The sequence below is a fragment of the Cryptomeria japonica genome, chromosome 7 (assembly GCF_030272615.1).
Source record: "Cryptomeria japonica chromosome 7, Sugi_1.0, whole genome shotgun sequence".
Taxonomy (NCBI): Eukaryota; Viridiplantae; Streptophyta; class Pinopsida; order Cupressales; family Cupressaceae; genus Cryptomeria; species Cryptomeria japonica.
Genome location: NC_081411.1, coordinates 814,268,911 through 814,340,999, shown reverse-complemented (window position 1 = coordinate 814,340,999; position 72,089 = coordinate 814,268,911). Strand labels below are relative to the sequence as shown.

Below are 72,089 nucleotides of genomic sequence, written 5' to 3'. Positions count from 1 at the left end.
CTTTCTGATCACCTAAGAAAGGTGAGAGCATACTCGCCTATCATCAAAGACACAAAATGCATGATTGTTCGTTCCTTTAGCAAAATCAAGTGTGCCTAAAAAAACTTTAAGGAATACACAAAGTTTTGTTGAATTCTTTTAGGCAACCTGCAAAATAGATCCATTAGTAGTCATTGATGCGTTTTGAATTTGGTCTTTGACAAGCATATCTTTGTCAATCGTCCTGCAGAAAAGAGTTAATCTACCAAAAATTTCACAAACAAGTCAGGGTTAGCATTAGTAAAGCTCGGATTAAAAATAAAAAACCCTAAAATGTAGTTTATTTTAAAATCACAGAGGCGGAGACTCATACGACATGATTTATGAGCTGAAACGACACAGATTTAGATCTCAGACACAAGTCAAAATAGGCTCGTGCGACATAGAAACAAGCTAATACAAGTCAGAATATATTCAGTCAGAAATTCGTACGACACAGCTGTAGATCTCATACGACAAGGTAAATGAGCTTGTATGACACAAAATTCACCTGATACGAGTTAGGATTAGGTTTCGTCCCAACCTAAAAGGAAGTTCGTACGAGTTGGAAAATCAACTCCTACAACATTCTGAATCAAGATCCGGTAGAGATGAAGTTTTGTTGCAGCTTGAGAGGCCAAAAAGGATAATTTCGAGCCCCAAGGTGGGCGCCAAAATGTTGTGCCTATGAAGTGTACCTATACCTGCAAACACAAAACACTCAATAGATCATTACAAGCATGGTTAATGAATCTAAAGCAAAGAAAGATAAACCATAGCTAATCGATCTATCGCCTCCTAGTAAATGCGAGTATGAATTTTGCTCTCAGATCTGGTCATGCAAATTCTAGTGACTTGACTACACTTAAATGGATGATTTAAATGATAAATGATGCATTTAAGCTAGCAATGATGAGATTAAGCTACATGATTCTATGATTATGCTAGAAAATAAGTTAGATTTAAGCTAAAATTGAACATGATAACAATGCTAAAATGATATTGCTAAGAGTTATATGACTATAGTAACAATGCTTGAATGCAAATGAGATGGGATTATTATTGCTCCAAAATGGGGTCTATTTATAGGATTTCCAAGGCCAGGGGTGAGGTGGCAGGAATCAACGGTCAAGATTAAGTTTGAAGATATCAATGGTTAAATTGGAGGAGGTTGAAGAAGAGGTTGGATGAAAGGGGACAATGTCATCTCCATGGTGACAAGTGTCAAGAGGCTTCTAGAAGAGGTTGGATGAAAGGGAACACTTAGTGACAAGTGTCACAAAGCTTTGCTCATTCGAGAGCAAAGTGTTCAAGGAAAGGGGATATGGTGGTTAGGATGTGCAAGCTAGGATGGTTAATTAAACTCGGGGTTAGATGGAATGAGTTAGGTTTAGAAGGGGTTAGGTTAGGTGGTTAGAAGTTAGGGGAATTTTAATTTAAAAATTCAAATAATAGGAAAAGACTAATTAATCTCAGCAACTCATAAATTGATTTGCTTTAATTAATTAGGAGATTTACAAGAAATGAATTTGATGGGGGGAATTAATTAATTTGAATTAATTAATTTAAGGGGATTATTGAAATGAACCAATTAAATAAATCCTTAGATTTATTAATAAGTAGATGAAAGGGGGAATTTAATCAAAGTGCTTAGTGAATTTAATTAAATGAGGAAGGGGGATTAATTAAATAATTGCTTATTTAATTAATTATCTTCAGACCATTTTTAGGTGTATACAATTGTATTCGAACACATTACCATTTTTGAGTTATATATATGATATGCAGTTTTTTGTGGTGATCTATTATGCTTTGTTTTCCATGTATGTTATATGATACTATGAGTTATGCGATGCATGTCTATATGATTTATAGATGATCATTTATGAATGCAGTGGTTTTTACATGATTTATGATGTAATGATGAACGAATGGTTTAATGCTTTCTATATGATTTATAAATTATGTTTAATGAATGGTTTAATGATTTCTACATGATTTATGATTGACTGCCATTAAATGCAATACAAATGCAATTTAAACTATATGAATGCGACTTAAAACTATATGGATGTACTTAAAACTATATGGATACACTTAAAGCTATATGGATGCACTTTTGTTTTTGTATGATAATACCATAATATTCCTTTAACTCATATGTACCTTGAAGAAATGTTAGTAAGATGAAAGAAAGAAGAGATTGATGAAAGAATAAAGTTAGATGACAGAAAATGATTTAGAAAGAGATGAGAAATCAACAAACTATCAATAAACAGATGAGATGAGAATGAGAATGATTGATTCATGAACATGTGCCATTATTTATTGCGCAATATATATTCCTCACTGAGCCTTATTATTGAACAATGGATCTTAGCACATCAGGTATAAGGAACCAAGATGTAAAGATATCTCATTGAAGAAACAAACCGTAGCAGACAAGGAGTGAAACCCTCCAAAGTGGGAGATACACTAAGGGTCGAGGTATGTGTGGTATTCACAAGATGAATGCTCCTATCATAGACACCCACTAGAGAAATTTCCCTAGAACTTCATTTGTTCACACCACAAATAGAAAACAAAGAAAAAGATAATGCCCATTATGGTTCCTCTAGTCACTTGTGGACATCCTTGAGTAGCATAGGAACATGATCTATCACCAAATGATAAAAGATAAAGACTGACTCGGACAAAATTCAGCAGTTGTAATGACCTTGTGCCTTCGTTCTCAGTTGCTTGTTGTGATAGTTGATAATGTCTGATCTCAGAAAGTTGTGGACCCCGTTTAAGACTGACCTGTCTGATTTCGAGTGTATCCTCTTATGTTTAAGACAAGATAATGATCACTTGATATGGATATGATATGATTGATAAGACAATTTGATCAGTTGATTGCATATTTTTGACTGGATAGTTGTATCCTTTGTTAACTCTGTATGATGTGTTTGTTGGATATCTATTAGGGTGTTTGATTCTTGCGAGACATTTTTATTGCAAGTTTTTTTATTTATTTTTTTTATTGTTTTTGGATTGATTTTGTGGATCGATATTTGAATGTTTTTGGTTGATTTTTCATGTTTTCTCAATGTTTTTGGATTTTTATGTTTTTCATTGTTTTTGAATTTTATGTGTTTTTCATTGTTTTTTAATTTTATGGTTTTTCACTGTTTTTGGATTTTTTAAATATTTTCCAATGTTTTTGGATTTTGTGGATTATATCTGAATGTTTTTTATTGATTTTTTTAGGATCTATTTGATTTTTAGGGTTTTTTCAGGATATTATATGATATTTAGTATTTTTTCAGGTATGGCCCCAGTGTGCAGACCTGTATGACATGATGATCTGCAAAATTCATGTGGAGACAATGAATTTTTTACATGACCTATGTTAATGCAATATGCATTTCCTATTCGAACAAGGATGACTGTGTTTGTTTAGCATTTCATAATACACCAATTGAATTGGAGGTACAAAATATTTAGTAGATAAGCGGTCAATCGATCCTTAAGGTCCCTTGGAACATCCAAATTAACACACTTAGAGACTAGGATTTACAAATGGAGATGCGGAAAACTTCCCCATTGGTTCTTGAAACTTTGATCTTCTTTTGCCCACGTGTATGCAAATGAGTTAATTCTCACTCTTGTGTTCAGTAAAGATCCTTAGCATCCTATATGACTAGCTACATGGGTTATTCTAACTTCAAAAGCATCCTGAATAGAGCCTCGCTACCAGCAAGCTTTTAGAGCTCTGACGAGGTTGTAGACTGTAATTTCTCAAATATTGCTCCATTGCCAACAGGTGTTCATAGCCCTGATGGAGCTACTGGCATGTTCCCATAGTCAACCTTTTTTTCACACTTTGTATGCATGATATTTTAGTTATATATCATTACTCTTTTGCCTTGAGGTGGATATCTGGCATAGCACTTTTTTTTTCTTTTTTTTTTCTTACCTTGACTTGTAAGTAATAAAACCTACTTGGGTGTGACAATTACAATGGTCCTGAAGTAGAATTTTAGATTTTTCACTAGTCATATGATCAACTAGGTGTCTCGAATGAATTATAGATTTTATTAATGCATTCGAGATATAGCAATTGATATATTTTGGGTTAACAAGTCTCAAATAGTGAAATCACTACCCAAGCATAAGTAAAGTGTCGTCACAGGGTAATGTTGAAAATGAATGACCTTAGGACCTCAAAGACTTCATGTCTGTATATCTAAGAAAGGAGAGGACCCTTGTTTCTCTTGAATGAAAACAAATGATAAACCTGGACAATTGCCTTGTTTTATTGATGCTTCTAAATGCTAATATGAATGCGATTCATTTGAAAAAGAAACTATATGCGATGCAGTGCTTTGAAGAAAATGATATGCAATCTGGAAAGTAAAACCTAAACTAACCCAGCCCTTAGATATAATATCGTTTAAGGTGCATGTTGTTCATAGGGTCAGGGAGTGGATCTCCCTCCATGGTAGCCAAATTGTATGATGCATTTCCGATAACCCTTATTATGATAAAAGGACCTAGCCAGTTAGGTTCAAACTTCCCTGGTTTTTCTCATTCCGCTAGGTTCCTTTGGTTCTCCTTGAGAACTAGATCTCCAACTTCAAAATTCCTTGGGCGTACTCATTTATTGTAACTCCTTCTCAATCTATTCTGGTAACCTTTCAAATGATTTAAAGCAGTTTGTCTCTTTTCATCAAGCATTTCAAGCTCTTGTTATCTTGCAACCCGATAGTCTTCCTCTAATATGATGTGTTTTAAGGAGACTCTTAAATATGGTAGTTCTATTTCAATAGGTAGTATTGCTTATGTACCATAGACCAATGAATATGGTGTTGCTCCTGTAGGGGTGCTTACTCATGTTCTATAAGCCCAAAGAGTGGGATTTAACTCGAGATGCTAGTCTCATCCTACGTCAGTAACAACTTTCTTGAGGATCTTTAATATTGTCTTGTTTGTTGCCTCTTCTTCTCCATTTCTTTGCGGATAATATGGTGTTGCAAATCTCTGTTGTATTTGAAATTTTTCACATAATTCTCTCATTTCTTTATTTTTGAGTGGACGTCCATTGTTTGTCACTATGCACATTGGAATTGCGTACCAACAAATAATGTAATTAAGCATGAACTTTGCCATTTGCTTAACAGTGGTGTATGTATGGGGGATTGCCTCTACCCAATTAGTAAAATACTCAGTAGTCATTAAGATGAATTTGTACCCATTGGAAGAAGTAGGATTAACTTTACCAACTAGATCTAACCCCCATTGTGAAAATAGCCATGGTGATGTAATAGGTTGAAGATCATGTGTCGGTGCATGAATGAGGTATCCATGCATTTGACATCGTTTACATTTTTGTACATATTTATTGGCATCCTTTTCCATAGTTAGCCAATAATATCCAGTTCTTAATAATTTTTTTGATAGTGGCGGGCCACTTTAATGTGCCCCACAAATTCCAGCATATACCTCCTTTAGGGCAAGTTGTGCTTCTTCTTCATCAAGACATCAGAGAAGGGTTCCATCAAAGCCCTTTCTATACAATGTATCAACAATAATAGTGTGTTTGGATGCCTAACAAATAAGAGTTTTCTTTTGATTTCTAGACAAAACAAGAGACATATACTGAGTATGTAAGTATGCGTATATCTCATTATACCATGGGGATTCAGGACCCACAATTACACATACATATTCTGATGAGGGAATCTCATATGTCGGTATCATCAATTGTTTTACAATAAACTCAAACTGAGTTTCATTATTAGGCATATTTAGTAGAGACCCTACTGTAGCCATGGCATCATCTTCCTTGTTATGTATCTTTAGAATATGTTCATAAGTGATGTTACTAAAATGTTCTTTGTAATCTTCTACCATTTGTTTATAAGGCGGCAATTTATCATCTTTCGTGTTATAATCATCATTGACTTGATTTACAATCAGTTGTGATTCACCGTAGACTTGTAATTATTTTATCCTCCATTGTACAGTGGTATGAAGTCCTATGATGAGAGCTTCATATTCAACAATATTGTTCGTACACGAAAAATTATTCTAAATGACTTAGGGATAGAATCACCTTGAGGGGTGATGAAAATAATCCCAGCTCCAGATCCATGATTTGTATAGGATCCATCAAAGTACAAATTTCATATGGTAGATCTTGTCAATGTAAACACAGATTCATCAGGAAAGTCTATTAGTAGTGGGTGACTATCTTGCAAGGGAGCCTCTGCTAACTGATCTGCTATAATTTGCCCTTTGATTGCCTTTTTGTTCACATACTCTATATCAAACTCACTTAAAACATGAGCCACTTAGCCAATCTTCTAGTCAATGTTGCTCTGCTTAACAAATATTTGAGTGGATCAAAACGTGCGATGAGTTGGACTTTGTGACTCAGCATATAATGTCTAAGTTTCTAAGATGTGAAAAATCATTGCTAGACATACTCGTTCTATTGGAGTGTAATTAAGCTCATCCAATTAGGGTTCTACTTATATAGTAGATTGCTCTTTCCTTTCCTTGATTATCATGTTGTGCCAACAAGGCTCCTAAAGATGAGTTTGTCATTGATATATATAGTAATAGGGCTTTCCTTGAGTAGGTGGAACTAATACTGGAGTATTCAGAAGATAATCTTTTAAAGCTTGAAAAGCTTCTTGGCACTGTTATGTCCATTTGAAGGTAACTCCTTTTCTACGTAAATATTGGAATGGATGACATTTATCTGCTAGTTGTGCTATGAACCTTCTTATGTACTGTAGTCTTCCTTATAACCCTCTTAACTGCTTAAGTATTGATGGAGGTTGCATATCCATGATTGCTTTGACCTTTGCAGGATCTACTTCAATTCCTATGTTAGAAACAATAAATCCTAAAATTTTGCCTATTGTTACACCAAACACACACTTTTTTGGGTTTAACCTAACATTGTACTGCTCTAATCGATCAAATATCTTTGCGAGGACTTCAAGGTGACCTTCTCTTGTCTGTGATTTAGCTAGTAGATCATCCACATGATCTTCCATGATATCATGGATCATGTCATGAAATAGTGTCATCATAGCCCTTTGATATGTTGCTCTTGCATTCTTAAGACCAAACGGCATGATGTTCCAGTAGTATGTTCCCCATGGATAGGTAAATGTCATCTTGTGTTGATCTTCTGGTGCAATCCTAATCTGGTTATATCCTGAGAAACCATCCATTAATGAAAGCATTTCATTCCCAGCAGTCAAGTCAACTATCATGTTTATGTTGGGTAATGGGAAATCATCCTTAGGACATTCTTTGTTTAGATCTTAGAAGTTGGTATAGATTCTTATGCCCCCAGTGGGCTTAGTAATAGGTACCAAATTGGATATCCATTCTGCATAGTCAATAGGTCGAATGAAGCCCACGTCCAGAACCTTTTGTAGTTCTATTTTGACCAGTAATGCAATCTGTGGATGCATCTTTCTTATCTTTTGTTTGTATGGTTTAATTCCTGGTAGTAATGGTAAATGATGTAACACCAATTCTGGATCTAGGCCTGGCATATCCGCATAGGACCAAGCAAAATTGATAGGACATTGTTTGAAAAACTGTATGAATTTGTCCTTTTCTTCCTGGTATAATGATTTTGCTAAGTGGATATTATGTACAACTTCTCCTTCTGCTACATTGACTTCTTTAGTTTCTTCCATGAGTAATGTTGAATTCTCTTTTTCAATAGGGAGATTGTCTAACTCACTCTTGTCGTTGCGATCACTTTGATACATATCTTCTATCATAGAGGTACTTGCCTCTCCAAAGTATTTTGCCTTGTGGAAACCCTTCTATGACACCAAAGAATTTTGTAATAGCTTCATTATTCTCAAACCAATCTAGAGTTGGTTTTCCTTCTCATCCCCAATCAATCAAATGTGAGTGTACAAGGGGTAATTCATTTCTCCCTTCCATTGTAACAAATTCTGATAGCATGCATACCTAGTTATTTGAGTGACCTGATATATTTTCATCATCTATAGGCGATTTGTGATCCTTTATCATGTCTATTATTTGTGGGCTGGAATCATGATGAGATAGGAATTCATAGTCATGAGAATCTGTCTCACTTTCTATGTAAGTTTCATCTTCTGAGGTTGTATCACTTATCTCCTCTTGCTCTTGCATCTGATTTTGTTGTAGATTTGCAGGCATCCTTTGTATGGGGGTCACCCTTCTTAAACCTGGTATAAGTCATAGTATTTCTTTGTCTAATTCATTGGGTGTAGATTGAGTTGTTTCTCTTGGAAAAAGTGTTGACAACAACTAAGGGTTAGCCTCATTTACTGGTTCTAAGCTTGTATCTGTTACCATATTTGCTTGTGTGGATGTTTCAGATACTATATTGTTGGGTGACTTAGTGCTAGGTTCTTGTAGAAGCTGTCTCATATCTTCACCATTTGATTCCGCACTAGGAGATGTTGGTACTTTCTTGCTTGTCTGAGATGAAGAGAGAAATACTCATGTTGACAACTAACTTTGAGATATGTACTTTGACAGTAGCCTATGTCTGTTCAGTATATCTAGTGTACGTTGTCTTGCTTCTATTATATTTGGTAGATGTTTATATCCTAACCCTCGATTCTTTGGATTTTCATTTGGTACAACGGGCTCTAATCTTCCTTTCTTTTTTAATCTCAATCCTGTGGTACCATCATACCCATGTTTTTGTACCATCTTGAATTCATTGCCATATTAATCTAAAGGTAACCTGGGTATTGTCATTTCATCTTCTTCTCTGTATATTTAGTGATTTACATCTTCATTCAGAGATTCTTCTTGTAAATCTCCCCACCTAATGAAAGAGCATGCATTTGAGTATCTGACTATTTCTTTTCCTTTGTCTTGTTTCATTACTATGTTTTGAGGCTTCCCAAAAGATCTAGGAGAAAGAGATAACTATTTTCCATTTGAGGTACTTGAATAGAGTATTCCCCACAACCAACATCCTTAATCTGCAAAGAAGATGTTGTAGGCATAATCTTTTGTATTTTTGTGATCGTTAATGACTCCATTTGTGTAGTGAGAGGTGTTGCTTGATTAATGGGTACCTGATTATCTACACTTGCATTTAAGTGATTACAGTGTTGGAATGGGTTTGGATCACCCTGTTGGTCTCCATTTTGAAAACTTTTGTTTCTTCTCTTTAAAAGTGAAAGCTACTACCTCTGTGCTACAATGGAAGAGAACAACAAAAAAGTTTAAAATAAAGACAACAATATGAGGTTCCAAATGAGGAAACCTCCTACACTTTAAGCCTTTAAAATCTTGGGCAGGTGAACCCTTTTAAGACTATTTTCTTACAAAAATAGCAAAAGGTTTACAAAAAACCAGTGTAAATTCCTATAAACTTTCCTTTCTGACTGGTACAACTAAAACATAAATGGAAAGTTGATTTGATCTTTTGAAAAGGACCACAAAATGCACCCAAAAAACCAACAGGTAAACCAGTGCCTTATCTGGGCAATAGAGTCATCTACAACATACTGTAACCTGACAAAAGAAACTTGTACACAAATCACAAGTTCCTGATCTATCAACTTTGAATATGCCTGACATATACAAAGTCTTAATTTGAACCAGACTTCATCATCAAATCCACACCAAAAACTACTGATATCAATGACTTTGTTCAAAGTATATTTATATTTTTCTCCTTGAGAAGAAGACTAAAAACAACTTCATTAGATGCCTAGCAAATCATTCAAATAAACAATCCTTGATTATTTAAATAGAATGAACACCAGTACAATGACATAGAGACAATACAAGTCTATGTTTAAATTCTCTGGACTGTATATTTCATTCCTCTATCAAAAGGTTACAAGTACATCATATCTGACTCAAAAATTGCTAAGAAAATGGCCTGTATTGATTTTGCCAGAGTTTAGCTACAAAATTTGTGTCCCTTTTCTAGGTAGCCTTGCTATCCTTTTATAGAAATCAAGATGCAACAAGCTTCAGACTACCTAGAAGAAAACTCTTACCCTAACCGTCATTTACTCCAAAAGTTACATTGTTGTACCATTGAAGTTGACGAAGAAGCATAACTTTCTTTCTGGGACGCGTGCTTCATTAATTCACTGGTCATTTAGTTGGAAAGTGGCCAAAAGGGCAGGCTCCTATTACCCAAAATTAGTTACAACAACTGATAGCTTCATAATACCAGTGTATTGTCTCATGCCAGAGCATTTATGGGTTCTTCCTAAGAAAACACACAGCCGCGCACCATTATGTTCTCTACAAATCTCCTTGAACACCTCTCACCAACTTTTCACCTCAAAACAATATCGGATGGAACTTGCACACCTCTGCCATCAATTCTTTTGAATATTTAAATTTTGAATCCAACGGACTAGGAAGGCCTTCTTTCTGAGCAGCTTTCCTTTAGTCGCTATGTCGTGGCATTTAAAGTTCGAACGTACTTCCATTGTGGTATAGCGACAACCATCTAATCATTGAAAACTAGCACGCCCTTTAACTTTCCTAAGTAACTCACTTAAAACAGGCCCCACCACTTGGTCGTTGATCCCCGAAGACTAAAGGTTAGGTAACTTTGCATAGCAGCACAATGACAATTGTTGGATCACCTATCAACCACTCGATCTTTAAAACCTTTGAAAACTTAACCGCTACCACTAGTTGTCTGTTGTAACCGCTCACCTCAACTACTGGCTTTAACCACTGTCTAGGCCGACCGGCAGTGGTTTGTCACCATATCGCAAGGAATAACCATCGCGCACCTCTGTGTTGCGGTATGGCGACAACCATCGACCTACATCAAACCTACTCGTTCTTTATTTCTCCTCTGAATTGCTCTCTTGTCGGGTCCCACCAATTGGTTGCCAAGTCGTGTCGATTAGCCATCAAGCTACTTTTCATCACGACATAGCAACCACCATCGGATCATCTGTCCGACCGTCAAATCTTCCTTGACTTGCCCACCAGTTAATTTTCCTAGGCTACTCTCTCTTCTAGCGAGCCCGCCATGTGTCACCCTATGATTCACCTTTGGGTCCACCTACTCGCCACTTGGACCTGCTACTGGAATTGGGCCTGCCCTGGTTCTTCTTCTACGCTCACCCCAATGAGGTTATACATTGTAATCTCTCAAATATTTCTCCATTGCTAGTAGGCATCCATAGCTCTGATGGAGTCATTCGCATATTCCCATAGTCAAGCTTTTATTATCGCACTTGTATGCATGATATTTTAGTTCTATCTTTGCTCTTTTTGCCATGATATTTTGATATTGATTTTGGCATAGCACTTTTTCTTTTATTTTTTTTTGCGTTGACTTGTAAGTAATGAAACCTTCTTGGGTATGATGATTACAATGACGTTGAAGTAGAATATTGGATTTTTCACTAGCCACATGACCAACTAGGTATCTATAATAACTTAGAGTATTTGATTAATGTGTGAGATGTAGAAATTGATAGATTTTGGGTAACAAGACTTGATAGTGAAACTTCTACCCAACCAAGGATAAAGCTTAATCACAAGGTGACATTGAAGATGAATGACTAAAGGCCTCCTAAAGACTTCATGAACAAGTATCTAGGAAATGAGACAACCTTCGTTCCTTTCAATTTAGAAAGGTGAATGACTCAAACAATCATCATGTTTTTATTGATGCAACTATATGAGAAAGCAATAATGATATGAAACTATATGTTGTGCAATGGTGATATGCAAGCAACTATAATGTACTTTGAAATGAAGATATGCAATGTAGTAAAGAAATATGCAAATGCAGTACTGAAAAATTGAAATGAACCCACCCTTAGATGTAATATCTCTTTAGGTGCATGTTGTTATTGAGTTGGTATGAACTTTGTGTAGATAATTCATTGGTCTTTGTTTGAAGAATTGGATGAACCTATCTTTTTCAATAGGATATTCAGATGGGAGTTTTTCATGTACAATTTATGCTATAGCCTTTTATTTTCAAACCAATCTAGCTATGGTAGATCTTCTTTCTCCCATTATTTCAAGTGTGGGTGTATGAGGCAAATAGATTTTTGTTTCGAAGTTGTGACATGAGCAGGTGCTATGTTTGTTTCTATTGATGCACTTGAAGAGGATGATGAAGCCAACCAGGTGTTGATCTCATTAGTTGGTGTTATGCTTGTGCTCGAAGAAGATGATGTAACAATTTGGGTGTTGATTTCATTAGCTTGTACCATGCTTATTTCTATTGATGCACATACAATTGTTGACAAGTTGTCTTGTGTAGTATGATCTGGATTGGTGATTCCATTGGTAAGGGGTTCATGAACAATTTGTATAGAGTCATTGAGATCATTAGGGAGACTAGGAGATATGGTAGATTCATTTGGTGAGATGGAATCTTGTGAGAGACATGGAGGATTATGACATGGAAATGATGGGATGGAGGGATCTTGACAAAAATCTAGAGAAATAATGACATCTTGTTTGGGACATGAAGGTGAAGGGATGCTTTGATCTTGAATTGGAAAGAGATTATTAGGAAGGATGGAAGGTATGTCTTGATCTTTTTTGAGAGGTGGATGCTGGATGGGACTTGAAAGAACATCTTGCTCTTGAGAAACAAGGGTGTTATTATGAGTGGAATAGAAAGGAATGAGGGGATCATCATAAGATTCTTGGTTGGTGGGATCTTGATCAAAAATTGGGTAGGATGGAAGGGTTTGTTCTTGATCCTGATTTGTTTCATGACTAATTTCTTTTGATTTTGGATTGTCCTCCTGACACGAGGAAGGAGTTTGCATGGGATATTTTTGGATGGTTCCAACACTTTGGCATGATGAGGAAGGATTTTGAATGAGATCCTCTGAATTATGAATTGAATTAGATTGGATTTGTATGATGGATAGCCATTAGGAGATTGTGTTATTGGATATAAAGATGAAATGGATTGGTCCTGTGTGACTTCAGGGGATGATGAAATGGTGGATAGATATGGTTGATTTGGACTTTGGTTGAATGGGGTTTGATTTTGGTTGAAAGAGGTTTGAATATTGGGTTGGTGTGATTGGTATGATTGATATGTTGGTTGAACTGAGGTAGGAATGATTTTGTTGAAGAATGAAGGTTGATATGTTTGAATGGTCTCACAAGAAGAAGAAGATTGGCCTGATAATGATTCCCTCGTGGTTATCGCCTTCCTCATCATATTTTCTAACTAGCCCCTATGGTTGCTAGGACTAATCATGTCTCTCATTTGTTGTTGCAAAGTATTGATTTTTTGAGCTAAGATTTCTATGGATGGTGATGGAATAGGAATGGAAGGGATGAATTCTTCACCTTCCCTTCGAAATGCATAATGCCAGTCCATGATGTTTGCTTTATTGGTTTGGACCTAAGATCACAACATGTAGATATTTTCTCCATTTCTAGAATGTTGAAAAAGTTTTGATTTGATGTTGATGTTGAAACTTGACTTGTTGACGGGTTTTGATCTTGTTGAAGTTTAGTATTGCAAAGACACAGTAACAAGCAAACTGATGCAGCGCATCATGAAAATCCATAAAATCTTCATTCAAGGGTAAACTTTAAACTTGAATCAAGAGACATATAAAAAGATAAATCACTCTTCTCAACTTCAAAACAATTTCAAAGGTTATATTACATCCTTAAAACCCTTCATTCAATATTTCAGATCATAACATTCACCATAACATGAGAGAACAAATTCTTTATTGCCATGGAATACCCTAGTTTAGGGTTTCATCCCTTAACAACTATTTTCACCAAAATAATCACAAAATATTCAATTCTTAACCAAATAAAGTAAGACCAAAAGCACTGGAAAGAAGATTCAGAGACCTTTCCAACACATATATCCTTTCTTCAATAGTATCCCTCATGTGACCACACCAAATGCTACAACCGAGTTGTTGCTGCCTTCACCAATCTGCTTTTCACCGTGAATTGTAACAAACAGTCATCCATAAAATTTTACATATTTCTCATTAAAAAAATCACTTCAGTCAAAATTTATATTACTAAGTTAAACAAGTTATCGCAAAATTTCAGCCAGATCCAATGGTTTAATCAAAATTTATGATCATTTTTCCAAAACTGGGTAACCCTTGGCAGGGTTTTGACAATCATTGAAAAAACAAACATATCTTGCCAAATACTCCACAAAAATGCACAAGAAAGGATTCATCTGAAAGATATTTCATCAATATATCATTAAATAACATCTACATATAAAAATTACATCAAATGTGATCCTCCATGGATCTATGACAGCCATAGATTCCTTAAAACCTCATGACAGTTTGAGGGTTTGATGGATAATCTTTGTCAAATCCCCTCCAAACTGATCTCCCTTCTTGATTTCGACCAAAAATGGTTTTATAAACCATTTCCAACTCCTTTCTAACTAATCCAACCACCTCATAACCAATGGATTTCATTTTTTACACTTTTGTTGCACTTTTTGGCAATATTGCAACTTTGCAATTTTTACAATTTTTGACATAAATGACTCGAACTCTTACATGGACACTTTTAAAACTTCAATATGGACCAAATATGATATCTTTGGACAAAATGGCTCATTTAGCCTTACATATTATGATTCAATTGACTCAAATAACCTTAATATATTATGAATGACTCAAATACAATAAATTGTTCATATTATGACTTTTGACCTCCTGCTATGCTTGTGTGTTTAGGTGCCTCTGCACCACAAACAAAACAATCTTAAACAAAGATAGCACTTGTTTAAAAGGACTTTTTCAAATCCTTAAGAATGTTTAGATCTTTTTGAAGACCCCATTTTGTTTTTTATAGTATTTTGACAATTTGATAGCACATCAAGCAGACTCTCCTAAGGTCAAAAGGTCACAAGTATTATCACAACCCACAGCTTGATACTCCGTCAGCTCAAATAGTCCTATCACACCCTAGGGTGCGCCCATTGTTTTCTGCCTTTTTCCAGAAATTAGACCAAAGAAGATCGCTCCTCAATTGGCTCGTTATCCTGGGAGATATATGGTGAATGTCTTGGGGGCGGATTCTTCCCCACCGTTGCATTGTGATAATCCAAGTGTCTGGCTAGTGAATCGGTTTGGCCTCTATTGCTATGGTTTTTAGTAAAGGCTTATGTTCAAAGATACCCTTTAAAGTCACGCAAGCACGATTGAAGCCCATAGCCCAACAAAGTACCAAGCAAGATGTAGTCACACAAGCGTGATTGAGACCTCAAGGCCCTACAAAGTGCTCAATATGAGATAAACTCAAATATGCTTCGTCCCCCGAGATTTTCATCTTAAAAGGCGATTTGATTACAGTGAGTTAGAATACTTGTATTTAGCCATACTCACTTGGGTCGTTCCTTTCACATTGGCCCCCTCAAGGAAAATCGGGAAGGTAGGCCTTCTAAAGGATGTAAGTACATAAATTAAATGAAAGCATAAAAGAAGAGAGTCTGGTTTTCTGATCACTTGTTGAAGGGGAGAGAATAATACCTATCACTTCAAAGACACGTGAAACAAAATTCTTTTTATCCCCTCATTGCAATGATTCTCTACTCTAAGTGGAGATGTTGCTCCACATAGGCATTGCATTCATTTTTAATCCTCATGGCAATTTGTGAAGTAAATAAAAGATTTTTGTTTTGTTCTTTTTAAAAGCACCAAAAGAAAGTTCTACTCTAACCCTGCAGATGAAAATGGCGTTAGTGGACACATGGTGGGCTATCCAGCCTATATTTCCCTTGGTTACAGAGCTTTGTCTTTTTACAATCAAAGAGCAATTTTGACAAAAATCAACAAACATCAAAGATAGAGTGAAGAAAATTTCAACTTGCAATTGCAAATTAACTAGTAATCAAGTGTGAATTATTGTGCTGTCAATTGCGAATTACTGTGCTATCAATTGCAAACTGATCTCTGGGCAATTGTGTATCATTGTCATGTCAATTGTGAATTAGTTAACAGGCAGAGTTTAATTTAGATAAAAGTATAAGACAAAAGAGAGAAGTTTATTCTGCGATGATGTCACTCTAGATCACGCGAGCCATCACTTTAATGTCATCATAAAAGTTAAATTTGGCAAGGAATCGATGAATGTTTATGTGGTATTGAGCGATTGCCTCTCCCTCTTCAATTTCACAAAGTTATCTTTTTGCCTTTAGAAGCCCTTAGTATGTTCTTTGTTCTCTTCTATGTTATCTTGCCCTCCTGGCACCTGAAATTTTGAAAGTTACCTTTCCTGCCATCAGATTAGATACATTTCATGCAAAAAAGATGTATTTTCTAGAATTTAAAGATATTTATGGGTTAGGTGTGCAAGACCAATTAATTAAGAAATGATAAACACAAATTGATTTTTGACCCCTTTTGGCAATTGCGGATCATTTTTAGCAATTGCGAGACATTTTAATAGCAATTGCGAGACATTTTAACATCAATTGCGAACTGATATTAGCAAGTGCGAATTTCTGCACTGTAAATTATGGACCTGCATTTTCTAGGCTCGTACGGATTTGCAAAAACAGAAAGTGAAGGTTAAATATGATCTTTCAAGTCAGGTTCACAATTGTTTCCATGCGTGAATGTCATATGTATTAAGCTAATTAGCAAATCAGAATGAATCACCAATTCTCAACTAATTAACAAACATCAAACATAATCAATGAAAATCAATACAAAATGAGAAATGAATTCAAATAAAGACTACCTCATCCTGCATCTTTGCTTCCATTGTGCTTCTCCGAATTGTGCTTGTAGGTGGCTCTTAGATGTTGCACTGGGATTCCTACATAGATTAGACAATTTTTTGAAGACCGTGATTCTGTGATTCTATATTGAAATGAGGATTTGAACTCAATTCCTGATTGATAGTCAGCTAAAATTGATTGATCAGTGAACTCATCTTGATTGACTTGTTAACTGGTTTGATTGATTTGTTAACGTGATTGATTGTGGAGTCAACTGAATAGATTAGCTAGTTGATTGAGTTGATGAATTAGATGATTGAATTGATTGGAGAGATAAGTGGATTGATTGATCAATAGACTAAATAGATTAGTTAGTCAGAAAAAGTTGATTTTGAGTGAAAAATGGGAGATTGGAAAGTTAATTGAGTTAACTGATTCGATCAATTAGTTATGATTTTCACCATGTGTTGTAGGATTTTGAAATTGAATTTGATTTTCATTTTCAATTTGGATTTAAATTTGGACTTTCGAATGCTGAAATGCACATGAAATTAACTAAAATTCACATTTGGTGAAATATTAATTTGGAAGAAATAAAATTAATTGAAATGATATGACATTCGAATTTGGGGAAAATGTGAAATGAAATTAATTAGAATTAGAATTTGGGGAATCAGAAGAATAAATTAATTTAAATAATTGTAGCGTCCTAAAATTGCGACACTTGCAATTTCGACTGCATTTGGGTCTTCACGATGGCGATGCAACACAGAACCTGAATGGAGACCCCGAAACTTGTTCATGACATCAAAAACTGCATTTCTCAGCACCCTGGCCTGATCCTCCTTGCACCCCGCTGTCCCTGGAGGTGGGACCATGGCGCCCAGCGCCCTGGTCCCCCAGGACCATGGCGCCCAGTGCCCTGGTCCCTGGCCCTATTTTTGGGCCCGGTCTTTTTTGGGTCTCGGGTCTTTATGATTGCAAATTGGAAAATAACATTTCTTGGTCGGCCTAAGGTCGGGAAAATCAGTCTATCAGCCCTAATTGACAAGTATATAAACTACATTTCCTCTCCCATTTTGGTAGATGGAAAAAAGGCGGAAGCGATATTCAAACATTCAAGCATTCAAGCATTCAAACATTCCTTCAAGCAATTGATCATTCTAAGTCTCCATTCAAGGCTAGGTGTTGCATTCAAGACAAGGATTCAACCATTGAAGAGGAGATCACTTACAACACATTACATACTACATACATTACACCTTCACATGTTGCAGGTACACGACTGTAATTGAAGATCTGGAATCCTTGTGCAGAGACGAACAGATCCCCCTTCGTTTCGCGGATTTTTCGGAGGACCGTGTGCACGCCGGGCACCATCGTCTCGTCAACTTTCGCTCAAATTTGCAGAACAGCACCGTCTCGGCATTTTATTGCTAATTCCAGGTCCGCAGCTTCATCCTATATTCCTATCTCAGTTTATAAGTGAATCTTTCTCACTTTTCATGCATTCCTAGTTCAATCTTTCTATCTACATTCTTTACAAAAGAGGGTATCCTTGATGTCACAACCCTTGAAACTCATTTAGAATCCAATCTTGCATTGTGTGGGATTGGATCTTGTGGGTTTCAACCCCTCTTTTGAATGTAAAGTCTCTCCTAAGTGAAAACCATCAACCCTAGTGACTCTCCCTTCTCTCTCCTTGGAGTTGGGGAGGGGAGAACAACTAGGGTTCGATTTTTCCGCTTTACAATAATTTAAATGAAATTATTTAAACATTCGAAATGGAATTTAATTAAATAATAAAGATTATTTAACTGAGGAAAATGTCACAATTAATTAAATAATTAATATTTAATTAATATGTAGAAGAAAATTAACTGATTAAATTGATTTGAGAATAGAAATTGAATAATTAGAAATGTTGAATGTGATGATCAGAAGAAATAATTAGTTTAATCAAATAATTAAAGAATTACTTAATTAATTAGACGAATAATTAATGTGCGATTGATGAGACATTTTTAGGTGTCTACACCATCATCAAGCATTCATAAAGCATCAAGGCAACACTTTAAGATCACCATATTTTTCAAGAATTTTTCAAGATTTAGACATCATGGAGCAATAAATTGCATCAATCTTCATGCAATCATTTGTTTATGATTGGGTCATTTATGTCATGTCATGTTATTGCATCAACACTTGTGATCACATTCAAATAGTATTGCATCATCAACTGTCATCAACTTTCGTAGATTTGAGGGATAACATTCAACATTTTACTTTAGTATTTCAATTCAATTCAAGGGTTAATTCCTAACTTGACATTTGACTTAGGAAAACCCCCATCCCCAAAATGATTTCTCTTCGTATGTGTGCAAGAAATAGGTTTAGAGGCCACAATTGCATAATCAAGTAGAGTAGATAGAGACAAATAGATCCAACTTTTGCAGTCCAGTGAAAAGAAGAGTACAAGGTTTCCCTACACACCTATGTTTGACAAATTTATGACAAATCTTTGGGAGGATATTTAGGACTACATTTTGATCCTAGAAAGATCTTTCATTTCTAATAAATATTTAAGAGGATATTCAAGACTGCATTTTGATCCTAGAAATATATCTTTAATCTGTATTTGGCATTCTAAAGACAAGGGTCGCCTAGAGCATCCTTGTCCCACACTTTTAGGCTTATATTCTAGACACTAGTTCCACTATGCTCCTTAGTTCTAGATCTATATTCATGTTTGCATATCAAATTTAAAACTACTTGTTCATGTTGATTTATGTCATTTTCACACCTTTAACCCCAGATCTAGCGTTCAATTTAAATCTTTCCATAGCTCATTTTCAACTCTCAGAAAGGGAGAAACAAGAATAAATCAACATTCATCCTTTGGGAGTTAAACTATTAATCTCATCTCCCTTTAATGCAATTGATTAGTGGAAATAAATTTATTCTTTGTATACATATTTAGATTAGTGAATACCCTATTTTCACCAACATTACAATTGTTTATTGGGAATGGTAAAAGTATGATTTTTAACTTGAAATATTGTTATCAACACAGTTTGAAATGAAAGATTTAGGTGTAGCTAGGTACATTTTGGTAATGGATATTAGAAGAGATAGAGCTAGCATAAATCTTTGGTTGACCCAGAGTAAGTATGTGAACTCTATGTTGAGTAGATTCAACATGTCATCTCGCATATCCTTGGTAGTTCCTATTTCACAAGGAATAAAATTATCATTCAAGGATTGTCCAAAATCTCTTATTGAGATGGAGGACACGAATGAAGTTCCTTATGTGAGTGTAGTTGACAATATGATGCTTTCTATGTGTAATGAAGAAAAATGTGGTGCTCACAAGCTTATGCATACAAACTAGGAACAAACCCTATTTTACAGCATTATATTAAGGAGAGATGGATGAATCCAATTGGCACAATCACAAATTTGATTAGAGAGATTGAGCACAAATGGGTGCAAGGTTCACCTTATTTGAATTAAAATGAATACTGCAAAGATGAAATCTTGAGAATGCTAGATTTAGGACTAAAGATGGAAAATTGACATTAATTATCATGAACCAATAATTTTAGATATAATATGCAGTTCTAAACACAAGTCTGGTCTAAGGAAGATGAGTAGAATCTATGACTAAAATTTGAGCCTAAAAATGCAGGACATGGAGGCTTCAAATGACCCTATCCTCAGAATGTTGATGTAGACATAAATTATCTTTTCAAGATCAGAATGTAGTCCTAAATATCCTCCTAAAGATTCATTATAAATTGGCAGACATAGATGTGTAGAGCGACCTTGTCCTCTATTTTTAGCACTTGCAAAAGTTAGATTTGATCATCTTTGTCTATTTTATCTGATTCCACAATTACAACTTTTGAACCTTCCACTTACACATAGAAGGAGAGAAATTGGGTTGTGGATAAGGGGTTTCCTAAATCAAACCCCTAGTTTAAAATTATCCCTATAACTGAAATTGAAATTGAAATGAAATAGAATTGTAAAGCATGCCTTTTGAGGGTAGAGGCTAGATGTGAATTAAAATGCTTGAAATTGAAATGTGATACCTTGACGAGTCTTGCTTTGAAGTCTTCATGTAAGGATTGATGTTGTCATTTAGAATGTAGGATATCTTCATGAAATCTTGATCATGGATTCCATCTTGAAACCTTGAATTTGAATCCTTGACATCTCCTTCAAAATCTTGAAAATGATTGATTGCTTTCTCACTTGAATTGAATATTGCTTTTGAGAAATGGAATTGTGAACTTGTGGAGAAATGTTCAAATGAGGGAGTAAGCTTTCTTTTATATCTCACTATATTAAATGTGTGTACAATTTTGAGATAGGATAACATGGGAAGAGAATTCTTGCCCATATTTTATGACCGTTGTCGGGACCGAAATTGGGCCCCTCTTAGTGGGACAAGGGTGCTTGGATAGTTAGTGTGCAAGGAAAAGGGTGCTTGGGGTGCCTTTGTCCATCCAATCAAGGCTGAATAAAGGTCCACAAACTAGATGCTAGGTGAAAGATGCAATTTGAAGTTGGTGTGAGAAGAATCAAACATGGTCAAAACATGGAAGGCCAGAACACCAAAGTGAGGCCTAAGTGAGGATGGAATTGTATAGGGATACAATTTATGACACTACATTATGATCTACATGAGGTTGAACATTTCCCAAGAAATGAGATTCCTTAGTTGGTTTATGGCTACTCTTGGGCAGGTGTGGTGAGATGCAGTGAAGAGAGTGTACATATATTACAAGGTACATTCGAGTATTCATTATGTTTTCATGGTTATCATACTAGACCTTGGCATATAGTTTGTATTTGTGGATGTGTGGATTTAGATGGGTAGGTGATATTGACAATACAATATTCGTTAGTAGGTACATGTTTACAATATTTGGTGGTGCTATTAGTTGAATGAGTAAGTGGAAAGTTGTAGTCACTTTGTCCACAATAGAAGCATTGTACATGGTAGCTACTCATGCTTATAAGGAAGCCATGTGGCTTAAGAGTGCTTTGATGTAGGACAAATTACAATCTATTGTGACAATCAACGTACCATTAGCTTATCTAAGAATCCTACTTTCCATGCTAGATGAAAGCATATTGATGTAGAGTTTCATTATGTTTTTAATATGGTAGAAGGTGGAAATATGAATTTAGAAAAGATCGATACTTTGATGACTGTTGTAGATGCATTGACAAAGCTAATGAGCATTGAGAAATTCATATGGTGTGCCAGTTTCATGGGCCTTGGGGCCTTCAAAAGTTAATGTTGTAGACTCTTGATAAGTCTTCGACAAGTAGGAGAATGTTGAGATAAAGGTGTCTCAACTTTCGAGTCTTAAGATATGTTATTTTATTTAATTAAATTAATTTTGGTGTGTAATTGTTTATATCCTAAGTTATCAATTTTCCTAAGTTGTCATTCATCTTTTGAGTCCTCTTGGTGAGGTGACATCCTACATGGTAGGTAATAACTATGACAAGGTTCCTATTTTTTAGAAACTTGGTGCCCACTTGGAAGATGCTATATTTTGGGAAGATGTTGTCATATAATTTTCATTTTGAACTAAAAATTGGTTTGGCAACTTCCTATGTTGGTTAAAGAGTCTTTCTTTGTAGTTTCTATTATGGATTGGAGTTGTATTTTAGCAATTGGCATTTCTCACACATGTTAGGTGTGTGACATGCATAGTTGACATAATAGGTTCAGTTAACAAATGATGATTTGGTAAATTGACATTTTCATTGAGTCTGACTATGACAACATATCATATTAGGTTGAGAGTTATTTTTGCACAATTTTGGCATCCATTCTTCATGTTGGAGTGGTTATAAATATTGATAGGTTGAATATTTTCAAAGATGTTTGTCATGTTGTTAGGGTTATTTCATAATCTTGTAATAATGTGAAGACTCTTGAAGAGCATAGCTTTGAGATTGCATTGTAACTATTGTTGTTGTTGATTAATACGATTGAGCCAAGTTTTGGAGTGTGGGTTTTTTACTAAAATAGTTTCCCCATGTATATGTTGTTTTATGTGTGAATTATGTGTTGAATATCTATTTATGATTTATCGAATGTGCATCTGAATCTTTCAAATGTTAAAGGGTTCTATATTTTTTTGCAACTCTCTACTATGTAGATTAGTGTAGGAAGCTATATTTTGTGACCTAGTTTCCTTTCAAAAATCTCCATTAAAATATCTTGATAATTTGCCAAAAATTCAAACCCCAAATTTTGAAAATTAAAAGATAACATTTGGTTCTAAAAGTGCCCAACACCCATCTAAGCTATAAAACTCAATTCTAAAAAAAAATGTGCATCATACTAATATTTAGGGATAATGTCTCAGTTTTTTTACATAATTAAATAAACACAATGAAAATTTATGAAAGAAAAGGCAATGGGAGGTTACAACCTTCCCTTAATCATAATCAAAACTTTTAAAATAAAGAAAAATGATCGAAAGAGGAGAAAACAAAAACTTACCTTATTTCTAGCCAAAAATTAAATTGAAGAGAGCTTCAAACACACCTCACAAATGCTGAAATCTATGCACAAGCATGCTTGCCTACCAATTCATAATCCATTGCTTCAAACCTCATCAAATTCAGCCTCCATTTGCTCCCACAAACAACAAAACAAGAATTATTCACAAAGAGGGTTTTCACACCCAATTTTCTTCTCCAAAAAACAAATTATATGAAACTGAAAAGACCTTTTTGCCTATTTCCCCCTTTTCCAATTTCTAAATAAAATAATATAACTTTAATTTCTATCTCAAATAATTTATTTAACCCTAATTTGACCCAAACCCAAATAATACAGTAAAATATATATTCAATTGATAAGAAACATTTAAGTCCACAATTTAAATCCATATGAGCACACTATGAAGTCATATAATACATATAGTTGAATTAATTGTAACAAGCATTCCTAACCCAAGGTCTTTTCAGAAATAAAATAGCTTAACTTCATTTTACCTCATTTCACCAAGACCTAATAATTAACTTAAATCTATAGATAAAAAGCATATTTTCATATTTAATTTATAGAAAGACAAGCTTTAAACAACATTTTAAATTATGCATTCACTGAGCCTTCACATAGGTTGCAATTTTTGGAATCACACCAATGACAACATTCAAGTCTACATGGGTAAAATGCTAGGTACTCACAATTGAATTGAGTATGATGGATAAGGCAAAATAGTTAATGACCAATGTGACATCTCCATATAACCACCATTATGGTATAACTAAAACCTATGGAGCTTGGTGGAGAAATACCTTGTACCTATAATCGATCAACACACACGTTAGCCATGCCTGGTTAATATATATCAATAACCAAAGCATCACATAATCACCCAATAGGGTACAACAGCATATCCATAAACTCATTACATTCAAATAATATATATCTTGATAACATTTAATTGCAACATAAATGTCAATGCATATGTTCATGATTTGAATCATAATAATAGTTTGAGAAAGATTGCATCATACATGTATTTTAAGAAACATATCCATAATCCAATATATATGGTAATAACATCAAAATATGATCATCTAGTATCACAACATACACATAATACATTATTCAAAATAACATCTCATGCTAGGACTAGGTAGGCATTACATAAAACACAATTAGAAATTTAATATAAAGATGAAAACCCTAAAACAAAAAACCCTAGGGTGATCTGGGATCAGGAGGGTTCACCAATAATACAAAGGAAGTAAACTTTCCCTAATATGAATGTAGGGTAATCCAATAAGTTAAATAAACACAAAGATAAATTAACCTAGATTGATAAATGAGACTTATTGGAGTTATTAGTTTAGAACTAAATTTTAAGCTAGTAAATTAAAAGTAAAGTGGATTAAGGTACTTAATGTTGTGCATGATGGAAGAACATAATTTTGATGTACATACTAAACTAGATATTATTTTGGCAGAAACATATAAAAAATGGATTTATTCTTTGGCTTAGATTTGTGTAGGACTACACACTTTTTCTTAATTGAGTCTCTTGATCTGAGTCATTTTTATAAGTGTGGTTTTGTTCTTCAAGGTATAGACATGATTTTGTTGAATGTGCAATCTTATTTTTTGATTTGCCTTTTTTTTTTAAGTGTTAATGACTAGAAGTTTTTATAGAGATTTTGTTAGGATAAGGTGACATTAACTCCGCAAATCCTAGTTCATTCATGTGTCTCCATGTTCTTTGGAAAGCCCTAAGACATGAGAGAAAAAAATTTAATATTTGTACTTTTATGGAAAATTGTAATTAGATTTTCAAAAGGTGAACATGTAGTGATGATAAGGATAAGACAGATAAGACAACATGGATAAGATTCCCTCTTTTAGGCATCCACTTTAGGAATTTGAAGAGGCATGATTTGGGTGCCCAAGATTGGAAGGTGAAAGGTTGTTTATCTGAAAAATCATTGGGGGGTTACAAAGCATCCAAAAAGCTAAAGGTTTGAATGGCTATGGGTTAGACACTCATGTTGGAGCCATTTGAAGGAAATTAATATTTTATTATGTTTCATGGTTGTCCACTTTCCTAGGCATGAGTGTTTGTAAGTGGTTTTCTACCTCTTGTTGCAGGTTACCACTATGGCTTTCCCTCCCTTAGTTTACTATAAAATGGAGCCATGACATAGTAGTTTTGTATGATTACTTTGTAGGTATCTAGGCGCTATCGAGTTTAGTTGGAGAAGTAAAGTGAAGTGTATATTGTTTTAGAGATCTCTCTTTTGAAGATTAATAATATACTTGCCCTAAAGGTATTATGTTCTCTTAAAGGGATTGCTGAATTGAAAGGGATTGTGTTCTCGTAAGTTATCGCCTTGATGTGACTAGCTTTATAATAATGAAAATGATCGAGGACAATAATCTTTACACGTGAAAATATGGTAGAATAGTTATGCATATTTTAATTCTTTTTAGAATTTCTAATTAAAGTGCTTCTAATTTACTTGCTTTTTTAATACTAATGGTTCTTTGATGTGAAATCATGATAACCAAATGCAATTAAATGCCTTTAAATACAAGGATATTACAGTAAATAGTTCAAACACGTGCTTAATCAAGACACAATGACTAGTGTAATGGAAAGAGTAAGCCAAATTTGAATTTTAAGTTTTTTTGTAGACGAAGGATTAGTTTTGCACGCACATGATTGATTTGGAATAAGTGAATGGTAATGCCTAATAGAAAATGAATGCTTGATAATGATGACACAATAAATATTAATTGGACGGGAAACTATATAGTAATATATAAAGTGAGGTTGATTATGTAGAAATGTGTATAAAGAAAGATAAATAAGTGAATAAAAGAATGAACCCAACTAAACACACGATTACACTATAGATTGATATGTACTTACATTAAGACATTCTCAACATAAACAAAATTTTTATTCAACTAAATTAACCTAGATTTATAAATTTTACCATTATAAAATTAAAAGGTTATTTTTTTCCGAGGTCTTCAAAAGATACAGCCATATGATCATCAAATTTAGCACATGCTTCATAAGGCCTCGCTCGGGCTTTGACTAACCAAAAGGAATTTAGCAGACCTTCCAAGGATAGACATTGACTTCAGCCTTCATGGAAGGAGGGAAGGCAATTTCTGAGGGCAGATTAAGGTTATATTTATTTGTAAAGCGTTAATATATTCCATGGATGAAAGCAATGTTTCGTCTTGCAAGTGTGAACGGAATAAGGTTGTGAGATTTTTCCTACCAAAACTTTGAATAAAATATTCCAGGTACAGCTGGCCTAGTTACATGACGAGGACGCGTATATCATGACTTGATTTAAGCAAACAGATGTCTTTGAGAAACCCACAAACCACTAACAGGCTTGAATTGCTGCCTGTCAATCGCAATCGTGAACATATGCGATAGGTAGGGAAAAACTGGTGAAGGGACTTTTACCAGTCAGGGGTAGGTTGGTTTGATCGGTACACATTTATCAGAAAACTGGTCAGCTCTTCTTGTGGGGCCTTAAAGATAGTTAAATTACTTTCAGTCGCTCTAAATCCATGTATGGAAAACTCATTTTTTATAACGTAAACAAATGGGTCTTCAGGTTTTCCCGGCCTGCTGATTGTGTATCATTTAAAAAAGTGGGGCTTTCAAGATTTTCGCGGCCTACGATCGATATTAGGGGAATATAGAATGCAAACGAGCCCGAGATGATTAGGGATGCAAAACAGGTAAAGCCCGAGAATAGCGCTTTGCGTGTAGGACCCGGCAATGAAAGCGGGTTCATTATAGTGTAAACAAGGAATCAATCAAAATTATCCTATGCATGGATGACTACAATGCGTAAGCGAGTGGCCAACCTGATCAATTCTGAGAAGCCCTACAATGAACATTTGATGAATTAGTCTACAACCATATGACTTTGTCCTCAGTCATTTGATTTATCTAACATGTTTGAGCCGCTACTGGTGTATACAAGCATGGTTCAGTAGATCACAGATATGGCATGCTCGGTTGATGTGCCTTCCAATTTTATTGTAGACGAGAAGGAGAATTCTGAGACAACTGAATCTCACAATCCAACTGTCCCAGTTGTGGATTCATCTGCTCCAGTAGTGGAATCAGCTGAACCAGCTGTTGCAGTTGATTTGGGTGTGAGTGATAATGCGGTCGATTCCCCTGAGCTTGTGGATGACAGGTTGAATACTCCTGAGAAGCCCAAGGTGAAAAAGGTCACCTTTTTCACAGTCAAGCAAGTGGACAGTGCTGTGGATTTGGAGAAAGGACTAAATATTAAGGACGATGGAGAACCGACGAGAGATGGGAAGTGTGGAGAGGATGATTGTGAGAGAGTGTGCAGAGTGTGCCATTTGAGCTCGGATTGTAGATCAGAGTTAGGAGACCTGATTCAGATTGGATGTAGGTGTAAGGATGATTTGGGTATTGCTCATCGGCATTGTGCAGAGGCCTGGTTCAGAATAAGAGGCAACAGGTACACCTTCCTAGAGGAATGACAATGTTTGATGAATACTTGTATCTATTTTATTTGTAAATGTGTAGCGAATTCGTCTGATTTGTTCTTGTAAATGAAAGTCCACACCATAAGGCCAAACTGGCCTTGCCTGAGGTATTTATGTTTTTTGACTATGTTGCTTTTCTCAAGCAAAGATTCAACCTGTATTGGCCTAAAACATGCCACTCGTAAAGAATTGAGCAATGCCTATTGCTTTAAGGTCTGTTTGGTTTAGTTAACGCACATAACTTAGAAAATTTCAGTTCTTTGAATTATATCGATCTACTTGACAACGTCGTTGCTTTTTACCAGATCCCTTGTTATGCTTTCAATGCATGGGATTTATGTATACCCCATGTAAGTTTCATTGAAGCAGGATTTATATGTAAACTCGAATTCCTATGCGTGACAGGGGCCTCAGTGCAGAGGTATATAAGTTGTAGTTGGATTCCTTTTCCCTTAAGATATACAATTCTTAGGCGGTAGTGCTAAAGGGATATCTGTGCTTTCTTGGTCAGTGATGATCAGAGATTTCAGGAAGGAATTCGCATGAACACGACTCATCCATGGACTTTTCTCGCAGTTGCTGCTCAGAAAAATCAGGAGGCTTTTGCAGAAATTAAACATCAAAATATTTCTTTTAGTTGGAAAAATTATGTTTGGTATATATTGGAAATGTCCAGGTACCCCTCTCTCCTTCACTCTCCCCATTCTCCCCACTCTAGATCCTTCCTCTTCTGCGCCTTTTGAAATTCGGCAAGTAAAACAAATAGCCGCTTGTTATGTTAGCTTAAGGCAATGGTCCCATAGGTGCCATGGTAGAGTGGCTACTGGAATTTCTAAGCGATTCTGCTGAATAAATTGTTGAACTACTTGCTGTGATATGGTTCCATAAAATACAAGATTTATCTCGCAAGACCAAAATTTTCAGGATTGTATTTTAAAAGTTAATATTTGAGGAAGAGTTCACCAATTTGGCAACAAGGCTCTCAGACATTCTCAGTGCGCGCTGTAAAATAACTCCTAGTCTGAATTTGACATTGCACCTCGGATAGAGCAAAGAAGTTAAACAAACAATGAAATATTGAAAATGAAACCATCATTTTACCTCCTTGATGTATGGATTTACTCCTTGGATGTGGATGAAGGATTGACAGGTATGCAATGTAGGTTGCTCATGAGAGATCCCCAATTTGGCTGCATGTACCTATGATCTTTGAAGTACCTTCACATGTGGAAAATGGCTTTCAAATGAGGGTTCATATAGATTTTTAGTTCAAGATATGGATGATTGGGATTATATTTTAGATTGAATGGTTAGGATGAATTTGCATGTGAGGAGGGTTGAAAAAGATGCACGTGGGTGACAGGATTAGATCAAGTGGATGGAGGGCTAAGATTGCTTTAGTTTGGATGAGGAAAGGAGATGCAAGCAAGTGGAGGCTTGAGGAGAATACAAATAGATAGTCAAGATTGAACTTGAATGGAAGGATAAGATGTACACATGGATGTTTTAAGGGAGTGTGAGTCGATGGTCAAGATTGAACTTTAATGGAGGATGGGAATTTAAAGGTTTGATTTTTGGATTTAGTAGTGAGGTGGAAATGGTTTATTTTATTTTTAAATGAGGAGAGGAATGTGCATTAGCCTAATTATTTAAGGTTGGAGTAATTAATTAAATTAAATAGGATTTATTTAATCAACTATTGGAGGAAAGGTGGCCTAATTAATTAAATAATTTTTTTTAATTAACTAGTGAAGTTGTGATGTAGGATTAATGAAGTGGATTGATGGAAGTGTGATGATGTTAAGTTAAAATGTGGAAGTGGATTTTGAGTGTTTGCAATACCTATGTGGGAGCTTACATGACATCTTCAAATTTTGATATTTTGATGTTAAGTTAAAATGTGGAAGTGGATTTTGAGTGTTTACAATGCCTATGTGGGAGCTTACATGACATCTTCAAATTTTGATAAAAAAATATGGACTATTTGTTTTTGCATATAGTTTCTCATCGCAATTTTCTCACCCTAAAAGAATTAAAAATATTTGGGCCCATTTGTTTGGAATGGATCCCAATTTTTCTTATCATCTCCTGAAATTTTTTATTTAGCTCCCCTCCATGGGACCATAGCTTTCTATCACCCTTTATGTAATCCACTTCTTAAAAAGGATTAAAAAAAGAAAAAAAAAGAAAAAAAAAGACATCTTTTAGGACAAGGAATTTTTTCCTTTTCTTATCTAGACATCTCTTAGGACTAGGAAATTTTTGAATTGTACTTTGCATGTTCTTCTGAGAGAAATATAGAAAGTATAGCAGGTAAAATGGTCCTATTCTATTTTAAGTATGATGCTCTATTACAGAGATTTCGGAATCTACCTGGAAAACTGCCCATGAAGAACTTGAGAGATAATTAATTTAAATTTTAGAATTACATGCCGTTTCCTTTGTCAATAAAAATCCTAAAACCTGTCAAGCTAGTGCTGCAAACTCTTAGCACTCCCTCTTCAATGCCTATGCAGTCTCTCGTAAAAAAAATAGTTCCTCTAGAATTCTAGGTAAAGATTCCATTTTTCTCTTCAGTCCCCACTATTCAGCTTCCATGGTTCGTCTGCACAGTGACAATTGGAGAAGTAGCCCTCTCCATGGGATCTTGGCCTCCAACATAGATATTTGATATAGAGCTATAAACCACACTTTCTCAAATTGCAAGTAAAGAAATGTAAGTTTTCTACTGGGATATTGTTGGTTGTAGATAGAGCAATAGAGCCTGTGAGAGGCAGAAGTGGGGTATATATAGCGTAATCTTGATATTTTAAATCAAGGCAATGAATTATGTCTCTTCAAATATCCATGCCTATAAATTTGGGTCTTTGTTCTCAATATTTTGGTGCATTCTTTTAAGTGATCATAGTGAAATGTCCCGGCCAAAATGTTCATGCAAATCCAATTTTCAACCTTATACAAATAATTATTGTTTGGGACGATAATATCAGAATCTAATATTTAAGTCAGATCTTAAATAACTCAGATCTGATTCACTGTTTAGTGTTCACACATTATCACTATTGTCACATTCTAATCAGCAAACAGAAAACAACTGATACAAATCCCAATCTTTCTCTTATTACAAATAAAGACTGAGTTACATTCAAATGGTTTGCAACATTGGCAATTACAATAGTAATGCACTTTCATGTTCATACCCATGGCAATAGCAAACTGAACCAATACGATGTAATTGAAATCCACAATCAATGAAGCTCCAATGCAACCTCTGAGTGAATAACTCTCCAACCAAAGGAGTTTTGTCGTCTTGACTTTCAAAATCAAAGGGTTTTCATCCTCTGATCTTCACACTTAATTGGTTTCTAGATAGGGGTTCTGTGTAGAGTAATGAATGATGATCCCTGAATTGATGCTTTCACCTTTTTAATATCCACTACAACAATAACAGGGTGGCCACAATGTGAATCCACATCTCCAAATTAAACAAAATGATCTTGGCAGGGAAGTCGTACTTGGGAGAGTTATGGCACCAAAAAATGACCAATAATGATATTATGACACATGTTGGGGAGTTGGAAAGAGAACAGAACCAAATGTGGAATTATTGGAGCTAGGGGGTTAGAAATATCACAAGACTCATGCCATAGTTTGGGGCATCAAGGGTTGAGCAACATGCATGTTGGTAAGGACAGGTCTGAAAGTCCAACAAAAACAAAGGAAAGAGCAGGGGACAGATGGAATGTACGATAGAATGGAGAAGTCCCAAATTCCATTTGAAAGAAAGGAAAACAGGAAATTGGAAAGAAAGACATGCTCAGAAGGGGAACTCCTACAACTAATACAAACTCAGAAGAATGGACCTTAGGATCACTCATTGGAAAAGAAGGGGAAGAACACGCAACTAAACAAAATTGTGAGGGACACAAAAAACAAAGAGTAGACCTTATATCTACAGCCAAATTAATTAAAAATGGGACATGACACGTAGCTTCCTGATATGCTAGATAGGATTGTAATATTTGCAAAGTAATTTGTTATTAGGTGCAGCTTGACAATAGAAGAGGTTCAGTAGGAGTTGAATTGCCATCCAATACTGTAAACTCTATATATCACCTATTAGCTACTCAAGGAACTTGTTTTTTAAGGTAGAAACCACATGATAATGGTGTGTTGATGTCTTTGTTGTGTTGAAATCTGACACAAACTTGTTAGATTTCGCTAGAATCCACCTTTGGCCACAATCATTCCACACTTATAGATTGTCATAGAAAATCACATGGACAAATTTTTGACATAGACAAAGAAAAAACAAAATTTATTGCAAGTACAATGCCATCCTTTGTATATATGAGGAGATAAAGGTGGAAAAATATTCCCTCCCTGTTAAACATAGAAAAACAACAACTAGGAGAACATCATCCAAAAAGGAGAGAACATGCATACAAATGGATGCATGTAAAAAGACAACTAAAACTAACTTTAGTCTAACTTAAGCTGTGGATTTTCAAATAATTGTCCACTATTACATTATTAATTGAATGCTATGAAATAAACTAGTTAAATGAAATATATGTTGTCTAATGTGCACGTGTCTAGAAGTCATGTACACCAACCTCTCTCCTTCAGACTTGACTTGGGGATTTGGTAGCCTGAGAATTGTTGACATCGTCACCTTTTCCCCTCCCTCCCAAGTGGCAACTTCCTTCACCATTAGCATTCTCCACAACAGAAAACATTTGGTTGTTGCTAGCAGTTTAGTAAAGATGTCTGCAACCTAATCTTTTGTGTGTGAGTCTTGCAGACTGAACACGTGTTCCTAGATAAGATACCAAATGAAATGCATGTTGGTGCTTGATTCGGTTGCAAGCTATATGGATGGCATTTTGATTGCCACACTAAACAGTAGTGGACTGCTCTTGATGAAGGCCAAACTCAGTCAATGACTAACATATGTGTAGAGCCTCCTGGCTGCTAAGAACAACTCCTTTATACTCCATTTGTGTCGCAAATAATGCAATAATCTACTGCTTCAAGCATGACCGAGTGAGAGCATTGGAGACACATGGACCAACGTGGACTTGAGATTATCAACATTGCCTTCCCAATGTGATTTTGTGTAGCCCTCAATCTGATCTAGCTAAATTGAATAGCACCCAGATGTTGAAGTATGCACTTTGTTGCTTTCTAGTGGCTCTCATGGAGGTTATGAATGAAAAAAGAGACAAGGCCAACAATGAAAGAAAGATCAGAGCAGAGATGATTCAAATATAGAAGACTTCACCAATTGAAGTACAAAGTGGCATTAACTGTTAGCATACAACACTCGGCAAAAAATGTGACTCCATATTGAAAAGGAGTCAAGGCCAGAGTCAAACATATGAAATTGATGAAGTGGGTCCAAGGCTGATTTTGGTTATGAAATATACCTAGTCTCAAGTTGAGTCACATGAAGACTAGAGAAAAGAGTGAGGTAGACACAAAACAAACATCGCAAATTGCCCCATGAGGCTTGACTTAGCTTCCTAAATTAAAGAGGTTGACTCTTTGTGATGATAAGTCATTGACATAAAGCACAAGAGTTCATAATCCAACCTCTTTGTGTGCATTGTTAAATTTTAGTGGCACTTGGAAAGCCTAAGGCAAGCAAGAAGTTATCCATCTAATAGCAAACCTAAGTGGCCTAATTGAGTTCATAGAGGGATTGTTGAAGCTTGTAGACAAGTGAAGGGTCTTTTACATATCCTTATGGCTGTGTTGTGAATTTCTTCCTAAAGATCTTCATGTGCCTAGTGTTGAATGCTACACCCTTAATCCTATAGTGTGCATGGGGATGTGTGTAATGTCCCTTTCCTAGTTAGGGACAGTGGTTTGAGGAGTAGCCTATTTTTGAACCCTTGTAGGCTAACAGGGTATGGATAAGGGGGTCAATGATGCAATATCTTGAGGGGTAGTGTTGATGTGTTTTTTATGCACATAACAATACATAATAAATTACCAACATAATTTACCCTCTCTTGAACAAAATCACCTCAGATGCTAAGAATGAGATCAACTAAAATGATTCCAAGGTTTCTACATGCCAGGTCTTGACGAGTGGGTAACTCAATGGTTGATGTGAATTGCTGTGTTTCACTTGGGGACTTACGCAAATGTTTGGATTATCATGAATGATGCGGAATAGGTGTGCTGACAATTCAAGATTTATCAATATGGCTCTGGATTTACTTCTTACTAAAAAAAAGACAAAAGGAATAGGGTTTAGGAAGTCTATTCTAAGCCTAGGAATGTAGGAAATGATGAATAGATCTAGTGGCATCAAACCTGGCAAGGTCTCACAATCAGGTATTGACACAAGCTTAGTGCAATCGTCTAAGGTGTACTTAAAGATTTTCAGGCTATCACCATCAAACGTTGACACCATCCAAATTGATGCTTGTTAAGGGACGAGTAATAGTTGAAGTTAAGCTTATTTAAAATTCCAGTTGACCACACAAGGCGCAGTTACTAGCGACAAGAGGCTAGTGGTATGGATTAAGGATTCCACACAAATAAATTCAACAAATCTTCCACTCAATCTAACATACATGAAAATAAATTCTAATCTAAATTCTAATCTAACTTGGAGGAATTGAGAACCATGAATGCAAATACAACACTTGAAGAGCAAAATCACCAACAATTGAACAATGATTTAGATTCAAATAGCTGCAACATATACCAACAATTCTACAAAAACTCTCTCTTACAAATGAGAGACAAGGGGGCATATATAGAGTCTCTTACAAAATGGATGGCCAGGATTGATCTAAGATCAACGGTCGAGATCATGCCAACAAAACCCTAGAATTACCCTAATTAGGGTTACGTAAAAAATGGTGCCACCAACATATGGCCCAATGAAAAGATACCTAGTCATCAAATAGGGAATCTTCTAGAAGATTCCTCCCTGCATCTCTCTCTCTCCTAGCATACTCCAAGAATCTAACCAATACTGAATCTAACTCCATGGCAATGCCAGGCAAGGTATCCTGTTGTAAATCAATCACGTCTAGTGAATCCAAGCAAGCATTCAAAGTGTTCTCCCATTCTGGCATGAGCTTCTGCGAACTATGAACATGTATCAACAAAGAGACCAAGTCATCTATCTGACTCTTCTTCAAAGAGTCCAACTGGCAAAAATACATAAATTTCATCTTGTCTCTTAATTCGGCTAAGTGTAAACCACTAGCATCACTAACATCAACACCCAATAATTCCTCAATCGAGGCAAGGATCTTCATCTGAATGTCCTGAATTAATCCTTCCATCTCCATATAACCTATTAATAGGCTGTATCTCTATCATTTGTTCTTTTCTCCATACTTCTCATTAGCCATTCAGGAATAGCAGCCATCTCCATACCATCATCGAGACATATTTCTCGATCAAGTCCTTTCAATGCCGAGATAACATCATCATTATCGTCAGGATTATTCCTGGTCCAATCATATACCTCATTTCCCAAGCTAACTTCCAAAAGGACAGTAGGGGATTCCAACTGATCATTATTCTCATCAGGAGGTGCAGATGTCGCTGTGGCATGAAATTCCTGAATATTCTTTGGTAGTATCACTGTGTTGGAACACTGCCGAGTCTCCTTATTCTGTTCTGTTACTTCAATCACTTCGATTGATGAGACACTAGGAGGGGGTGAAGGAATGATAGGCGGAATGATAGTCTTCTGTTTCTTCTTCACCTCCTCAATCTTCTTCCCTCTGGCCTTGACTTCTCCTGACGTGTTCTTCCTTCTCTTGGGAGCTTGACTCTCTTCGTCTGCATGAATCCTGACATCACTGATAGTCCTCTGATCATCCTCGGAAGTAGACTCTTCCGGCTTCATCCTTTTATAAGTGAAGGGAACACCCATGTCAACTAACTTATTCATTTGTATATCCACCCATAGGCGGGAGAAATTCAAGACCTCTCTCATTAATATATTCAGGTCAATCTCCTCTGACTCTGACCAATTAGGCAATAGGATTGCCTTCTTCATTTCACTCTTATACTGTGGATGTGTATGATCTCTATCATCTAATACCTGATCAGGATTGAGGAAAAGTCCACACTTCATCATGAAATCCATTGACATTTTGGACCACATTCTTCTCTTCACTGCTCGCTCGTCCATCAGGTTAGCCCGATAATCTTCTATGTCAATTTTGTGAGTGAACTTCTCTCCCCTGATCCTTCCGACCTTCTTGTCTGGATCAAATCTTTCTCTTTTCTTTTAGGTAGCAAATCTGTAGAATGCAAGCTCCTCACTCGCAATGCTAGCGGCTATGGCGGACTGGCAAACCTCTGATGTCTTCCCAACTGAAATAGGGAATGTCATGCCTGTTGTGTGCTTCTCTCTCTGAATAACATCGAACTCTAGAAGCTGTCTCACCACTTCCAACAATATCATTCTGTCGGTTGGATACCTAGGAAGTCTGTAGGGTTTAGATTGAAACCCATGAATCTTGAGGTATGTGAAAGTGGGAAATTGTATATACCACGATCCATATTTTTCTATTAACTCTGTTGCCTCCTTGGACAATCTTCTGTGGATTCCGCCTTGCAGCATCCGTGTGATGTACATAGTGAATGCATCATTCACTCTCTTATAGTCTTCAATTCTATACATGCTCAGCTGGGGGTAGCATTCATGACTCTTGAACTGTCCTTGCCCATTCCCAACTTCACCTTTGCATATTATTCCTCTGTATGAAACAAACCGTGCAAGCATGTATACCAGGTAGGAAGTCATGGCGAATGACTTGGACCGCTCTACATTCCTCTGCTTGAAAATCCAGGTTGTCACTTATAATCTTCGACCAATTTACTAGTGTTCCTCTAAGACAATCCTGGATGAAGTAGAACATCCATCCATCGAATATTGCTCCTTGTGGCATCCCCATCACTCTGTTGAGTAGGAATAACAAATCGCTATATTCCTCCTTAAAATCTATGCACATAAGTGTCTTGGGAGCCTTGGAATGATGAGACCTAGGCTCAATCATCCACTCTTTGTTAATTAAATTCTTGCATACACCCATCTTCTTCGTGTATCTTTTGCATAATCCTTCTTGGTCACATTCTTCATGTCTGTTCCGCGTGGAATTCCAAACACCTCTGCAATAGCATCCTCAGCAAGGTAGGCGATGACAACGCCCTTAGGAGTCTTAATCATTCTTGTGAGCGGATCATAACATCATGCACACTCCAGGATAAGCTCATTGCACTGTGGAAATCCAGTGGCATGGAAAATGCCACTCTTCATAATGTTCGCATAGGCTGGGGAAGGAACTTGATCTCCGACTCCGAACATCCGACGCTTCATCTGGTCGAAGTCTAGGAAATGCATGTTTGTATCAGTGATCTCCTTCCATCTGGATGAAATCTTAAGCTCTGGATAGAATCCAGTCTCCAGCATCTTCAATAGTTCTTTCCTTTCCTTATATCCAGACTTTGACATCGCACCTGTACGAAGCTCAAAGTTAGACTTAGGAAAATAAATAATGTTCTTAATAAAATTCCCGACTTTCTAAAGATTTAGCTAATTTAGAGTATGGAGTCAGGAAAACAGTCCATACGCTTGGTAAATTTTAGCAATTAAGTTCAAAGTGTGACAACATTAAGGCATGGAGACCTTCCATAAAATTCATGAATACCTCCTTATGCTTAGAAAATATGCAAGCTAAAATGCAAAGGAGTATACCGGATTAAGGATGACTAAGGAAAGGTGTGAAAGATTGTGTTTTCACACAATGTATGTCTGAAGACACCTTCTGCAGTCAACAATGGAGGGCAACAATTCTGAAGACAACCTGAAAATCAGACTTTTAAAACATGCTGCAATCTTAAAAAATGTGCATAAACTCGATAAAAATCAGTCTTAATGATGAAAACAATCATATTCAGGAATGTGTGTGTGGCTGGTAAAACTTTAATTTTTGAGGACAAGTCTGAAAATTGGATACTTCAGACTTACCAGCACCTTGCAAAGTAGTTAAAAATCCCTGAAAATGATGAAAAATGACTAAGGAATCAGCTCCAGCAAAATCGGCAAAATGGTTAGGTGGCTGGAAATGAAATTTTTTGAAGACAACGGCCTAACAATGGAGTTTTCAGACCTGCAACAGCGATAGGATAGTTCTGAAAATGCACAGAAAACTCCACAAAATAATTCCAAATGCAAATCGTTTAAGTTGGAATTGGCTGGGCAATAAAAACTTAAGTCTGAAAATTAATGGCAGCCATTAATAGAGGTCAAAATCTGAAGCAAACCTCAGATCTGAAGCGAATCAGCACGCTGGAGATGATGGCAGCCACCAAGCATGAATAAAAATCCACCAAAATATGGCACAAAACACCTCTCCAAGCAAAAATCAAAATTTTCCCAACTATGGTGCCATACTAAAATTCTGAAAATGTCATCAATGGCAGCCTAGATCTGCAGCAATGGAGGTCTGGACAACAAACAAAAAATGGAGGAAAATATCGCCCAAGTCTCCAAACATAAAATCGCCAACTTTCACCAAAAAATGCCAAATTTGGAAAAATCGCCAAACTTAGCAAAAATCGAAATTCTGGAACTGGTCTTTAATGGCAGCAAAGGAGAATAGATCAACAAGCTGGAAAAAATGGAGGAGGAAAGAATCCTCAACCCAACATTTCATGTCAATCACTTGCTAAAATTTGCCCAACTTGGAGAAAAATCGCCTTTCATGGAGACACTTGGCAGAAATAATAATAAAATAATGCTAAGGCTCCTCTCTTATACTTGCTTTCACCTCTCACTTTCACCACACAAGCAATGTGGGATAAAACACTTGCTTAAATACTTGCTTGGTGAAAACCTAACTTGCTTCTAGAAGGTTAAAATATTAAATGATTATTGCAAGATATTAAATTTTGCTTTTAAAATTTTAAATAATCATTAATAATTATTTAAAAGCAATTAAAATGGGGCTTATTTATTAAAATATTTCAATTTAAATCAAAATTAAGCCTCCAGGGGAAAATCGACTTGGGTTGGGATTGAAAAATCCCTTCAAAAATCATTAAAGTGTCAAAATTTGCCCCATAAGGGAAATTCGACCCTAGCTTGGACAAAAATCCATGCATAAATTATCAAAATTGCACAAAGGAAAATCAATGGCAGTCTGGATTGAAAAATCCACACTCCGAACTCACTTAACTTGGAAAAATACTCCCTGGTGGAATTTCGACCTCAGTCTGGATGAAAATCTAGACTCAAAACTCTTCAAAATACTCCCAGTGGAAAATCGATCTCTGTCTGGATAAAAATCCAGACAAAAATCCTTACAAAATGCCCTTAGGGGAAAATCGATCCCTATTTGGATGAAAATCCTGACAAAAATCCGCACTTAGTTGTCACAAAAATCCTGGTGGAAAATTGACCCAGACATGGAATCATCCTTAACTTTGTCCGCACTTTAGTCTGCACTCCAGTCTGCACTCCAGTCTGCACTCCTGGTGGAAAATCGATGGCAGTCTGGATAAATCCTGACACTTAGCCAAATTTTAGCACTTCCAGGGGAAAATCGATCCAGGTATGGATAAACAGTGGGGGAAAATAGTAACCAGTATGGATTTTAGGGGAAACCCATGTGAAGTATGGATTTTGAGTGGGGGAATGGGTTGGGTAGTCTAGAATGTGAGGGGAAAAGCACCTCCAGCATGGAATTTGACCCTTTAACCCTTGGAATATGAATTTCCCTTAGGATTTTATCATTTTAACCACTCAAAATCACTTAGAAACATTAAATTTAAACTGGACTTAGGCAAATTTTCCAAAAATATGAGCAAAATGCTAGGAAAACATTGGAATAAAGTGCGAAATCAATTTAAATGATACCTTAGGAGCGAGAAAACAACTCCAAAAGGTTTGTGAATACCTTGGCACTTTAAAATCACTGATGCGCGTGTTTAAAAACACGTTAACGCTCAATAGGTCTACACTTAGACAAAACTTAGGATCATTAAAATATCAACGTTTGCAACTTGATCCTATAACTTCAAAAACCCTAGACGGCACTAGGCATGATCAAAATTCCAAGACTCGGGCACGGGAAACGCAAAATTGCCCACTAAGTAGCCAAAACCCTAACCTAACAACGCAAAAAGCCGACAAAGAGGGGGTCCTTGTTAGCAATGGGGCGATGTGTGAAAAGGTCACAACAGGTAGTCAGTCTATTTGTTCTAGTTTAGTGTTGAGTTCAGTTTTGTTCTTTGTTTCATCAATTTCTGACATCTTATGAGGATTTCCTATTTTTTAGGGAAAAAATGATAAAAATAGACATGGTCCTATTTTCAGTGGCATGGCGAACTGTGGCCTCAGCTTTTGATGGATTCAGTTTCTGAGCAATAATAAGGGAGATATGAATTTTTAAGTGGTTCTGGCAGACAATTAATGTTTTAATGAAATATTAAAATAAAATCATAAAGTGCATCACTTAAATTTATTTAAGTGAAAATTTAATATCTCCTAAGTTGGGCATCCCTTTTAGGGTTAAGTTGGGAACCCTAAAAGCAAGTTATGATTTTTAAAAACCTAATTGCCAAAAATCGTACCTTTTGGGTATTTAGGCAGCCAAGATGAAATTAGACCTCATTCATTGATATTGAGCATTTGACATTTCTTCTGAGCACTTGGCTATGGCGGCTAGGGCTTGGACCTGTTTTGGAGAGCATGCATTCTTCAGAATTTAGTAGCTTTGAGATTGTGAAAGATCAGTTGAATTGTTGCAGCTTGGTTGGCTTCATTCAAAAGTCAAATTGAATCAAATTGGGGCAGATTTGGCTTCTTACAAGGCAGATTTGTTGTAGGTTTTCTATTTGCTGTTATTGCTGATAATTTTCTGTGGTTTGAAAAGTCTCTTTCCCAAACACACAACTTGCTCATTTATTGGCGCCATCTTCTTACTGTTTGGGCGTCTTATTATTAAATAAGAGCAAATTTGATATGTTTTCAGAATAAAAAATCAGAACTTTGTTAGTTGCTGGTTTGAATCTTTTAATTTCAATAAATTAGCTAAGGACCTATGGGTATGCTTCTAAATTCTCCAATTCCTTGTTTCAGCTGATTAATTTCATGTATTCTTTCAATATGTATTGAAAATTAAAGAAACCCCTTCTGCAATTTCTGTCTATTTCTGAAAGACCATCTCTAATAATCAAAAAACACAAAAAAAATATTAAATTACAGCAGTTTGAAGAATTGAACCAGCAAGGGTTCATCACAATGTGTAGTCGGCTTTTGGGTAGCATAACTCTTAATTAGGTTATATATTGTCATCAATAGTCTTATATAGGTAGCTAAGTTGGCTTGAGTGGCATCCATGGCATAAGTATGATATATATAGGAGATAGTGGTTAGTTTTTTATCATCATATTGTGAATTTTGTTCTTATTGAAGACTTTTGGAGGTTTGCTTCCTTAAAATGGCTTATTATTCTCAATTATCATTAAGTGTTTGTAGCATATTTCTGATTACATTCTTCTTTTGCGCAAGTTAGTTCATTACAAATGGTATCAAGGCATGATCTTGGCAGCTGAAAGGCAAGAAACAAGGCAATTTTTTTTTTTCAGTTTCAGAAGTTTGATCGTGAAGTTCATCTCTCTCAATTTGGCAATTTGTATTTTTATTTTTGGAAGGTTATGAAGGACATATTGAAGTTTCTACAGTCAAGATTTGAGATTTTTTGGAGTAGATTAGGGTTTCCATACTGAAATTAGGGTTTCCACCAAATTTACTCTCAAGGCTAAAAACAATCTTTTTGCATTCTAGAGGCTGATCAAGAATATATTGATGTAGCCATAGACTAAATTTGAGCTCAATTGATGCCGTTTTGAAGAAGTTATTGCAAAATTAAGGTTTTTACCAAATTTGCTTCAAGGCAATGTTGCCTACATTTTACCCACGTTTCAAATTTAGCCTTGCCATGTAATTTTTGTGTCAAGTGAAATTGTTCCGAGTCACTTGAAGGGTTTGTCGGAAGTTGGAGTTAGTTCTTGAAGTCATGTTGCTGTCCGGCAAGTTAGTTCGATCTAGTCCGTTCCTTGTTTCTTTTGACAATCTCTTAGTTGGTCAGTCTAGGGCTGAGTTCAACTTCTCTTGTCGCGCCCCGATGTCCCATTTCGAATTTTGTCAAGTCCTTGTCTTTATCGCTTTATCCTTTGTCGGTCTTGAGATCAAGTTCTATCCCAAGCGTCAACGTCCAATGGAATAAACGGAACTAAGTTTTATCTTGTCTTCATTGAATATGTAAGTCTTTTGTTGTTCCATTTTTAGTGTAGTTCTTCGACAGTCCAAGTGGAATTGATTGCTCAAGTCTTTTGTTTGTTGGTCTTTGGCATTTGAAGTTGAACTTGGTGGTTGCTCTATTTTTTCTAAGTTCTTTGCTGCAGTTGATGGTTCAAGATAGCATGTTGGCCTCCGATAGAACAAGTAGAACTCTCATTTATAAAGGCAAATGATGAAAAGAAGAAAGTTCTAAGTAAGAAATAGTTCAAGAGAGAGAGGCGAAGAAGAAAGTAAGTTCGTGAACTAACAACGGAGCCCGACAAAGTAAATTGAACTTTCTGATTATAAAGTTCAAAGGAGAAAAGAAGAAGAAATGTGAGAAGTGCATGTAAAAGCTTGTTCCAGAACCTTTGTCGGCAGCCGATAAAAAAGTTGAACTTTCTTTATAAAGTTCAAACGAAGGAAAGGGAAGAGTAAAGTGAGTGAGGCGCTGAGAGAAGCTTGTTCTGAAAGAAAAAGTAGAGCCCGACAGAGATTTGAACTGCTTCAAAAGTAGGGTTTGACGATAATATTGGTGGGAGTAATTGTAGAGAGCATTGAATGTAGAGGCCGAGGTAGTTATGGAGTAAATGCCAAGGCGTGGATTACAAAATCTTTAACATTTAACTGCCATTAGCTATGATCATTTGCACTCAAAAGCAAGAAACAGAGAGCAGGGAAGCAACATCTCTGCAACACGGTGCCATTGTTCACAAGGTTAGTTCTGAAATTTAAATTGCTCTGTCCAGTGGTGAATTTCGAATTCTTAGAGGCTAGGAAAATTGCTATAGGGTTGTGGTGCTGTAATTGTGTTGCGATTGAAGAAAACCGTGTGGGTTGAAAACTATTTGGGGAAAGATGAAGTTTAAATATGCAAGCTATGATTATTTGAATGGGCTTGATTGTGCTTTATCTGAGACTGGAGATACAAAACTAGGTCATGTTAACCTAGATGATTTCTGGAGGAGAATTGAGAACCCTAACCGACATCCTATTACTCAGAAGTTGATTGAAAGTGGATTTTTGCAAGCTGCCACGTTCCCTGTTTTTGTGCAGTGCTTGGATTTAGTGATGGAATGCATAAATAGATATGATGCCAACACTATAGAAATCAAGATAGAAAACAATAAGGTTCTGGTGACTTTGGATAGGGCAACAATTCAAAATTTCTTTCAGCTCCTGAATAGAGCGGAATATTCAGACTAGGACTTCACCCTCTCCTAATGTGAATTTAGTACTAGGAAAAAGGTATACAAGGACGAAATTGCAAAGAAATGGTTTGACAGTCCTAGGAAGGGATAGTCAAGGTTGCCCAATAACATAAATAAATCATTCCTCAAGGGTGAAATTGCGGAGATCATCATCTTGTTACATAGGATGAGAGGAGATGAGATGGCTACTGATCTGGCTGAGTGGATGTTTTTCTTCGTTCAAGTGATATGTGCAGGCACTTCATTTTTAGATTGGGCTAATATTATCGGTGATCATTTGGCATATTGAAATCAACTTCTTTAAGCAGAACAGGTTTTTCTATATGACCTCTTATTTAGTTTATGCCCTTGCTTGTACTAGAGATTGGCTTGGGTTGGAGTCAGTAGAGGAATTTGATGAGAATATTTAGATATATGATTTTTACCCAAGCATTCAATTGCAAAAGAGCTATACCAACTATCGAAGAGTCAATGATGTATTTACCATGAGGTTGGTTAGGGAGATGCAAGGGCATCTTGAGATGAGAATTTCTTTGGAAGTAGAGTTGATTAAGGTATATGGAAGCTACTTCATTCAGTTTCCTACATTCACTTACATCTGAGTTGGAGGATTTAATGGCTTCCCTTTGAAATTGCCAAGGTATGCAGATGACAAATTTGTGATGATAGAATTCTGTAGGTAGATTAGTGAAGTTAACAAAAGGTCTAGTGAAAGGAAGAAAATTGGCATTCAGTTTCGTATCAAATTAGGAGTTTATAGTTGTAAATCTCAGTCTAATGCTTTGAACGTCATTAAAGCCGCTGAAAAGTTTTCTTTAGAAACTTATGATGTCATAAGGTTGCACTTTGATTCTAAGAGCTTTGTGAAGAACAATCTACATTTGGGCCCCTCCTATAATCACGTGCCTCAGTTAGAGGGGACTACTGGGCAGATTACTTTGATGATTTTGAGGTTGGAAAGAGAGATTGGTCTAGAATGACCATGCAATAGGTGCAAGTTTATCAAATTCAGCTAAATGTTGTAGGTATGGTTGAAGATGGATCAGACCTTGTTGATCCAATGTATGCTCAAGTTTAGTCTTAGCCTTCGGAGGAGATAGATTGGAACCAATAATAAGGGAGGACTGTGATGTGGATACCAAAGAAGAAAGGGACTGACACTAGGTCCACAACTACTTCTAAAAAGAGGTCAGATGGGCAAACAAGCTCTGCAAACCCAAATTCTCCCACTGTTACTACCACAACTTCTGTCACTTCAGCTCCACCAAATAATGAGCCCAAGAAAATACGTGGAGATGGCTCTGCTCCTAACATAGGAGATAAGAGACTAGAGAAAGACAAGGAGGTAGGTGAATAGGGCAAGGATGGAAATGATCAAATGCAAGCTCCAGATGATAAAGGAAAGAAGCCCATGGAAGATACAAAACAAAGTAAAGGTGTGAGTAGTGCACCCAAGGGTCCTTTCCCTTTCTCAACTCAAAACATTGACAAGACTCCTCCTGTTAGGAGAACTTTATTTCTCAGCCCTGATACTTTACAAAGTGCAATGAAGACTTTGTCTTCACCTTCATGGCTAGAAACCTCTTTGTCTAATAAGAGGAAATTGGAAGCAATAAGGCAAGCTGCTAAGAATATGGTGTCACAGATCTTGTAGTCACCACCTTCTTCCAAAGCAAAGAAGTTGAAGGTTACCTCAAGGATTGTAGATGATGAAAATTCAAATCACTTATTCTTAGAGGTATCTTAGCCAATTACACAGGTAGATCCAAGTAAGGCTATAGTAGCAGACTAAAGTAATGGAGAGGGTTGAGAAAGAAAAGATGGACAAAGAAAGCTTGAAGGCTTTAGTTGGTGCTTTGTTTGATTGTTTGAGGTCATTGCTCAACACCTCAAGATGCTAGTTCATCCACTGTTCTAAATCCTTTGGCAGAAGCAAACAAAGAATTGATAAACAAGCTGCAGATGGATAGCCATTTTGGCAAGGTAGCCCAGTGATGGATTATGAAGTTGAGGGGAAAAGGGCTATATCATTTATTGAAAACCTAGGCCAATCATACAATGAGCTCATCTTGGCAAGGAACAGTGTAACCTCTGAGATCGCCGTTGCTAAAATGGAAGAAGCTGCACATAAGGAAGAAAGAAGGCTGCAACAAGAAATTATTGAAATGGGGTTGGATGTGGCAGCCAACAGAGGAATCAAAGCATAAAAGGATTCCCACTTTAGTATGTGGATACAAAGTTTGGATTGGAAATGTGAATGCTTGCAAAGAAATATTGTTGAGCAGAGTAGATTGTTGAAAGAGGCCAACAAAATGGTGACACAGGTAATCACAGAGTTCAGAGACATTGGCTGTAAGCTTAAAAGAAAGACAACTCTGGCGTTGCATTGGCAGAGGAATTGAATTTTGAATTTCAGAAGAAAATCAATGCTTTAGCTGAGCCAAGAACATTCGGAGAAAATCAACATGATGAGCTGGCTCGAATTGATGCCTCATTGATATGGTGTGTTAACCACCATAAGACATTTATCAATGAGGCATTATAGAAATATAAGGAATGGTTACAACCACTGCCATTCAATCAACAACAATCAATGCTGTAGCCTACTCAACTGCAGCAACAAGTGTTTCCGTAGCAGCAGCAAAGAGTTCAACCACTGCCAACTGTTCAACCTGGAGATTCTGCTGTTGCTCCTTGATATGCCACTTCATCATTCTTTGACTGTAATGTCTCTGTGGGACATAGCCATTTTTCTTGATTTTCTATTAGCTTTGTAATTGAATTGTATAAAAAGAGATAGGTTAGCCTATAGAAAGGATTGTGAATTTTTGGTCCCCTTGTCCTTTCAGGCATGAGCGAGACTCAACTGAAATTTTGTTGATCATTTTGTAATTCTGTTGTAGCTGTACAAACTCATGTATTTCTGAAACTTTGATTTCATAATTGAAGGAGGTTATATGCTCTTTGTGGTGGAATTTCTTTCCCATGAGTTATTTTAAATTCTCAAAAATTGGTACTGGTTCTAAGTTATCTTTTTGTCTGGTTGTAGTAGTTAATCTTTGAGTTAGCATTGCATTCTTGAAATCTCTTCATGAACGTTATTGACAAATCTGATCAAATAGGCTTTTCATTCCCCATTTTCATTAATTTATTTAGCTGTTCACATATGTGTCTTGGTGAAGAGTAGATGTCAGTACCTTTTTTGCTTTCTGGTCAAAGGCATACCCCCTCATTATTAGAGTATTCAAGTAGATCTTGTGAAGGGAGCTGTACCATTGTAAAAAATCGCAAGGGAAGTCACTTGCCAAACTCATGTTGATTTACTCAATTGTTGCTTGATTACATTGGTCTTCTTGAGGGTATAGAGTCAGGTTAGTAAATTAAATATAAAGACCAATCTATTAACCAACAGTCTACAAATCTAGGAATATCTTGGAGTTTTTGTCAGAGAAGTGATTCTAGGTAGAGGTAAGTTACAATCAAAATTTCAGCATATTTGATTTGTTTTGAATAAGTTATTGTTAAAACTATTTTGGGAGGCATCAGATGAGGCCATAGACTAGAAACCTAGGCAAGAATTCCTACACACTAGGAAATTTCCTAGTAAAGAGGATATAGATTCAAAGTTAGGATTAAGTGGAACTTTAGATTTGATGTGGTCATCAATAGATGAAAAAGTGCAAAAGTTAGAAGAGATTATGTAGAATATGCAATATCAAATAGGAAAAGTCACTAGTATGAAAGAAGACATGGCTTACAAGGAAACAATGTCTAAACATTGAGGATCTATCCTGATGATATCTCTCTCACAACTAAGGGCACAACATGTTTTTTTAAGCAATCAAGGGTTATGTTTTAATTATGATGAAAAATATAGTAGATGACATAAATGTGTTGTGAGGGTTATGTTTTAATTATGATGAAAAATATAGTAGACGACATAAATGTGTTGTGAACAAATTGTTCTACATTGAGGGTGCCTACGATTAAGAAAAAGATGAAGAAGAGGTAGTTGTGGTTATGTAAGACTTAGAAGAGGTCCAACCAACTATCTCTTACCATGCACTCTCATAATTTTAGGTTATGATTGTAGATATAGGTATAGTCAGTTGTTCAGGGAAATGCCATAGTTTTAAAATCACCATGGGAGACTACATGCTTGATTGCCCTACATTTACTATTGCCATGAATGGAGTAGTAGACATTGTTTTTGGAGTCTAATGGCCTACTACCTTAGGAAAGTGAGATGAACTTCTTGGAGCTTTTCATGCATTTTCACTTAGAGGGTAAAACATTCGAACTAAGGGGGTTGCATGCAAAGTATCTGTAGATGGTAAGCTAGCATCAAATGCAAAAGATGTGTAACAAGGGGGTAGATTGGGGTTTGGCTCAAATATTGTCATTGGCAATGCAAGATTCAAAGATTCCAACATGACCAAATTTGCAAGCTACTTTGAGGGATAGGTTAAAAGGATTGCCTTTTAAAAGAGATCTTGATCAAGCCATTCGATAAATGGTAGGGTACTATCTACCATCCTTCACCTTTCTTTGAAGGTATACCAAAAGGTACTTTCTAGTTTGAAGGACAAGGTAAAGGCACAAATCAAATTGAAGCGGCAAGCAAATTAGTGTAGAATTTTAACATAACATAGACAATGCTACTTAAGTTGGATGTAGAGGGAAGGCCCATCTTGGAGCTTGAATTAATTTTCTAAACATGCACGAAGAAGCTAAGGACTAGCACACTCACAAATGACCTCATTAAATGGAAGAATTTGCTTGTCAAAGATGCCACATGGGAAGATGAATATTTTGTACAAAAGCATCCACAATTGATCAACGTCAAGGACAATGCTTGTGTAAAGGTGGGGTGGGGGGAGGGGGCACATGCCATGTCCATAATCTTATAGTGTGCATATGGATATGTGTAGTTGACATGCGGCTAGCATAACTCTTAATTAAGTTATATGATCATTACTATAGTCTTATATAGGTAGTTAAGTCAGCTTAAGTGGCATCCATGACATAAGTATGGTATTCATGGGAGATAGTGGTTAGTTTATTATCATCATATCGTGAATTCTGTGCTTATTAAAGACTTTTGGAGGTTTTCCTCCTCAAATTGACTTATTGGTCTAAGTATTATATAGTATTTTCAACATATTCCCTATTATATTATTTTCTCGTGCAAGTTATTTCATTACATTGAATCTAAGGGTTGATTTCTTTTGTTAAGGACAAAAATGTCTCAATTTGAACTTAATGGACTGATACAAATCTGAGATATACTTAAAACAAACTGAAAATGCAATAGAAATTAGCAAGAAGATAAGAAGAGATATGACATAGCATATACCCTCAGAAACCCGTATGGCAAAAACCTAGCATCAAAAGGAGATCTAACACTATATTAATCTTATAACAAGATGGAAATGTCTTGTCCCCTCCTTGATCGTTATATATATCCTAAATAAAGCAATTATTATTATTAATTAATATAATAATTGCCAACGAAGGATTATTTGAAATTTATTAAATATTATTTTTAAATTAATATATATTTATTACTAATAATATTCTTGAAACATTCAAATAATATTATATTATAAACATAATTTATATTATAAATTATAAACATAATTTACATATAATCAAGACAGTGATTTTGGTTATCAGCAATATTACCGACTTCATACCATTAATACATACACAGCAATATATATTAAAGAAAACATAAATACCAATGATTGACTTCAATGCATAGCAAATTTACTAAGTCTGCAGAAGGTTTCGTATATGAAGTCCAATAATAAACAAAGTCCAATTCATATTAAGTAATGAATGATTGTCAAAACCGATAATCTGAACAAACTGATTCATTAACATTGATTGGGTTATGTAAACATAGATCGGGTTACAAATCAATTCATAGATTTAATTAACTGTGATTTGTCAAAGATATAACTAAACTGATTGGGGTGTAATTAACATTTGTTAAGACAAACCAGGTGATTAGCAATTTTTGAGATGAACTCTTAGTCAAGGGTCACGCAAGATGTATTTATAGGAATTAAAATCAGTTTGAGTAGGGGGAAAGATAGAATATCTGGCAGCCATCGATCAGATCAGATCAGAATTGTTATTAAGTTGTAGACGGTAACATCCTTGTTCTTGGTGGTATGCATGGGGATGTGTTTAATAAGTATGCTTAATATATGAAGCCCGATAATGTTTTTATGCAGAATTTAATAATAATATTCACATAGACTGCAATATGTATCATAGTGTTGATGTGTGTTTTATGAACATAACATTCAGAATAAAATACCAAAGTACTTTACCCTTCTTGAACAAAATCACCTTAGATACTAAGGGTAAGATCAACTAAAATGATTCCAAGGTTTCTACAGTCGGGTCTTGACGAGTGGGTAACTCAATGGTCGATGTGAATTTGCTGTTTTCATTTGGGGACTCACACAATTGTTCGAATTAACTTTGCTTATCATAAATATGGAATGGGTGTGCTGATAACTTAGGATTTGGCAATGTAGTTCTTGACTTAATTCTAAGAAGACTTACTAAAAATTCTAAGAAGACTTACTAAAAAAGGCTAAAAAGGAATAGGGTTCAAGAAATCTATTCTAAGCCTAGGAATGTAGGAAATGATGAACAAATTTAGTGGAATCAAACTAGGCAAGGTCTCACCATCAAGTCGAACAGATTTTGACACGAGGTTAGTGCAATCATCTAAGGTATAGTTCATAGATTTTCAAATTATTATCATCAAACATCGAGACCATCCAAGTTGATGCACAATGGACGCATAATAATCGAAGTTAAACTTGCATAAATTTTCAGTTGACCACACACGACGGACTTACAATCAGCAAGAGTCTAGTGGTATGGATTAATAGATTCCACTCAAATATACTCAACAATTTTTTCATTCAATCTAACAAACATTGAAAGCAAATTCTAATCTAACTCAGAGGAATTGAGAACCTTGAATGCAAGACAACACTTAAACAAAATCACCATCAAGTCAAACAATGATTTATATTCAAAAGTTGTAGCATATACCAACAATTCTACAAAATCTCCCCCTTACAAATGAGAGGCAATGAGGTATATATAGAGTCTCATACAAAATGGATGGCCAAAATTAAAACTAAATCAAGAGCCAAGATCATGCCAACAAAACCCTAGAGTTGCCCTAATTAGGGTTTACATAAAAAAAGGAGCCACCAACATATGACCCAATATAAAGATACCTAGTCATCAAATAGGGAATCTTCTAGAAGATTCGTCCATGCATCTCTCTCTCTCCTAGCATACTCCAAGAATCTAGCCAATACAGAATCTAACTCCTCCATGGAAATGCTGGGTAAGGTATCCTATTGTAAATCAATCACGTCCAATGCATCCGAGCAAGCATCGAAAGTGTTCTCCCAATCTGGCATGAGCTTATGCGAATTATGAACATGAATCAACAAAGAGATCAAGTCATCTATTTGACTTTTCTTCAAAGAGTCCAACTGATTAAAATACATGAATTTCATTTTGTCTGTCAATTCTGCTTAGTGTAGCCCACTGGCTTCACTGACATCAACCCCCAATAACTCCTCAATTGAGGCAAGGATCTTTGATTGAATATCATGAATAGATCCTTCCATCTCTGCACAACTCATTTGTGCACTCTCATAAGTTGATTTCTTCATGGCTAATGAACAATACCAGCCATGGAAATCGTATCTATCTTATCTATCTCCATTGTGCACAACATTCTCCCTAATCAAAGTGGACTTAGGAATCCTCTTCAAAGCTATGAGGCGTGGAATAGTCTTTTCCTAAATGGGTCAGAATTCTTCCCAAACTCTCTCTAGTCACAAGCCTGGACAAAATGAGTAAGGAAATCATTCGCTTGTCTCTGTCTTCTCAATCCATTTTCCACCTCTGAGAGTGTATCTCTCGCTGCCTCATAATGTGAATGTAGTCCACAATCAATTGCAATAGGGGAAATAAGGGTAGGATTCTCACGCCTTATCCCCGCAATGTACTCTCTAAGTCTGATATTCTCTGCTTCATACTTCTCTCTTTTCTCTATCCCACTATCCAATCTTGCATTGATTGCCTTAAGGGTATCACCAACCTCCTGAACTTCCTGCTCTTTTGTGGTACGGCCAAGGGCAACTGAAGTAATTTGGAAATCCATGGGAGTAGCAATGTCCTTCGTCACACTTCCAATAGGAACAACCCCCTGCGCAATCCACTATGTGTGACAAAGTCTCAGCTCTCTTAGGTTCTTTCTCCTTATTGCTCCTAGCTAAGTAGTCATCAATGTTATCAATAGGTTGTGTCTCAACCATCTAATTTTTCTCCATACTCCTCATCAGCTAATCAGGAATAGCGGCCATCTCCATACCATCATCGAGACACATCTCTCGATCAAGCTCTCTCAACGTCGAGATAACATCATCATCATCATTAGGGTTATCCCTTGTCAAGTCATATACATTCTTTCCCAAACTAACCTCCAAAAGGACAGTAGGGGATCCCGGTGAATCATCATCCTCATTAGGTGGAGCAGATGTTGCTGTGGCATGTAAATCTTGAATATTCTCTGGTAGTATCACTGTGTTGGAACATTGCTCAACCTCCTTGTTCTGTTCTGGCATTCCAACTTCCTTCATTGATGAGACACTGAGAGGTGGTGAAGGAATGATAGGCGAAGGAATGATAGTCTTTTGTTTCTTCTTCTTAACCTCCTCAATCTTCTTTCCTCTAGCCTTGACTTCTCCTGGTGTGTTCTTCCTTTGTTTGGGAGCTTGACTTTCCTCATCTGCATGAATCTTGATATCACTGATAGTCCTCTGATCATCCTCGGAAGCGGATTCTTCCTGTTTCATCTTTTCATAAGTGAAGGCAACACCCATAACAACTAATCTGTTCATCTGAATATCCACCCATGCTCAGGAGAAACTCAATACCTCTCTCATCAATACGTTCAAATCTATTTCTTCTGGTATTATTCATAACTTAGCCAATTTCCATGATTTCCAAGAACTATGTTCTGAAGGAAGAAATTTCCGACACTTAGTCAATTTTTCACCTTTCCTGGAATTATGTCCTGAAGGAAGGAATTTCCATTACTTGGCCAAATTTTCATCTTTCCTGGAATTCTATCCTGAAGGAAGGAATTTCCAACACTTAGCCAAATTTTCACATTTCCAAGAATTCCGTTGTGAAGGAAGGAATTTCCATCACTTAGTCAATTTTTCCACTTTCCTGGAATTTTGTTGTAAAGGAAGGAATTTCCAACACTCAGCCAAATTTTCACCTTTCTTGGAATTTCTTCTTCTTGGGCGCAATTCTTCCCCGATGAAGGAATTCACCTCTTTGTGCACTGTTTATTCTGGTGCCCTCCATAAGGCCGGGGCGGAAATTCCTCCTGAGGAAGGAATTCATTGTTTTGTGAATTGTCCATGTCTTCTTTTCAACATCCCTATTTTTTAGGGATCCTCCTAAAATTTAGGAGCCAGGTTCATTGGATGAAGAATTTCATCCTGTTTTCGAATCTATAAAATTTTCCACACTTGGTCGAGATTTGGTGTCTAAAAATAGCAAATTCGAAAATTCTCCCGAGGGGAATTTTGCTTTTTATTCATCCTTGACTCCTTGGATTCCATGCCTTAGGTAAAATTCCAATTTTTTTAGCTTGGGCAAAATTTTCACCATGCCAAGGATTCATGCATTTTTCTCTCTGTCCTTGGCTTCTTCATTTTGGCACCTGACTGCATAGTTGGGCGGAATTTTGCTAGTGCCAGGGATTCATGGATTTTCCTTCTGTCCTTGGGAATCTCATTTTGGCGCCCAATTCCAGAGTTGGGCGGAATTTTGCCAGTGCCAGGGATTCATGGATTTTCCTTCTGTCCTTGGGAATCCCATTTTGGCGCCCAATTCCAGACTTGGGCAGAATTTTGCCAATGCCAGGGATTCATGGATTTTCCTTTTGTCTTTGGGAATCCCATTTTGGCGCCCAATTCCAGACTTCGGCGGAATTTTGCCAGTGCCAGGGATTCATGGATTTTCCTTCTGTCCTTGGGAATCCCATTTTGGTGCCCAATTCCACATCTGGGCGGATTTTCTCATGGGCCAAGGATTCATGAAATTTATCCACCTATCCTTGCCTCCTCCATTTTGGTGCCCAACTGCATACTTGGGCGCAATTTCCATTATGCCATGGATTCATGGATTTTTCCATCATTTAATCTCCCAGACTTAGAATATTTTGACCTCCTGTGATTTTGAAGTGTTTTCTTGAGCTTTCCATTTTAGGAATGGATTTCTAGCAATTGACCCATTTTTGGCTTTCTTTGTCCACTGTTTGACTTTCCGGAATTAGAAATGTCTGCGAACGTTTGATTCTCGTCGTCTTGTCTGACTGACCCTGCCAGTAATGACTTTCCAAAAATAGAAACCTTCAAGGTGTCAGCGTTAGATCCTTAGACAAGGTGCATGAACGACTTACTATAAATAGAAACATACTAAAAATAGTAAGTTTTATTTTTGGCAAAATGATGACATTCCAAAACCCGGAAAAATCCCTAAAAAATAGGGACTTTCTAAAAATAGAAAGTTGCTCCGTTTGGGCTCAAATTTTACTGGGAGGTTCCTTGAAGGGTCCTAATTCCAATTGTATGTTCAGTTTCTCCAAAGCCCTAACAAAAACCCCTAAAATCTAGGACAAAAGGGCATAAACCCAAAAACAAGACAAAACAGGCCCTAGGCTTAGCCGAATTTGCTCAAACGAAAGGCAGACTTGACGAATATGACCCCCAAACACTTGCAAAGAAGAGAGACTGACGAGACTGCTGCAAAAAGACCCCAAAAACGCAAGCCAAAAGACCGGGAGGGCCTAAAAAGTAGGGGGCCCCCATTTGCAATGGGGCGATGTGTGGAAACGTCACAACATCTAGCCCCCACCTGAATAAATGTTCCCAAACATTTGAAAGACAAAATCCAATCCACGGGTGAAGTGTTGAAAAACACTTTAGGGCAAAACGCAGATTAAAGAACATTCATCTGATATTGCATAATTGTGCACATATGCATCAATTCCATCTCACAAGACCATCCAGACTCCTAGAATTAGTCATGGCAAGCTAAAAGGTATCTATACTTCAAAAGTATCCGGGACATTGCCTCGTTGCCAGTCAAGCGTCCATAGCTCCGACGAGGTTGTCTCTGGAATTCCCACGAATATTGCTCCATTGCCAGCCAGGCGTCCATAGCCCCGATGGAGTTATCTGCATATTCCCAAAGCCAATATTTTGATATTTCTTTTCATTTTTTCATCTTTTTTTATTTTATTTTATTTTTTATTTTTTTTCTTTTGATGTTTCATTTCAATTCCGTAAATTTCTTTGGCTCATAAGCAATGAAGCCTACTATGGGTTTGGAGATTCCAGTGGCGCTGAAGCAAGATGTAAAGTTTTCACCAACCATAACTTCTCCTAAGAGATCTGAATGACTTAGAGCAATTGATAACATAAGTGGAATACAACATCATCACCCCACCCACAAACAGGAACTCCAAACAATTTAGGCCACTCCAAAACACTAAACCTAAGCAAAACCACTTGAGCAGACAAGCTCAAGGGAAACTAGCACCAAAGGCTGAAAACCAAAACCGAAACAAAACCGACGGGGAAACAAACAAGAAAGAAAAACAAAACAAGAGAAGCCAAAACCCCAAAAACCAACAAGAAAACAAACAAAGAAAACATAAAGGAAACATAATCTAATAAGAACAAAAAAATTCGAACGGACAATACTCACAAGACCTAAATATATACAACTCCTAACATGATTTCTCAGGATGTGCAGGAGCAACAGGGCATTAGTCATGGTTCGAAGCCTTGCAAATTCATCTTTAAACTCAGAAAAGTAATCTTTCACAATACAAATCTCAAACTCAAGCAAGACTTCAGGAAAGATTATCAACTGTGGCAACTCATCGGGACCATGATCAATCCATAAACAAGTTCTTCCTAGATTTCCATAATCAAATTCATAACTTTCAAATTTAGGAGCAAGGAAAGAGACAACCTGGTGGTTTTCGTGCGTGGGCGAGAATTCTGGCGTGTCATCCACTGCTTCATCAGGAGGTCGAAGCTAGTGGTGTATCATTCCACTTGCATCTGAAACGTGCAGACTGGGATCACATTCAATGGCAAGAAAATTGTGGTGTGAGCTAGATTTTAATGGGAATTTGGAAATAGAGGACATTTCTCCAGCTAACTCCTTTTGAATATTTGATAACAAGTTGAGCCCCAACCCGAATTGCTCTTTATTCTTTACTTCTATCACGACAACTTGTTTGTCAATCAGGATCTCATGCATCTCAATTTCTTTTAGCAGTTCTCCTTGGATCTTGAGTAGAGGTTCAATCACCGACCCAACCTGCATTTCATACTTGTTGTGACGTTTTCACACATCGCCCCATTGCAAATGGGGACCCTTGCTTTTTTGCTTTTTAGGGTTTGTTCTTTAGGTTTTTTAGGGTTTTGTTAGTTAGCCTTTGCATTTTGAATGCTGTCGGGGAGATCAATAGGGTAGCAAGTCCTACTTAAGTGATGCCCTAGTCCTGAAATTTGGCTAAGTCTGGAATGTCCTGAAATTTGGCTAAGTCTGGAATGTCCTGATCCTGAAATTTGACTAAGTCTGGAAACTGAAAAACCTCAAAAAACTAGATTTTGCAATATAACTCCTGGAGGTCTGAAACCACTCTCAAACATCCTGAAAGTATATATGGAATATAACTTAAAGTATAAGTATCTTTCTTCTTTCTTATACTTAAATGTTATATTCCATTAAAATTGTCTTGATAGAGAGTTCGAAAAGTCAAATTTCGCTCCTGTCCTTCACTGAGGATCCAGAGCGAATTTTGCTCATGTCCCTCACCAAGGGACCAGGGCGATAATACTTATTTGAGCCATTCCTGACCTTGTTTGGACAAATTGAGACATCAAAGGCATGGTGAAGGGCAAAATGAGCATGATAGAGCATCCAGACTTGATCAAAAACAATGAAATGATGAAGTTTTTGCCTAGAAGGTCAAATTCGCTCCTGTCCCTCATTGAAGGACCAGAGCGATTTTATTCATATACACATTTTTAGACCTTGTTTGGACTCGAACTTTTATTCATAGCATGAAGCAGGATGATATCTTCCCTAGCAAAGACATTTCATGGTGAAAAGTGAAGCATTTGGGCCTGGAGGACAAAAATCGCTCCTGTCCCTCATTGAAGGACCGGAGCTTGAAATCCAAAATTGCCTTGTCCTTGAAAGATTTGAACGATTTCGCGAATTGAGAAGATCAAAGGAGATACATTTTATCAGTTGAATATAACTTGAAAGCGCAATCATGAGGAAAATTGACCCTAGAAGCAAAATCGCTCCTGTCCCTCTGCCAGGGACCAGGGCGAATTTAAGTGATAGCTCCCGTCCCTCTCCCAGGGACCAGAGCGATTTCTTCCTTAGACAAATCTCTCGCCAAGATGAAGCAAATTACATGTCAAGGATGAGTGAAGGGAAGCATAGCGGATCCATTGAAGATGGTTTTTAAAGTTAGCAAAGCATGATTGAGCCTACAAGTGAAAGTTCGCTCCTGTCCCTCAGCCAGGGACCAGGGCGAACTCAAGGTTATTTAATATTCCCTCCAAGCTTAAATCACTCCAAGCTAAGACACAAAGGGGCAATGATGTTTGGAATGCCTCGGAGAGAAAGTAAAGTATCAAAGACCGCAAAGGTGATGGAAATGCCCAAATTCGCTCCTGTCCCTCACCAAGGGACCAGAGCGAAATGTTCAAGTGTGTCCAAGTTTAAGTCGCCACTCACATTTCAAGTGTTCAAAAGGGAGTAAGGAACATCATTTTACACCGTGAAGACAGTTGCAAGTTGATATAAACAAGGATGAGCATAAGGAACAAAGGTTCGCTCCTGTCCCTCACCAAGGGACCAGGGCGATATTCACTCAAATATCAAATTTGCATTGTAAAGGACGAGTAAAGTATGCATGGAATGAATGGATAACATTGTTACCTGCCTTGCGATATAAATTGGTGATTAAAGAGACAAAGACCCAAGGAAAAGGGCAAGTTCGCTCCTGTCCCTCACCAAGGGACCAGGGCGAAAGTACTTTAAAGTGCACTCCTTCCACAAAAGGGACGAATTAAGCTCAAGATTCCCAATTAAAATGCTATTTTGGACGTCTAAGACATGACTCTGAACGTGAAAAACAAGAAAAACAAGGCCAAAATGAAGGAGCGCTCCTCTCCCTCTCCTAGGGACCAGAGCGATATGGTTAGTGTCCCTTATTCCTCCCATGCTTAGGCGCCAATATTTTCGAATTACATTAAAATGCCAAATTCGATAAAAATGTGAAAGATTTAATTAAATTGGTATTTAAAAATAGTGCATGGACATTCAATAATTAATTTAAAGCCTTTAAAAAATCGAGGTTTTTAATTACAAAGACATTTAATTAATTATTATTAAATTAAATTTTAAAAAAAGGGAGCGCTTGGGGTATTATTTTGCAAGGTCGGCCCCCTCTTTTATTAAATTTTATTTGTTTTTTGGGCCTATTTTCCAAGTCGGCCTAGGGGCAATTATCAAGATGAGCGCCTATATAAGAGGGGTGTGTTGAGCATGTTAATCCATCTTTCAATCATTTGTCCAAGTGCGATTTTGAAGGAGCAATAAAGGAGTGCGAAATCTGGTCCAAGAAGGAGTGCGAGTTGAAGGCTAGAGGTGGAGCGAATTTTCCTCAAGACGTTGAAGGCTAGAAGTGGTGAAGTTGATAGAAGAAGCACATTTTGAAGACTTTGATCCACATTTTGCCTAGCAAACTTGCTTAATTTTGCATCTTTTCTTAGAGTTAATTCCCAAGTGGAGGTATGGCGAGATTCTCCTAGTCTCAATTTTGAATTTTGAATTTTCAATCTCAAGTGGCTTAGTAAATTTAGGAAATGATAATTCAAAGATTTATCATGAGGTTTCCTAATTTAAAACTTAAATCCTCTTTCTAGTCTATATTTCCACGTTGCAAAATATATTACTAATTTTGAAATGTTGTGTAGGTATCAAGATGGCGACTCCAAGCTCGAAGGATCTGCAAGTCGGAAGGTTCTCCTCAAGGAAAATCAAGCCAGATCAAGGATGGTCTCCTCAAGGACGATCAAGCAAGGACAAGGGCGGCCTCCTCCAATCCAGCGTTTCAAGGCGAGGTACATCATCATCCTGCAAATCAAGGACACAAGAAGTCAGAGCAAAGGGTTCGTTGAAGAAGCAGATAGTTCCAGATGAATTAATTAAAGCTAGCTTCTCAACAACATTAAGTTGAATATCTACCAAGTTACAAGTGTCTGACAAGGTGGCATCCCAGTCATCGCTCATCCAGTCAGTGTGGTCCACCTCAGCATTTCCAGATTCAATGTACCTAACTCATGGAAGGTGGCACAAACTTCTATGTACCTACCCCGGCTATTCATTGGTCGAATTTTCTAGAGAGGACATGTGTCCAAGCAATACAATTTTATCATTGGTCAAGCATTAAATGTTATGTAATGGTTGTAACAAACCCTAATTAGGGTTTTCATTGTAAAATCTTGGCCATTGATCTCGAATTGATCTAAGCCATCGAATTGTATTGAGGGCACTATATAAGCCCTGGCATTTCATTTTGTAAAGGCATTAGGAATTAGAGAGAATAGGTTAGTTGGAAGAGTTAGAATATAGTTGATAGAATAGCAATTAGAGTAGAGTAGAGAGAGAAGGCAAAGATTGTTGCCAAGATGTTGTTGTAAAAGACTTGTAACTTCATTGAAGAAATGGTGAAATTTATGGGTCGATTCGACAATTTGCATGGTCTTTATACTTCTCTTATTTGATTTCATGTTATTAGATGAGTGGAAGAAATATGCTTGATTGAGGGTGAAATTCGCATATCCATACTACTAGCAGTTTGTTGATTGCAGACTTGCCTTGTGTAGTCAACTGGAATCATTCAGCTTAAGCTTAACTTCAATTGTCGCTTCTTCATTGATATGCATCAACCTGATGGTGTCTATGCCTGCAGTGATGATTTGAACATCATAAAGCTTCCCTTCGAAGATCGCACTAGCCTTGTGGAGATGGTCATGCGATGTCAAAACAAGACCTAGTTAGAGTTTCATCAAAGATCAATCATTGCTCCTACACTCTTAGTATTAGGATTAGATCCTCTCTTCGCCCTCATCCTTTTTCCATTTTTTCAAATCTAAGCTAGTAAGAGCCTGTGTTCCAGCAAAGCAGATCAGAAGTTCAATCATCAAATGTAAGTCCCCTTGTGATTCCAGCAAATCACATCATACCACTGGAGCTTATCCACACGTAGAGACCCTACTAAAAAGAACATTGGAGTCATCCTAACTGATCCTTCTTGCGATATCTTCAGCAGTTAGCGACTTTATTCAAGAGAGGATAAGATGCCTTTGGGTATTTTATTCTGTGTATGATTGTGTACAAAATACACGTCAACAATACTCTACTTCCATCCATCTCAGCGGCCCACTGACTATCACATAGTCCTTCCCGCCTCGAGCTGCTTATCATTTCTTCCATCTGGAGCATGCACGAACAGACTTCTTCATCAAGAAACATCTCTTCTTGCTTGATTGTGAAAACATTGCTTGCATTTGTTTGAACATCTTCCATTTCTTTGCCAACCTCCACTTTAGCCGGTGTTCCTTTCCTTGGCATAAGGTACGCAAGTTTTCTCTTGACTGGATTGTGTTGATTGTCCCGCTCAATTGTGCTTTCTTCACTGCAAGATGTTGCAGTAATACCTTCTTCATTTGATGCTAAGTCAATTGGTTGAAGGTGAGCATTCCGCCACTTTTCTATAGTGTACATCTTTCCCGATTCTTCCAACTTTGTCTGCATCTTAGCTTGGTGAATAGCTTCCCTGCATGATGGACATGTGACTTCAGAATGAGTGGTATTGTGGATCCTACACCAACATGGGAGCAAGATGCCTTCTATCCACAAGTCTTTCTCAATACTTAATCCTTTCTTAACCATCTCCTTGAACCTCATGAAAAATTCATTTTCACCAATTGAAGCTTCAAACTCCACTTTCACCGGTACAATGGGCTCATGTACTTCTGAAATGGAAACTTTCCCTTGCAAGGCTAATTCCATCCTTGACAAAAATGTTAAACAATGCATCTCATTGTGTTCGCCAATGTTATGAATTCTACAACAATTCCTTGATGCGAATTTAGACAAACTCCGTGGATGTAACTGTGCATTCAATCTCCACCAAAGTTGAAGGATATCAACTTCTTGCTCCATTGAGAAATCCTTTTTTTGTAGATTTTAAATTTTCTGGTTTTTTTGGATTTTTGGATTTTTCACTTTTTTTTTTCAGATTTTCTGATATATAAGAGATCTAACATATCTCTGATTCTGCGCTTGAAAGCTCATGCTAGTTCCAGCCAAATTGGATTTCGTGGTCAGCCCTCCTTCTAGCGCCAATTCTGTTGGTTGTGGGAGGAGGGTGAAAAAAGTCCTTAAGATTACTCTTTGCAAGTATGAATTGATATGATTTGGAGTTCAGTTGTTCAAGAATTCATCGCGATCAGCCCTCCTTCTAGCACCAATTCTGTTGGCATGTTTTTTATGACAGAGTCGAACACAGAATAAAGTTGCCTAACGGTCACTTCACTCTCTTTTGATCAAAGTACAAATGCATGCTAAGATTGCAAAAAGTTCAAACAATCGACTCCAAGGTTCCTTTATGCTACGGACGTGACTCAGTTGGCTGATGTGTTTGCTGGTAATCCAAGGGGCCTTACATTTGCATCATTCTTTCACTTCTTTGTTGTGGCTGGAACTCCATCATCGGATATGACAATTCTGTGATGCTGCTGCTTCGAACGGACTGAACTGGAATGAACTGGAAAGTAAAAGGGAAAGGGTTTAGGAGGATCTCAATCTACTCCTAAGGGCAGTGATAACAATGAATAGTGCTTTGGTGGACAAATTCCAAATAAACCAAGCTCTGCTTTGCCAAGATCAACTACAGCTCTGCAAGAACCGGTGCAATCTTCTAGGATTGGTAGAGGATTTTCAAATCGAGAAAGTACATTTGAATACCCAAAAACGGCGCAATCCAAACGACTATCCACAATCGAACTCAACACAAATTTAGGGGGGCTCAAACTAACTTTACACTGCAACTTACAATCAGCAAGACGCAAAAAGTATGACCATGGAAATTCATCAAACACCATTACATTCTCCATTGAAATCAAAGCACTTCACTATTTCTAATCTAAGTGAGGAAGGTGAAACCATGCAAGCTTTGGAAAAATAATTTAAGTGGACACCATCGGAGAACAATGTTTCACTGTTTTTATCTCAAAACTTATCGCAACAATTTCATACAAGGTTCCCTCCTTTTACAAATGGGGGGGGTCATCCCCTTATATAGGCCTCAAGCCATGATCACATGCAAAACCCTAATTAGGTTTTGCCCTAAAGATTCCCCACTCAAGGTGCAACAAGGTGGGAATCGGCAATTAATAATCCATTATGCCCATTTACAATTAATTTAAAGACCCTAAAATAGCGCCCACTAGCACATTTAATGTGCCCCATGATGTTGATTATGCTCAGAATATAACTGACACCTTCATAAATGCCCATCATTCTCTCTCGACGACGACATGCATAGAGAATCTGTCATAATGCCATAAATGTGACGGTTGCATGCAAAGAGATACTTCATTAATTCTGCATCTGTTGACTCGACTGCCACTTGGTGGAAAAAACCCTGGAAAGAGAAAACTTCAAGAGGGAGAATCTCAGACTCTGGAAGTATTCTCTTGAAGTTTTTGAACTTGCCTTGCCTGGAAAAGATTTTCAATGATTTTTCAACATCTCCTAATTTTTAGGAATTTTGCACAAATTAGGGTTTCAAGTCCAAGAGGAAGAGAATTCTCTCGCGTATCCATATCTTCAAAAATTTCTAAATTTGGAGGTCATTGGAGCCCTGAAAATAGATTTTTCAAATTTTTCCTTGGGGGGGAAATTTCTTGTTCAGTTCATCCCTGATTCCTTCCTTGTCTTAGAAATTTTATCTTCAGTTCATCCTTGGATGTGATTTCTTGTTGTGGAGGAATTCTCCTTTGGAAAGAAATTTGTTCCTTACCCTGAGGAAGGAAATTATTCATACCTTAGCCAATTTCCATGATTTCCAAGAACTATGTTCTGAAGGAAGAAATTTCCGACACTTAGTCAATTATTCACCTTTCTTGGAATTATGTCCTGAAGGAAGGAATTTTCATTACTTAGCCAAATTTTCATCTTTCTTGGAATTCTGTCCTGAAGGAAGGAATTTCCAACACTTAGCCAAATTTTCACATTTCCAAGAATTCTGTCGTGAAGGAAGGAATTTCCATCACTTTGTCAATTTTTTCACTTTCCTGGAATTTTGTCTTGAAGGAAGGAATTTCCATCACTTAGTCAATTTTTCCACTTTCCCGGAATTTTGTCGTGAAGGAAGGAATTTCCAACATAGCGAAATTTTCACCTTTCCTGGAATTTCTTATTCTTCGGCACAATTCTTCCCCGATGAAGGAATTCATCTCTTTGTGCACTGTTCATTCTGGCACCCTCCACAAGGTTGGGGTGGAAATTCCTCCTGAGGAAGGAATTCATTGTTTTGTGAATTGTCCATGTCTTCTTTTCAACATCCCTATTTTTTAGGGATCCTCCTAAAATTTAGGAGCCAGGTTCATTGGATGAAGAATTTCATCCTGTTTTCGAATCTATAAAATTTTCCACACTTGGTCGAGATTTGGTGTCTAAAAATAGCAAATTCGAAAATTCTCCCGAGGGGAATTTTGCTTTTTATTCATCCTTGTCTCCTTGGATTCCATGCCTTAGGCAAAATTCCAATTTTTTTAGCTTGGGCGAAATTTTCACCATGCCAAGGATTCATGGATTTTTCTCTCTGTCCTTGGCTTCTTCATTTTGGCACCTGACTGCATAGTTGGGCGGAATTTTGCTAGTGCCAGGGATTCATGGATTTTCCTTCTGTCCTTGGGAATCCCATTTTGGCGCCCAATTCCAGAGTTGGGCGGAATTTTGCCACTGCCAGGGATTCATGGATTTTCCTTCTGTCCTTGGGAATCCCATTTTGGCACCCAATTCCAGACTTGGGCAGAATTTTGCCAGTGCCAGGGATTCATGGATTTTCCTTCTGTCTTTGGGAATCCCATTTTGGCGCCTAATTCCAGACTTGGGCGGAATTTTGCCAATGCCAGGAATTAATGGATTTTCCTTCTGTCCTTGGGAATCCCATTTTGGTGCCCAATTCCACATCTAGGCGGATTTTCTCATGGGCTAAGGATTCATGAAATTTATCTGCCTATCCTTGCCTCCTCCATTTTGGCGCCCAACTGCATACTTGGGCGCAATTTCCATTATGCTATGGATTCATGGATTTTTCCATCATTTAATCTCCCAGACTTAGAATATTTTGACCTCCTGTGATTTTGAAGTGTTTTCCCGAGCTTTCCATTTTTGGAATGGATTTCCAGCAATTGACCCATTTTTGGCTTTCTTTGTCCACTGTCTGACTTTCCGGAATTCGAAATGTGCGCGAACATCTGATTCTCGTCGTCTTGTTTGACTAACCCTGCCTTTAATGACTTTTCAAAAATAGAAACCTTCAAGGTGTCAGCGTTAGATCCTTAGACAAGGTGCATGAACGACTTACTATAAATAGAAACATACTAAAAATAGAAATTACTAAAAATAGTAAGTTTGATTTTGGCAAAATGACAACATTCTGGGACTCGGAAAAATCCCTAAAAAATAGGGACTTTCTAAAAATAGAAAGTTGCTCCGTTTGGGCTCAAATTTTATTGGGAGGTTTCTTGAAGGGTCCTAATTCCAGTTGTATGTTCAGTTTCTCTAAAGCCCTAACAGAAACCCCTAAAATCTAGGACAAAAGGGCATAAACCCAAAAACAAGACAAAACAAGCCCTAGACTTAGCCGAATTTGCTCAAACAAAAGGCAGACTTGACGAATATGACCCCCAAACACTTGCAAAGAAGAGAAACTGACGAGATTGCTGCAAAAAGACCCCAAAAACGCAAGCCAAAAGACCGGGAGGGCCTAAAAAGTAGGGGGTCCCCATTTGCAATGGGGCGATGTGTGAAAACGTCACAACACCTCCTTGGACAACCTCTTGTGGATTCCACCTTGCAACATTCGCGTGATGTACATTGTGAATACATCATTCAGTCTCTTATAGTCTTCAATGCGATACATGTTCAGCTGTGGATAGCACTCATAACTCCTGAATTGTCCTTGTCCATTCCCGACTTCACCTTTGCATATCAACCCCTTGTAGGTAACAAATTGTGCAAGCAGGTACACCAAATAGGAAGTCATGGTGAATGACCTAGATCGCTCCACATTCCTCAGCTAAAAATCCAGATGTCACTTATGATTTTAGACCAATTAATCAACGTTCCTTTCAGACAATCCTAGATGAAATAGAACATCCATCCATCGTATATTGCACCCTGCAACATCTCCATCACTCGGTTAACCAGGAATACTAAATCATTGTATTCATCTTCGAAGTCTGTGCACATGAGTGTCTTGGGAGCCTTGAAATGATGAGTCCTAGGCTCAATCATCCACTCCTTGTTTACTATGGTCTTGCACGCATCCACCTTTCTCTTATATCTGTCTTCATATTCATCCTTAGTTATATCTTTCATATTTGCTCTACGTGGAATTCCAAACACCTTAGCAATCACATTTCAGCAAGGTAGGCAATGATGGCACCCTTAGGAGTCTTGATCATTCGGGAGCGAGGATCATAGCATTGTGCACACTCCAGGATAAGATTGCTACACTGTATGGACTGTGGAAATCCAACGGCTTGATAAATACCACTCCTCATAATATTCACATAAGCAGAGAAGGAATCTGGCTTCCAATTCCGAACATATGCTATCGCATTTGACTCGTGTTCATGAAATGCATGTTCATGTCTATAATCTCCTTCCATTTGGATGACATTTTGAATTCTGGATAGAATCCCGTCTCAACTATCCTTTGTTGTTCTCTCCTTTCCTTGAGTCCGGACTTGAACATCGTACCTGTATGAAGCTAGAAGTTAGAACTTCGGAAAGTATTCTTGACAAAAATTTTGATTTCCTAATGATTTAGACAAGTTTGAGTATGGAAATCAGGAAAATAATCCACATTCTCAATAGATTTTAACAATAGAATGCAAAATGTGACAAGGTTAGGGTTAAAACCCTCATGAAATTTATTAAAATCAATAATTTTCAGACCAAAGTCTGAAGACACCTCTTTATACCTAGGAATTTTATTAAAATTAGAGTGCAAAGGAGTATACTGGATCGAACAATGACTACGGAAAGGTGTGAAAGGTTATGTTTTCACACAAAACTATGTCTCAAGACATCTTCTGAGGTCAACAATGGCTGCCAACAAATCTGAAGACAACCCGCAACTTCACAAATTAATCTCTAAAAACATGTTGCAATCACCCAAATATGCACAAACTTGATGAAAATCGATTTTCCAAGGCAAACATGAAAAAATCTGAGTATGTATGTAGGGCTGGAAATGAAAACTTAGTCTGAAGACAAGTCTGAGTTTTCAGACTTACCAGCACCCTTAGGAATGATGATAAACTCAGAAAATGGCCCCGGAATGAAGCAAAAATGCTTCCCAAATGAAATCGCCAAGTTAGGTAGGTGGCTGGAAATGAAAGTTTTCTGAGGACAACCGCCTATCAATGGAGTTTCAGACCTGTGACAGTGTGTAAATGGTCTGAAAATGCACACAAAACTCCACAAAATCTTTCCAAATGCAAATCGTCCAAGTTGGAATTAGCTGGGCAATGAAGAATGAAGTCTGAAAATTAATTACCAGCCAACAATGGAGGTCACATAGGTCTGAAAATGGTGCAAATCAGGTCTGAGAATAATTATCAGCAAGCTCTTAACAGTGGCGCCACCTTCCAAGGAGATACAATCACCAAAATGGAGGTAAAAACCTCCCAAGACAAAAATCACCCAACTCCCAAAAATGGTGCCACCTTCCCAAAATCGCCAGAGTCTGAAAATGATGCTTCAAAACACTCAAATGGCTGCCAAGAAAAATCGCCTTGGCTGGGAATGAGGAAAAAATAAATAACAAAACCAACTTTTAGCCCAATGTGTCAACTTGACACTTCACAAAAAAAAATCGGCAGCTGGAGGAAAATTGCCGGAGTCTGAAATACACCTGACAATAATAATAATATAATAATGCTGGCCTCCTCCTTTTAAACTTGATTTTGCCTTTTACTTTCACCACACAAGCAATATGGGATAAAACACTTGTATTTGTACTTGCCTGGCAAAAGTTGATTTGCTTCTAGAAGGTGAAAATTATTAAATGCTCATTGCAAATCATTTATTAATTGTTTTTTATTTTTTAAATAATTGTTGCACTTTATAAAAAACAATTAAATTTGGGGCCCATTCATTTAAAATATTTCAAAATTTGAATCAAAATGGCCACTTGGGGGAAAATCGATTTTACTTGGGATAAAAATCCCAATAAAAACCATTAAAATTATTAAAATATCCCCTTCAAGGGAAAATCGCACTATGTAGGGATAAAAATCCCATCAAAATCTTCATCAACTTTGCACAATTGGGTCCAGGGGAAAATTGACCCCTGTCTGGACAGTCATCCGAACACAAAAATCATCAAAACATCTCCAGTGGAAATTCGCCTAGGGTCTGGAATGACTATCCACGCATAAAAATCCATGAAATCTTGTCACAAAAGTATTGGTGGAAAATCGATCCATGTTAGGAATCATCACAACAGTCACCCGCAACCTTATCCACACTCCCAGTGGAAAAACGATGATAGTCAGGAAAATTCCCAACACTTAGCCAAATTCTCAGTCATTTGGTGGAAAATCGCCCCTAGTATGGATTTTGAATGGTGGAAAAACAGGGCATGTCTGGATTTCAAGGGAAATTCTTGTCCAGTCTGGATTTTGAGTGGGGAAAATCATGGGTAGTGAGGAATATGAGGGGAAAAGCACCTCTAGTGTGGAATTTTGACCTTTTGACCCTTAGAATATGGATTTTCATCCAGAATATGATGATTTTTCCACTCAAAACCACTAGGGAACTTCAAAATTCAATAAAACTCATTTGGACTTAGGCAAATTCACCAAAAATTTGAGCGAAACACTAGGAAACCTATCGGGATAAAGTGCAAAATCAACTTGAATAACTTCGTAGGAGCGAGAAAATAACTTCAAAAGGTCCTGAAACACGTTAGCACTTAAAAATCACTGATGCAGACATTCAAAAACACATTAACGCTCAAAAGGTCTACGCTTAGACAAAATTAGGATTATTTAAAATCTCAACTTTACGTGCTTGATCCTATAACTTCAAAAACCCTAAACAACAATTAGGCATGATAAAAAAATCTGAGACTCGGGCATGGGAAACTTAAAATTGCCCACTATGTTGCCAAAACCCTAAACTAAACAACGCAGGAAGCATGAAAGAGGGGGTCCCCGTTTGCAATGGGGCGATGTGTGAAAAGGTCACAACATATAGTAATACATAATTTCATGACAGTGAAAGACCAAATCTGGCATGAGTCAGATCTGTCTGCCTTTACCAGCCACTAAATATATTAATAACTAATAATGTTTTAAGCAGTGGTAGCATTAACAATTTATATATAGGTAATTAGCAAATACATAAATAATTGGTAATATTATTTAATTCATTTATTTATTTATGTATATGTATTCAAATTGGAATAAGGATAATAGATTTATATATGATAATGATGTTAGCAAGGTTTATATTCGCTTAATATATATTCATATATACTTGAAATAATATCAATAAGATTATATTTATATATTTATAAATAAAAATAAATTATAAATATATATGTTATTATGAATATAATGAATAAATTACTTTGATTATATTTTCTTAGATTATTTATATGTGTGTTTTATCTCATAATCAATCAAAGGAATGAATGGAGGAAAGTTAGGGAATTGCAGTTTACTGGTTCTCCCAAGCTAAGTAGGCCATCCCAAGGGATGGAATTGTCATAGTGGGATGTTCTCGCTTCTTGTGGGCCAAGAGGCGAGTTGTCATAGTGGGACGCTACATGCTCTTGGGCTTAGTTGGGTCAAGCAGTTTACAGGCACCCTTGCTAGGCTTTCCTACCAAACTAAACTATGATTGGTTATGGATAGAAAGACATGTTTATCATTCTATATTTGCTATTAATCCATGTATTCATTGGTCTATTCCTAAGTTTATTGAATGACTAGATGAAGTTACTCTTATATATTTGAAAAATGATAAAACTATATTGTGGAATTACTAATTTAGGGCAAAATTCAGGTAATCAAAAGTAGGGGACATTACAGGAAAATACAATCCATTGATGAAAACATCTGATATAGCAGCTGAAATATCCCCTGCTGTTATAGGACTGAAATACAAGGAATATTTGCGGACAATTTGACTTCAAATCTGCGTGTCATGCGGTTTTTGCTGATATGTTGTCTCAGAATTTTCAGTTTGGTGTAGAGTTCAACAAACATATATTTATCATGAAGTACCATTTATAAATGACTCCTAATTGATAAATCAATTAAAAATGATGTTCAATGGATTCTTACAATGACCAAAACTTAACCTACTTATGACTCAGAATTTTTTGAGGACATTGGCAGCCATGGTTATTATAACTATCTGAAAATAGTACACAGAATGATGGTCTAATGCACCTGATGAAAATCGCCTTGTAGGTAAGTTGAAGAAGCAAGCAATATCGTGTGAAGTGAAGCCTCCAAGCTGCCAAATCTTCCTTATCCAAAAACCACCCCTGCTGCAACCAAGATAATCTGAAAATAGATAATGACAGCAGCTGGCTTACATTTTCTACCCCAAAATTAATCGCCTTGACACCTTGATTGAAGCGCTATCCCCTTTGGTGCAATTTGATGACAAAATGGTAAGCTAAGAACAAATTCGATAGGTATGGACAGTCTGATTCGACTTTTCTTCAGAACGGTCTTGTCTTTGAATTGTCCTTAAAAATATCTTCAAAACCCTTCCAAAAGCATCACTCTTCTCCTCCAATGCTAACACTACCCTCCTTGTATGATTCGATGCCAAACTGATGAAGGAAGAGAAAAATCGTGGGTATGTAGAAGGGAATACGATTTTGTTTTCAGACCTGCAATTCAATCAACAAACCCACAAATTCACTTCTAAATGTTCTCCAATAGGATCGCCTTCCTACTTCAATCAAAATCGATACACAATGGGCATACAATCTGACAATCGGAAAATACCACGAATCTCATCCACCATGGAAATGTAGGAAACTCAACAAGAACACTATGGAAGGCTGATTTGCCTCCCACTCTCAGCTGCAACCCCTCGGAAGATCTCTCACCTCCTCAATTATGCTAATCACAGGGAGTTTTCATTCCCAAATGATTGTCTGCAAAAACCCTTGGCTCCACAAGTCTACACAAGAAGAGATATCCAAAACAACTCATGATCAACATTGATTCAACCTCCTCTATTTATTCCTTTCACATCCAATCAACTGATTCCTTCTGGAAGATTCTCTTCTTATCCTTTTGTTACACTATTATTTTATTACACATTAATTTAATTGCACTTTTAAAATATTATTATATTATAATTAAAGTGCACATGTCTCACAATACGTGTAATCTCCTTATTTCGCCATAAAATCAAGTAGACACAAAATGTGAAGCCGTAAATCACTGCAAGTCAACTCCCTAATCAATCTCCTTGGCCTACGAGGGTCAAGTGATAGGCCAATCCTGTGAATATCCGCAAACTAATGAGAAGGGGACATTACAGCAGCAATCTCTTCAACCTTGAAGCATACAAGTAGCCCAACCACACACCTCCAACTTGTGATATCAAAACTACTCACCCAATCCTCAATTTATATAATTTGGGTTTATGTAAAACCAACAAGTGGTACAAGGCCATGGAAGGGCCCAAGAGACACATGTCACAATGCTCAACATGTAGAAATGAGTTACATGCAAGAGGGATTCACCTCATGAAGTGTGTCATGCATGAAAAGATTCTAAAGACCAAATTGTAACCTTTCACCTTTCCAAATTAGAGTACCATTTTCCAAGGAGACTAGTCAAATTTGTAACTCTTGTTTTAATGTAATATCATGCCAAATGTTTTTAGGAATCTCATGGGTTCCCATAGGAGCCATTATACATTCAACATTAGAATATTACTTATGTCTAACTAGTATTTTGACATTTCAATAATATCCTAAACCTTAATCTTAGGACTTGCAAGGTGCACAACAGATGTAGTCCTAACATTCTCCCACTTGTATATATTGAAAAACATAAAACAATAAATATGTAAGTGCAAAGGGGAGAGATCCCCATAGCTTACTTGCACCAAACAAATTTTTTAGTTTTACAGGCTTAGTGAAAGAATCTACAGTGTTCTCCATAGGGTCAACTTTTTGTATCATGACTAACCATATCTCAAATAAAGTGATACTGAACATCAATATTCTTCATGCAAGCAGGGAAAGTACGATTCTTGGCCAAATTGATGACACTTTGTCACAATTAACCCTTACTATCTTGTTTGCCAATTTAATATTTGAGCACAATCTTGGTAATCACACAATTTATTTACAAGCATGTTTAGCAATCATATACTTTCCTGAAGTTGTTGATTTCTAAGGGATAGCTAAGAATGCTTACTTGCAGGTTTGCTTAGTCTTTGTGACTGTGAATACACAACCATTGTTCCATTGCTGATTTGCAGGCATGTTCTTATCCTCCTTGCAAGCTGTGACTTTGTTGCCCAGTGGGGTAGGCACCGGTCTGATTGGTGAAGGACCAAACATTTCATTTAACCATCTCTCTTGTTAGTATTAGTAGTTGTTAAGTCTCACCATGCTTACATGATTTAGTGTTTAAAACTATTTCATATCTTATGCTATTTCCAAATTAACAAATCATTGGAGGATCATGAAAGTGTTTTTCCATCATGTATATGTTGTCTGATCAATGAAGGGGATTCACTTGTTGGGGTATAACTATGTCATTATCTTTTGCTACATGTACATGGATGTTTTATTCTCTTGTATGAGGTCTTATATGTAGCCAATGCTGACATAAGCCTTGTGATAAATCTTGGGTTTTATAACATTTTGGGTATGGCTGCTTAAGGGATTTTAGTGTGATTGTGTATTTCCCATTAACTATCCTATCATAGAGACCATAGGGAATACATCCTTAGGCCTTGTAGAGCCTAAAGCCGAAGGTGACCTTTCCCACCGACAAGATTTAGTCCATTCATGCCACTGTCTTAGCATAAGTCTTGCACATCACTTATGATGGCATTTCTTGCCCTTAGGTTTTGGTGCTTGTCTATAGGATTTGTGGGGTCACATGTTTGAGCACTAACAAGCCCAACCACACCTCCAACTTGTGATACTGAAAATACTCACTCAAGCCTTCAATTTATAAAATTTGGGCTTGACTAAAACCACCAAGTTGTGCCCAA

At 36.8% G+C, this 72,089-nt stretch overlaps 1 protein-coding gene across 3 annotated transcripts; it reads left to right on the top strand.

The window, feature by feature from the left end:
• The first annotated feature begins 26,623 nt into the window (after nt 1–26,623).
• Nucleotides 26,624–71,430, top strand: LOC131856276 (uncharacterized). 3 transcript variants are annotated; one of them, XM_059207824.1, is made up of 2 exons: nt 26,624–27,775; nt 58,487–58,727. In XM_059207824.1, the coding sequence occupies exons 1-2, from the start codon at nt 27,285–27,287 to the stop codon at nt 58,710–58,712; spliced, it is 717 nt and encodes a 238-aa protein (XP_059063807.1). In that variant the 5' UTR covers nt 26,624–27,284; the 3' UTR covers nt 58,713–58,727. The 3 variants fall into 3 exon arrangements, with proteins under 3 accessions (XP_059063807.1, XP_059063808.1, XP_059063809.1); XM_059207825.1 differs by lacking the exon at nt 58,487–58,727 and adding an exon at nt 71,346–71,430 and having other exon boundaries at nt 26,627–27,775; XM_059207826.1 differs by lacking the exon at nt 58,487–58,727 and adding an exon at nt 28,109–28,172 and having other exon boundaries at nt 26,627–27,775.
• The last annotated feature ends 659 nt before the right edge of the window (nt 71,431–72,089 follow it).

Excerpts from the sequence above, each read along its gene's own strand:
- LOC131856276 (XM_059207824.1), top strand. The coding sequence starts at position 27,285 with ATGGCATGCTCGGTTGATGTGCCTTCCAATTTTATTGTAGACGAGAAG. Across the intron at positions 27,776-58,486 it reads TTCAGAATAAGAGGCAACAG|GTATCAAGATGGCGACTCCA; the intron begins GTACACCTTCCT and ends AATGTTGTGTAG.